Here is a 72,089-nt window from a genome sequence, read left to right on the forward strand (position 1 = left end):
ATTTCGGTTGAACGTGGGAGCCACTGGGCTCGCAGCCAAGCCTGGTTGCCTCCCAGCAGTTAACCCACCTAAGTACCACTCCCCTTAAACTCGGTTTGCAGAGCGAGCGCTCCACAAAACCAGTTTTTCTGATTGTGAGTAGCCCCCTGGAGGGGAGATGAAAAGCTGCCTCCAGGCTCTGGGGGTCTCTCCAGTATGCCCTGCGCACTCGCGCAGGGCATACTAGAGCTTCTGGGGGCAACGTGGTCCCCAAACTCCCCAGCCCCCACCGGCTCCATCACGGAGCCGGCAGTCGTGTGGGTGGCCAATCTGGCTGCCCAGGGGTCCTGCCCTGCTCATGTGCGGAGAAAACGGGCTTAGCCCGCTCTCCCCACTTCCCTTCCCAAACTGGGTCTCACTGATCGTGAGACCCAGCTCATTGGCTTCCTATGCTCCCTCCCTAATACATTTTCAGGTGACTAGCAGCTCATTCTTAAGGAAGTTTACTCAGAAGCAAATCATACTGGCTGACATCCTAAGGCAGTGCTCGTGCACATAAAGTGGGTATTCCAGTAGAGAGGTGATTTTACTCAAACTCCTTTTCCTTCTGAAGCTGACTGTGACTCCAAAAAATAGTTTCCTGATAGTTGTGCAGCCCTCTGGGACATCTATGTTGGGGTCACAGTTGGCTTCAGAGGAAAAGGGAGATCGACAGGTTTTTGCCCCTCTCCCAGAGCACTCGTGCAGCAACGCTGCACCAGAGCTTTCTTCGTCTGGATGTCAGCCACTGTGTTTAGTGGGCTTACTGCCAGAGAAGTATGGATAGGATTGCAGCCTTCATCTTACATTAGAAGGAATAGAGAATGATACTTACAATGACTGTTTTAATTGCTGCAAAGCTATTCCGAATTTCATTAAGGTTGATTGAAATCACACAAGGTCCAAACTGGAAAAGTTTGTTTCCAATTACTGGTGTCAAATACAAGGACCATGCCATGAAGAGGAGACAAAGAGACTGATTGAATGGAACTGTCATAGTGCTGAAGAGTGAAAGACCTCTGGAGGGATAAATATTTATTTATTTATTGTTAAATTTATATACCACCTTTCATTAAAACAATCCCAAGGCAGTTTACACAAAAATTAAAAACAAGACTGTGAAAAATGGCACAATTAAAATATTAAGTTAAAATATAAAACAAATCTGATTAAAAAGTTTTAAAATACAAGCATAAAAACTGTACAAAATACAAGAAGCAGCAGTAGAGACAATCATATAAAAACATGTTTAAAAGGTTTTAACATGCTTTCTAAAAACTGTGATAGGAGAAAAAATATTATCCGGTTAAGAAGGAAAATGCTTCTGAATTATCTTGCATCTGTGCCATAACTATTAAAAACATACAAGGAGTTAGGGGTGTGCACGGAACCATTCTGAATAGTTTGGTTTGAATTCAAACTGAATTCAAATCAAACCGCCGGTCCACAAACTGTTTAATTAGAACTGACCAACAATTCGGTTTGTGCCCTCGAACTGGCTCGAAGCAATTTGACCTGATTCTACCCAGTTTAGGATGCCTGTAAAGGGAGATCTGACAAGGATCCTCCAGGTCTGGCGGTAGCTTTTTGGTGGGGCAGGCCACAGTCAGCTCAACTAGGCCCCACTGGCACTGCCCCCATAAGTGTGGGGAAGCGGGGGCATGGTTCAGGCCTCTGTGCATGTGTGGAAGCCATTTGCATGACCTCCATGCATGTACAGAGGCCATTTGCATCACCACTCAAATTTGCATAGTGATGCAAATGGCCCCTGTGCATTCACAGAAGTCACACAAATGGTCTCGGTGCATGCACAGAGACCCAAACTTGCTGGCCCCCGCTGATTGGAGGAGTGTCAGCAAGGCCTGGAGAAGCCACTGCCAGTCTTCCACCACCAAGGAGCCACCATCGGGCCTAAGGTGACCTCCAGCCCACTCACTCCTGCCCATCCTTCTCAACCCTAGGATCTCCCTTTGCTTGTAATGGGGAATCCTTACCAGACCCCCCTTTACAAGCATCCCAAACCGGTCAAACTGGGCTGAACCAGTTCGATCTGAACGGGGCCCAATTTGGTTAGAACTTGGACTGGTCCACCTTTGGTGGGGGTGTGTGTGTCCAGTTCAAGCTCAAACTGGTTGAATTGGTTTTGCACACCCCTATAAGGAGTAGAGGTGTGCACAAAACCAGCTGGCCTAGTTTGGTTTGAGGCTGAACCGGCCTCAAACTCAAACAGGCCAGTTTGATCCAGCACTCCCTTGAAACCCACCCCCTGGTTTGGTTCAGGTTTGGGGGGTTCACGGACTACAAATGTGTGTGTGTGTGTGTGTGTGTGTGTATAATATTATATTAAATGTATGTATGTGTGTGTGTGTATATATATATATACACATACATATACATATGTGTGTAATATATATACCTTCTACTCCCCTTGGGGGAGTTCCTGGAGGCGGGGGGGGTGTCTGTGGAGGTTCCCCCCCGCTGGCCATCTAAATCACCCCCTCACCCCATTTCGGGGTGATTCAGGGGGCAGATTTGGACCCAAAACAAATCGGGAGTGATTCAATTTGGGTACAAATTGAATCAAAATCAAAAAAAATGATTTGTGCACATCCCTATTACCAAGTATGGAACACCAAGAATAGATCTAAGAAACTTGGACTGTACCACCTCCAGAGAATGAAAATTAGGATATATACCAATTTGGACACCATACAGTATTGAGATGTTATCTTACCCTGCAAAGTTTTCAGTGCTGCAGGTATATATTTACCTCCCCTGGAGAAATAGAACCTAGCCGTTGCACATCTATGTGGACCATGGGTAACATGAGCCACTTGAGTCTTCCAGGAGTCATTTGGTTGGACAACCACCCCGAGATATCTGTAAGTTTTAACCTGCTCTGTTTCTTGGTCATTAATGTGTTTGGAGTATTTCTTGGTAAACACCATGACCTTAGTTTTTTTTATAGTTAATCTTTCTAATCTTTCCTCCCAACAGTAGGCAGTGAATGACTTAAGGGCACAGGTGTATTTCAGAAAAAGATAATATTACCATGTTGTCTGCATAAAGAAGTGCAGGAATTGGACAAGAGGCCAAATTAGGAGGGTAAAAATTAGAATTTTGCAAGAATTTTGCACAGCCCTGTTTTACACCCCTCTGGACTGGAAATGGGACTGATAAGTGGCCCTGCTGATTGCACTTCACCCTCAAATAGTTGTTTTGATGAAGCATACCGATAAGAGTGAGCAATCTCTGATCAACAGAAGAAGTTTCCATTTACTCAAAGTCTTTCCCTGGAAATAGAATCAAAAGCCAATTTGAAATCAATGAATGCAGCAAAGAGAGTTCCACGAGGCCTAGGGCTGTACTTCTCTACTAAATGCTGTAAAAATAAACATTGATCTATCATGGATCAGCCAGTCCTGAAGCCTGCCTGTTCCTTTGCCAGAATGTTCTCATTGCCTAATGAGGACTAGAATTTCCAGCATAAATGTCTGGCATAAAGCTTCCCCACTACACAAACTAAACTAATCAGCCAATAATTTGCAGGCTCAGATAGCACTTCCTTTTTATAGTGCAGGACTATTATTGCCAGGTCCCAGTCATTGGGAATCTGCACAGCATGATCAATAGCGGTGAAAAGAGCTGCCAGAATTGGGGCCCACCAGTCAACATTATTTTGAATCATGTCAGCAGAGATGTAATCAGCCCCAGGGGCTTTTCCCTATCTAAGCTGTGTTATTAACTTTTTTATTTCAGAGGTGGTGATTGAGGGCCAAGGAGGCAGATCAGCTAGACTGGTATAATAGAAGTCATAGGCACTGAATCGGCTGCATAATGTGATGAAAAATATTATTCTCAGACATTTGCTGATACATAGCAAGTTATCTTAGTAGAGTCTCTAGGAAAACCACCAGCTATAATATGCCAAAACTTTGGGGCCAAAAGTTGAGAACCCCAGCATTATGCTCTGCTTTCTGTGGCTGGGCATTTCTGGCACAAAAGCTCAATTAGATGAACCCTTAATTTGATTCCACAAAGTGATTTTTGTGTGTTTTCCAGACATTTTCACAGTTTTCCAAAGTGAAGTATTTTACCACTAGTCATATCTTTATCTTCATCTCCTCTAGAACCTCCCTGTTAGTTTTTACAGCATGGTGTGCTGTGTGCTCCACAATATCACCTAAGTTAATGTATTTGCATGCAAATTTAGTATTACCCATTGCTGAGTAATGAGACTGAGCTGAAATACAATGAAATACAATATCTAAGAGATGAAAAGCATGGGTGAGCAGCTTCAAAACCAACAAAGACGCAACTGTTAAGTGTAAAGTGATGCATGCTGGGATAACTGAGGTTGGCAACACATAACATCGATGGGTTGTGAATTGACTTTCATTCAGGAAAACAAGTCACAAAATGTTCATATAGAAAGTTATCAACTCAGTAACCAAGCAGTGAGATAGTACATCACCAAACTCAATGTTAGAAATTATTAGGAAGGTTTGGACAATTAAAAAAGAAAATGTCATAACATCTTCATATTTATTTGTCAAGAACAAATACAATTCTAACATGTCTCAAGAGAGGGTATAGAAAAAGATCAGAATGTTGGACTATTTCCCTTTTTAACAATAAGATGTTTAAGCAGTTGGGACTTATTTGCTTGACAAAAAGACTGAGAAGAAAATAAGTTGCTTGCAGAACAGGGAAGCCAAGAAGCCATCCTGTAATTATTCAGTGAAATAAATAAACAGCAGATTTAACCCCAACATATCTACTTAGTGACCGAGCACACATTTGACCTAAAGAATACATGGCTACAGAGTCTGTGATTATCAATAGTATTAAAGGATTCTTTAAAAGGTTTGAATAATATATTTTATTTATTTATTTATTTATTTATTTATTTCCCAAAAAAGAATATTTATAAATCGCATAAATAGAATAAATCAAATACATAATAAATAATACATTGAATAAATAATAAATAATATATGGAAGACAGCTCTATTGGTACTTATGGATAGTATAATTCTACAGTATTCTGTGAAAACTTTGAATATTTGGGCATAAAGAGAACTGTTCATAATTTACATGCATGTTCAGATAACTAAGATTTTCATCTAACTGGAAACTGACATTTTTCATGAGCTTCTGGAGCAGAGAAATGGGAAGCTGAATATCCAAAATCTGATATAGCAGAGAGTTTCTATGGCTATTAATTATAAAATTAGAAAGAGAGAGAGCCATAGAGCTCATAGTGTTCATGATACATAGAACAATCATATTCATGTAATTACTTCCTATCATAATTTCAAAAAATTAGTCATTTCATTTTAGCTTTCAAAAACACTGTAAACTGTAACTACTACTTTATCTTTTAATGCAAAGATGGTGTACACCTGATGTCTTCCAAACAAGATCACCTAGATACAAATGCCTGTGTAACTGTATATTTAGTAAGCAATGATATGTGCAGGTAATTACAGAAAGGTATGCCATATACATAGATATACATCTCTAATAGTATCTTACCTTATGCTCTGATGTGTAGGCACTTGCCTCTTGATGTGCTGTTGAATCTGAAGACGTTTGATCATTTTATAATGATGAGAAGCGGAAATTAGGCTTTGAGGATTTCCCCCTCCATCCTTTTCTTTGTATTTTCTCAGTAATAGCTGGAAAAATCCAGTATTTTTCCAAGAAGGTTCCAAGTTTCCTCCCTGGTACCCCTCCCTGGTATGTCCATAGGGCTGAGAGAGACTCCTGCCTGTAACCTTAGTGAAGCTGCTACCAGTCTGTGTAGACTATAGTGAGCTAGATGGACCAATGGTCTGACTTGGTTTAAGGTAGCTTCCTATGTTTCTATGTTCCTGCATTTGGGAGCTGAAATTTGGAGTTCTTATAATGATTCCATCCATTAGTAAAGGTCCAATAACCCAGGCTCACCTGTCAGCTTGCAAATGTACATTGGCATTTCATTCCAAATATTGCATGTCTTAGTTCCAGGCAATTACTATAAATTTGCCCTTGTTGTTGCTGACTAATCAGGAGAGAGCACTTGGAGTCATGGTGGATAGCTTAATGATAAATTTGTCCTAGTGTGGCAAATTCTATGTTAGGGATAATTAAGAAAGGGATTAAAAAAACTAACTGTTAATATTATAATGTCTTTATACAAATGTTTGGTTCAGCCCCCAAGCTGGAATGCTATGTATAGTTGCCCGACACCCAAGAAGACACGAGACACAAGGTATTGGTATAAATCAGGACCACAATTTATTTAAAACTATAACAACAACTTAAAGAGCAGGGATTGGCTCCCATCCCTCTACAGTGCAGTGCTAAGGCATGCGCCACCAGGGCATGCCTACCCTATGGCATAGGGCGATACACCTTGGCTCCAGGCAACCCCAACTTCTCTAAATCCGGGGTTGCCTATCATAGCCAGCCTAGTGCCAGGCCCCTGAGCTGGCCTTGCCCCCCAGGTAGCCATTCAGCCATTCCATGGGGCTTAGCCTGTCAGAGTAGGTCGATCAAGGGCAGACATCCCTGAGTCGTGCAGTCTCTAGGGAGTTGCCCTTCCTGACCTGTAGCCAAACGCTTTACCTGAAGGTGCTCACCGGCCTGATAAACTCTTCCCAACCGCACTGCACCTGCCAATTGTGACCAATGAAAAACCTACTTAACTAACTACGGGTTAGTACAGTCCGAAGCAGGCGAAAAAAGACGCGCACTACCAGCCAATCAAGTGGGCGCCCAAAAAATTCCTGCTCGGCCCCAATAGGCGACCAGCCCAGCCCAGACTGTACCATGGGAAGGGAGGGTGGGTGCCTGCAGAGAGCGAACTGAGCTCTCTGAGACCCGAAGCAGGACGCGCGGCTAAGGCCCCGCCCCCTGCACGGGCCTTTCGGCCAATCAGGCCCGATCTTTGCCTCGTGCTTCCCAGAGGGGGCCAGGCAAATACGCTGCGCTGCTTATACAAGCGGCGGACAGCGGGATTCTCATCACTGCATCTCAAAAAGGATACTCGCCTGGTTCAGATGAACACTTTTCTCAACATGCAAGGAGGATGGCATCATGGTTGGAGTGTGCCTGCCTTAACATAAAAAGACAAGTCAATGTGATCTTGGCATATCCTTTAATTGCATGTGATGAGTATTCTTTCAAATTACCCCACTATATGTGCTACAAAACTCTGAACACATGATTAAAGGAAGTTTTAATGAACTCATGATTAAACACAAGATCACGCTGACACATCAGTTAGTGATGTTGGGGTGGGCGCATTTTGGAGAGGTGGGTGTTTGTTTGAACCAGGCCATTGTAGAGGTGGGGAAGGTAGAAGAGGGCAACCAAACGATCTGGAAAGTGGAGCATTGTCCTTATGAGGAAAAGGTTACAACATCTGTCACTTTCTAGTATAGAAAAAACCATGACAAAAGCAGGCACATGATAAAGGCTTAGAAAGTTATGTAAGGTATGGATAGGAAGAAATTTTTCTTCCTCACTCTCAACACTGGATCCAGGGGTCATTCAGTGAAAATGATTGGAAAGAGATCTAGGACAAACACAAGGTAACATTTCTTCACACTCTACGTAATTAATCTATGAAATTCACTGCCACAAGACGTGGTGATGGCCACTAGCGTAGACAGCAAAGAAGGGGATTAGACAAATCCATGGAGGACACACCTATCAATACCTACTAGTCTTGATGACTATATGCTACCTCTGGGTTCAGGGGAAATATTTATTTCCCCTGAACCACAGATTATGAGGCACTGAGGCAATGGGAATCAGGGGGGTTAGGTTGCTGGAGGCTGGAAAAATGACTAAAACCAGCTGAAAACGAAGAAAAGGCACCAGCAGAAAAGAAAAAGAAAAAGAAAAACCAGCAGAAAAGAAAAAGAAAAAGAAAAACCAGCAGAAAAGAAGAAAAGGCACCCTACCGTACTCTGTAGCTATCCAACAATGCCCCCCCACAAAGTCCCAAATCAACCATTTCCCCACCAAAAATTACATTAAATTTCCCCTTCAAAAAAATTAGCCACAAATTGAATCTTTTCCTCAAAACGGTGACCGGAAATGACATCGGAGGACATTTCCGGCCACCCCAAAACCCTTTCCCCCTGCTCAGGTGTAAAATGTCCAACCATGGATATGCGGAACTGTGGGTGTTGGGACCATGCATAGCGAGGTCCAATACTTCTAAGTAGGCATGCATAGAATGGATTGCACTATAAAACAAAAAACCTTAAACATTACAATACACAGATAGGCAGTGATTTACATCAAAATCAAGCTATCCTTTCAACTGCTCTATAAAGATACCCTGTTGACAAAAAACAAGGATTAATTATTGTGTGAATCTCTCCCAGGCAGCCTACTTTGCTTGACCTACCTTTCTCAGAGGCTGCATTCACATGTAATGCCAAACCAGAGTTGAATGGTGCACAGTTTGGAATCTGTATACGTCCGAATGAGTGTGGCTCTGCAGCAAAAGCAGCCCACAGTTTCCCTCGCCAAACTCCAATTTGAACCTTTGGTTTGTAGCATGTTTCACTGCTCCAAACTGAGGTTTGTTGGTGGCAGTGTTATGTCTGAACACAGACACTGCCAAAACCGCTGTTTTGTGCTGTTTCTGGAATCTAAACCATAGATCGAGTGGCCTAGACCCACCCAGGAATGCAGGTGCTTAGTGCCAACTGTGCCACCTCTCGGTGAAAGCACCATGCCCCCAGCATTCTCTTTCCACTTCAGCCTGGCAACAGTGAAGCTAAGCCCCAGCAATGGAAGTATTTAAAGAGATATGATAGTTTTGGCATTTGCCAGGTTTCCATCGCTTTCCCTGAGAACTGGGTGACCCCTACAAACACAGGAAAGAAATGAGATATGATGATACGATGACACGACGATACGACAAATATTTATATACTGCTTTTAAACAAAAGTTCCCTACACGGTTTACATAGATATAAATAAATACATAAAGTTGTTCCCTGCCCCCAAAGGGCTCACAATCTAAAAAGAAACATAAGATAGAGACCAGCAACAGCCACTAGAGGGATGCTGTGCTGGGCCAGTTGCTGTGACAGGGCCAGTTGCTCTCCTCCTGCTAAATAAAGAGAAACACCATTTTTAAAAGGTGCCTCTTTGCTCAGTTAGCTGGGGGAAAGATGGGGACAGTGACAACTGCGGAAGCATACCTGTGCAACATTTGATGCAGAGAGCCGTTTCAGCCAGACAAGCAGCCCTTTTTGCAGAAACTGTTGTGTGCTCAACACACAACTCCAGAGTACTGAAGCATTGTAGGAGAGACCATATTACTCCTGTATTGAAGGAGTTACACTGGCTGCAGGGGCGTAGCAAGGTTGGAGTGGGCCCAGAGACAAGATTTTAAAATGGGCCCCCCCCAAAAGTCCAGGGCCTCCGCACACCCCAGGCCCCCAAGGATTTAAGTCTGATATTCCAAAATAAGTATGCTGCCTGCAAATACATTTCACTGAATACACACACACACGTCACAATATATAGTGATATACATTGAGTACTATACATTTGTATTACTTTTAATGCCTAGAACACACTAGAAAGATGAATTATTAAAATGGGCCCCTCGCTGCAGATTAGCAAAGGAGACTTTCAACCATGCAGGGTGAACCTATGTTTGTTTTCTCAGAATTCTGAACAAATTCAGTCAAGTTTGATTGCAGGAGGTTTTTCACAGGAGGCTTTTAAAGCCCTTTAAGACACATCTCCTCTGGAATGGAGGTGCTGCATTCACATGTTGGCCAGATGTACCCTGAAGTCCCTGCAAGTTATTGGGGAGCAGTTCACACACAAGAAAAATAAAATAAAAGCACCACACATGCTTCACAGTTCTCACTCAGACCTTCTGGGTTGCAAAACAACTTGAACATAAGTGCATTTATAAATGAATGAATGAATAAATAAAATTAATAAAATACTGTTCCAGAAGTTTTTGCAATTTTCTGCCATGAAACAAGCCACTTATAGGACTTTTTAGATAGTTTTTTTTAAGTCAGCAAATTTTCCACGCTGTTTCAAAATAAATATTCAGAGACTTCTCGGTCCCTCCCCCCCCCCATATCCAAGCCCTATGGCAAGCAGATCCCTATATATGGGGGGGGGGCGGGAAAGGTAACCACAAAAAGGAGTTCACATTCTACCTGGCAAATGCTGGTCTGGGTTGAGCAGGGCAGCAAGGGGTCTTCTGCTGCAGAGAACACTCTGGCTGCCTCCTCCTTCCTGGCTGGCTTGGGCCCTACTCGAGTTCAGGCTTCACTGCGGCCTACACGAGGCCTCCGTGGAAGCCCCGCCCACCCGCCGATCAGCTGAGAGGCGGGAGAAAAGGAGCTCTTTGCAGCTTGCCTGCTGCTTCGATTGCGGCCAGCAGAACAAGCAGGAGAGACGGCGAAGAGGGCAAGTGGCTGAGAGACTATGGGGCTGGGCAGGGGGCAATGGGGAGTCACATGAGGTGCCCCTGGGGTGCCCCTCCAGGCAGTGGGGCCCCCAGACAACTGTCTCCCCTTGCCCTATCATTGTTACGCGCCTGACTGGCTGCCGATATGTTTCCAGGCAAAATACAAGGTGTTAGTTATAACCTATAAAACCCTTAACAGCTTGGGCCCTGGGTATTTAAGAGAACGTCTTCTTTGTTATGAATCCCACCGCCCATTGAGATCATCAGGAGATGTCTGTCTGCATTTGCCACCGGCTCGTCTGGTGGCTATTTAGGGACGGGCCTTCTCCGTTGCTGCCCTGAGGCTTTGGAATGCGCTCCCTGGTGAAATAAGAGCCTCCCCATCTCTGAAATTTTTTAAAAAGTCTTTAAAGACGCATCTGTTCACCCAGGCTTTTAACTGATACTGTTTTGATTGTTTTTAATGTTGTTTTTTTGCATTTTAAATTTTATTGGCTTTTACAATAGCTACATTCTAATTACATGCATTTATTTAATTAAGTAAATATTCATTTAATTAAGTAAATTAAGTTTTTAATGTTGTTTTAGAATATTGTTTTAATTGTTATGTTTTAAATTTCTTGTTTTTGTTTTTAACTATTGTTTTAATGCTGTTCCTATCTTGTTGTAAACCCCCCAGAGACGTAAGTTTTGGGCGGTATAAAATATGTAAAATATGTAAATAAATAAATAACTAAATAGATAGATAGATAGATAGTACCCCTCCAGGACACCCCCTTGTTAGGACTGCAGCACCCTGATTGAAAGATTGTAAGGGGGTGCCCCATCAAACATCAATGCCTCTCACCCCACAACCTTGGCGCCCGCCATGCGCCCTGCCAGCCTTTGGGGGCAAACATAGGAAAAGTGACACCTGGACCAAAGGTGTACAGCTGGCACAATGCCTATTTGTGGGGTCCCACACAGATGCAAGGTGGCAGGCACGGAATGCCAATGCACCCAGTGCTAAGACACTCGTCGCCGGCTGCTGGACAGCTGGTTTTTTGGTGTTAAAAACAGGGGGCATAGCTTGGCATTATTGTGCTCACCACCCCCCAAAATATCAAAAGTTGTTTTTACAGTCACACTAACTCCTGATGATTGTGAGAAAGCTGAATTGCTGTGGGCGCCTGGCGGAGGAGGGCCAATCACAATTTCTGATGCCAGCGCCCTACCTGTCTGTACATCTGGACCATTCCCAAGCCACTCCAGCCTCCTACGGTTTGCAGGAAGTTTGGATCCCATGCCACAGCACTCACAGGCCAGGACACCCCACCCCCACAAGAGGCATTCCTAGATTTGCAGGGTGGGCATTTACCCGCCACTCCCAAGACACCCTTAAGACCTCCCCCTGTGGATCCACAGGCCGGACCACCGGGAGGCAGCCCTGCTGGCATGGCTGGACAGCACACCAGCACACATGGGCACCAGCTGGCAGGCACCAGCTCCGCAACAGCAGGCACCACTGGGGGGTCAGAAACCAGGAGAAGGGCCCTCGGGGGCAAATCCCCCAAAGCCAATATGAAAAGCTAAAAAAAAGATGGTATTTTCTCACTGCACACCACCCCAAACCAGGATCCTGGTTGCAAAAGCGGTCCAGGTGTGTACACTGAAATGCACTGCCCCCATCCGCTCATCCCCTTGCAGAAAGAAAGGCACGGTATAAGGGGGGATCCACACGCACACTCATGTTTGGTCTGTGGCAACAGTGGGGAAATGAGGTCACTGTCGTGCAGAAGGCACTGCTGCTGTACAGCAGAGCAAAGGAGAGGGTGAGCAGCACACTGAACCACCATCCTTCTGCACCACATAGGCAAAATGATCTGTGCTCCTGCATTGTTGCATTCCACTTATCAGCTACTGCTGCACCCCACCCCCTTGCTTGGTTTAGGTTTACAACGCATGTGCTGGGAGCAGAATACACCCCCCTCAAGAGTTTGTCACCTCATGAAGCACCAAGCTGCCCACCCCCACACAAAGTTGTGTTTTCTGTGTACATTTCTCAGCTTTAAACCAGTTGGACAGCTGGATGCTGTCCTCTTCTAGGTTAACAAAAAGGCTGTTAGTTTGTTCCTGATTTTTTTAAAGCCACTTTAAATGCCTTGCTCAGTTCCTTTTTACAGCCCTCATAGCCACTGCCTACTTGTCGAAGCAAAAGACAATGTGGGTGCTCTGCATGCCAAAAGGGGCGATTGTGCAAATGCGGCAAGCAGCCCCACATACAGGGCAGCATGCTTCATAATTTATTGTTGTGTTTTGGGGTGCAAGCTTACACACACACAACTCTATAATGCAGAGTAAGGACAGGGTGGGCAAGTGTCCAATAAAATCTTGTCTTACAGCACACACACACACACACACCCCTGCTGCTTGAGTACCTCTCCCCTGGCGGAAAACCCACCAATACTAATCTGTGGGCCAGCAGGGCACCGGTCGTCCCCAGAGGCGTAACTAGGGAAAACGGCGCCCGGGGCAAACACTGAAATGGCGCCCCCCCGCCGCCGCTTCCAACATACTACATTATACTTAGGTTTTTCCTCACAAGCGCCCGCCGCCGCCAAGCCAGGCCACTGACTGGCCACCAGGCGCCAGCAAAGCAATGGGGGGGGGCGCAGGCAGCGCGGAAGGGACCGCTCGTGGGGAAGGGGGCACTGACACGCTCCCTTGACTGCTGCAGTGCTGCTGCACTGAGCAGGAAACATTTGTATTAACAAAAAATTTTAAATTTTTTTAAAAAAAATTGGTCATGGCGGTGCCCCCCACGTGACCAGAAAAGATGGCGCCCGGGGCACGTGCCCCCCCGCCCCCCTATAGTTACGCCTCTGGTCGTCCCCCTTTCTGCAGGAGTCATGGAGTTGGACCCCCACCCTTATGGCAAGCTTGCTTCCTGCCCTCAAGGGCATTGTGTTCTAAAGACCCCGTGCACCACCCCAGTGGCTTCCATAGCCAGCTGGCACCTAAAGATAAGGCCATGCTTGCTGGCCTACTCTGTGCAGGTGTGGAACTCCCAACTTCAGCTCACAACCGGGACATGGACAAATGGATGTCTCCAGTTTTTCATTGAGGGTGTAAGGGACACAATAGAGAAGGTAGAGAGGCCTGCTGCTGCTTCCTGTTCTGGTTGCCCAAGCTTCCCGGGCAAGGAAGTAATCAATGGGCAGGAAACTTGGACTGTGCAGGAGGGAGGGAGTGCATACATAGCCAGACATAGGCAGATTGCAGGTGTGCCTGAAGCTATGCGAGGTTGCTTGAAGAGGGCCAGGAATAGCCCACATCCACACTCCTCGTAACCATAAAGTGCAAGGTAGAGCAGCTGGCACACACCGCTAGCTACAATCGTGCCCCAGTCAAGGCACTCTGCTGAAAGGTCCCCTCCCTTGCAGGAACACCGCCCCTTGTTTCTGGCCACTGTATGAGGTCAGTGGGCAGGCACTTCTTGGATTGAGCCTTGCACAATTTAATTTCTCATGTGAGCATGTGCCATCACCCCACCTTCACTTCAGCAAGAGAGGGATAGTTTTGCAATGGTGGGCACAGCACCCAGCATTGCCGTCCACAGAGCTATAGAAATGGTCCTTAACACAATGGAGGAGGAAGCCAGTCATAGAACCCAGCAGTTGCCTGTTAGGAGTCAACAAGTTTCCTTGCAGTATCAAAGAGATTCAACGAACTGATCGCACACTCCAGGGCTGCTGTGTCAACTGTACAGAGAAATCCAGGGGCCCTCTCCTCACTTTTCTACGTTCTGCAAGAAGACTGGACATCAGAAAGGATGTGGGTGCTGCCAAGGTACAACAGCATCTGATCGTCAATGGAGGATGCAGATGAGTGAAATGATGAACATTTCTAGGCCAGCTTCAGGATGTCTGGAGGGATTTTCTCCCTAGTGAGATGGAGCCTGTGCTCCGCAAGCAGGATACAGTGACACACCACATAATGCCAGCATACAATCTGCTCACCATAACTATTGACAAGCTGGCCTCCAACTACCTGGTACTGAGCAACTTGTTTGCGGTTGGCACATCAACGGTCTCTGAGATGGTCCAGGAAGTGGTCAGCCAGCTGGTCGAACTGTTCCTTGGGGACATGATACACATGGACAATCTGCAGGAGGTGATGGTGGGGTTCCAGCAGAAGGTGTTCCCAGGCATCATTGAATGTATAGATGGATCACACATGGAGATTCCATCCCCCCGCAACACCAGGAGGAGTACTATGGGTGGAAGCACTACTACACCATGACACTTCAAGCTGTCGTAGACTCAGTGGGGTGGTTCATGGATGTCTACGCTGGGGTGTCAGGTAGAAGCCATGACACAGCAGTCTTCTGGACCTTTCCTATCACCTCAAAGCTGCATCCCAGTGCCTGGGTGAACTGGTGAAACTGGTGAAACTTCGCCCATAGAGGTAAAACTGGTGAGTGGCTCCAGCCTCCAGGAATGGCTGGTCTCCCAAAGGGGCCTTCAAGAGACACTTCAATTTCAGGCACAGCAGCATGAGAATTGTGGAGGAAAGGTGCTTGCCAGGCGTTGCCAGAGGCACACTTACCCTTGAACTTTGGGGCCGAAGCCCAGGGTCTCCACAGTCCCTGGGGCCCCCCAAATCCTCTTTAGTCTGTCCTGGGTGGTGTGGTTGCCCAGTGGTTGCTGATGGTTAGTTTGCAGTGGAAGGAGGGCCCTTCAAAGGCCTTTAAGTCCAGGCTCCAAAATTACCTAGGTGCACCTCTGGATGTTGCTTCTTCAGCAATGTGTATCCAGTCTATAACTTTACACTCATTGCAGGGAGAGAGCAGTATACCCCTCTCTTCCTGGCAGGTGGGAAGAAGGGGGCCCAAAGCCCCCTGCCTTTCCCTGGGGGATCAAAAAAGGACCCTCACCAGGGGGACACAGGGATCCTCCTTTCCGTAAAGCAGGAACCATCCTTTTGTGCAATGTTTGGCAACCATGCTCTGGAGACTGGCAAACAGGTTTTCCTCTTCTCCCCCAACCCCTGCCTGCATCCAGTAACATGCAGAGTGCTCTACAAAAATAAGCACCTGCCGTGACTGTGCCCCCCGCCCATATCCCTCCTCCAAGTGCAGGTGCCCCACTGCAGTCTTTCCTATCCAAGATTTAGCTACAGCATCAATGCATGGCTACTGATTTCTAGCAAGAACATTGCTGTAAGTAGTGAAGAAGGGGTTAAAATGTTTAACATGCCCCCTCAAGGATAGTGGCTAATGGCAGCTGCCTTGGCGACATGCTGGTGAACTGCTTGCAGTCTGGCCATGTAAGTGGTGTGTGGCTCACTGGGATGTGGCCTCGGTGGGTGAGCAAGAGGGAGGGGGTACCCTGCCCTGAACCGAGCGGTTGCCCAACCATGGTTGGGCATACATCTGCAATGTGATTCCAGGTTTCAATAACTAACTGTAGGTTCATCAAACTCTGGTTTCACGTTATGTGTGAATGCAGCCTAAATCTAGCAGTTGAACAAAACAGTGACTGCACGATTTGCTCCTTACCTCTGCTTCTACAAGGGAGAAGCTTCTGTTTTTTTTTGGGGGGGGGGTTAATGAAAGCTGGGGATCCAGCCAATCTAATGTGCTAGGCAATCTAATGTGCTGAGGAACATGCTTAAAATCCAGTAAGTACCCCAAAATCCAGGGGAAATGGCAACCTTACTGTCAGCTTTGTGGTGCTGCCAACCACAGCAGAGATGATCACTCTCTGCCACTCTACTTCATCCTTCTAAGGAGAGCCCAGGAAACCCACATGCATCTCCTATGTATGAACTCATTCATTCATCATTCTTGTATCCAGCATGTCATCCAGAGTTTCCCATATCAACAGAAGAGGGTGGGGAGATGGGAGAAAGCTCAGGTGAGCTCTGTTGAGTCCTCCTGAGCCCTACAATTGCACCTATGTTGTGCTCAAGGAATCCAGAAACTCTGGACATCTGAATGAAACCAGCAATGGATATTTTCATTTGTTTCATACTTGTATTTGTTTTGGAATGTTTTCTATAACTCAGATCTCAAACATAAATAAAAATATTTTTTTTTTTCTGGATTAGGTCTAATAATCTGTCATTTGGTTAAGGTAGTCTGCTTGCCATATCTTTTTTACAGCCATTAGGCAGCCAAGATGTGAGACAAAATTTATTTGGTTTTCTTTCAACACCTAGGCCCAGATATTTCTTTAAACACCGTCATCCAGCTCATTACTACTAAGCGATGCCCGGCACTTCTCCACTTCCCTGCTTTCCACTGAATAACAGCACCTCACAGCATTTAAGAGTCTCTCATGGCAGTGCAATACTTCTATTCTTATTTATCATCTGGGAAACCAAAGCACACCCTCCTACCCCACTCCCTGGTTGTGTGGACGACCAGGCTACCAGCAGCCATTTTTATCATAGAGGCCAGGAAAAGCTCCACCTTCAGGGATTTCTACAATGCACCACATGGCCAGCACAATGCATTGTGGGATTCCTGGAGGCCTGGCATCCTTCTGCTGGCCTCTCTATTGCTGCGCTACTCATGACAGCAGCAATCGGTTGGGAGCATAGTGCAGCAAGCGGGGCAGCAGTGATGGTCATGGGGGGAAAGGTAGGGCCTCCTCAGCCCCAGGAGAGACGTGCATGAGAATGACGTCAGAGACTGACAGCTCGTCTTTACATCTTTGTCTAAAAGCTGAGAAAGGAGACCAGATGTGCCTCCCAGAATAAGGAGTTCCAGAAGTTAGATCCAATAAGCCCTGTCATATATATGCACCATTTTAATCTCAGATGGTGATGGGATACAGTCAGGACTTTATTTTATAGTTTTGCAGTTTTAAGTTTTAGAGTTTTTATCTGTATTTTAAATTGTTTTAACTGTGTTAATATTTTAATTGTTGTGGTTTTTTTAGATTGTGAACTGCCCAGAGACTTATGTATGGGGCGGTGTAAAAAATGTGATAGATAGATAGATAGATAGATAGATAGATAGATAGATAGATAAATAAATAAAATAATTTACTTACTAGATGCATAGGCAATCTCATCCCAAAAGTTTAGAGTACAAAAAACATGTTACAAATATAAAATTCTTAGAAATATTATAACACTCATATTCTATTCCTGACCACCAAAACGAAAATGTTTATTCACATATTTGATGTATTTGTATACCACCTTTCAAGCCAAATATATTTATGTAATATATAAACCTCTAAGAGGCTTACATACACTTACAGAAAAAGCAAAACATAAAGTAACCTTTTACCTCTTCTACAAGACAGAGGGTCCAACTGAAGCCCCTCTGGCCTCACACTATGTAGCAAGCAGCTTATCATATGGAGCGCTACAGTGTGCATATTGTTCAGGATCACATGGGCACCCACAGGCTTCTTAAAGAGCTCTGGAAAATTATTACAGATACAGCTATAATAAATTATAAAGCTGCTATAGTGGCATAGTAGCTGAGACTCAACCACCAATCAGAGACACCCTTGTTCAAATACTACCTTTGCTGTGAACTCATTGGCACTGGCCTTAGGCCAACCACACTCTGACAACTTCAGCACTCCAACTGCAGTATGTGGATAATAATATTAAACTACTTTGCATGGTTGTTGTAAGAAACTAGATAGCATAGAAACTTTGATAACTTGAAAGTGCTATAATAAATTTGGCCTATATCCAAATAAGGAGATGCATACGGGATGCTTCCACCAATGCATTGGAGGAGAAGGTCAATTTTCAGCAATCCTCCTTTCCCTCAACAGCTACCTGTGCCTCCCAAATGTATCCCTAAGGGTTGCAGAATCATTAAGGACATGTTTTCAGGAGCCACAGAAGGCAGCAGAGGAGAGGGAGGGTTGCCAAACCCTTCCCTCTGCATGTGTGGAAGTGTTCCCTGTGCACAGCTCTTAGTGAAAATTTGTTTTTATTATTATACAGCCACAGATTGACAGCAAAGTTATTTTCAGCAAGGTAGGCAAAGTTATTTAGATCAAGGTGAACTCTGCTGGTAGAACACTGGATAATTTGCAGTGGATCCATAAGGGTTTCTTACTCCCAATAGTTTAACAATAAAAACAGAAAAAAGGGATTCCTCTAAATTAGACTGCTGAAATACCTGTGAGTGTCAGAGGTTTGTACTTGCATATGTAGGGAATCCACAGTATGGCTAATAGCTTACAGTAGGGACTTGGCTCCACCCCCTGAGTCACCATTTTGCATCTGTATCTGCCCTTCCCTCAAGCCACTATTTTGTATCTGGCTCCAACTGGTGGACCTTGGGACAAAACAACAACTGATGATGATGATGATGGAAGAGGAATGCTGCAAGTCCATCAAATAGCAGAGGAGGAGAAAAGAGGCCTTGAAGAATATATAAAGGACAGTGAAGGAGATGCACTTAAAATGGTCAATAATGAGAAACTATTTAACACCAATGAAATAAAGCAGGCCTACAAGAAAGAACAAGTCAAGAACCAAGCAGAAAAATGGGAAAATAAGCCACTGCATGCATGGTCAATACTTGCACAATATAAGTGGAAAATCAGACATCACCAAGACTTGGCAATTCCTTAAGAATGGCAACTTGAAGAAAGAAACAGAGGGTTTAATACTGGCTGCACAAGAACCAGTACTAAGAACAAATGCAATAAGAGCAAAAGTAGAAAAGTCAACAACAAACAGCAAGTGCCGCCTTTGTAAAGCAGATGAAATCGTGGACCACCTAATCAGCTGTTGTGAAAAGATCGCACAGACTGACTACAAACAAAGGCGTGACAAGGTAGCTGGGATGATACACTGGAACATCTGCAAAAAATACAAGCTACCTGTAGCCAAACATTGGTGGGACCATAAAATTGAAAAAGTTGAAGAAAATGAAGATGTAAAAATATTATGGGACTTCCGACTACAAACAGACAGACATCTGCCACACAATACACCAGCTGTAGTCGAGAAGAAAGAAAAACAAATTAAAATAATTGACATAGCAATACCAGGGGATAGCAGAATAGAAGAAAAAGAAATAGAAAAAAATCACAAAATACAAAGATCTACAAACTGAAATTGAAAGGCTGTGGCAGAAAAAGACCAAAATAATCCCAGTAGTAATTGGTGACCTAGGTGCAATTCCAAAACAACTTGAAGAGCGCCTCAACACCATAGGGGCCACAGAAATCACCATCAGCCAATTACAAAAAACAACTTTACTAGGAACAGCCTATATTCTGTGACGATATCTATAATAACAGCAACAACATTAATAATAAAATTCAGCCATCCCAGGTCCTTGGGAAGGACTCTATGTCTGGATAAAACAAACCAGTCAATAACACCTGTCTGACTGTGTAAATAAATTAATGATGATGATGATGATGATGATGATGATGATGATGATGATAGATCCTAGCAAACTGAAGTCTGCCACACCAGATTTAGGGTAATGGAGTGATATTCAGCCAAACTATTTTGGAATAAGGAACATCTATAATGTTCCATCCAAGGGGGTGGTGATGTTCTGGAAAAAGAAAGACTGGAAAAATGATAACCGAGAGGGCTCCTTCTGCAAAGGGGACGGAAGAGAGCGAGAATGAAGGCAATGACTGAGGCAGCATCTGCAGGGCAGAAAGAAAGAGATGCAACATTTATATATGTATTGTATTTATTTATCATATTTTTATACTGCCTGATATGTACATCTCTAGGCGGTGTAGAAAACATGCAGGGTTTTATGTTCCCACCGTAAATGCGGTGGCCAATGTGGTGGGGCAGAGAGAGAGAAGAGGCAGCAGAAGAGAGAGAGAGAGAGAGAGAGAGAGAGAGAGAGCACGTTCAGAGGCAAGAGGAGCAGGACAACTGGGGGGAAAGAGAATGAGAGAGAATGTGAGAGAGGTGGTGCCTACGCTGTGCCAGGTGGCCAAGCGTGACTATGAGCTGCTCCAGTGGCTCAGCCTGACCTTAGAGAGAGGAAAGAAAAAGTGGGATGGGAATATGTTAAGTTACATGTTGAAATATTTCTGCTGATGCATATTTGCATAAATATACCTGTTTTATATTCTTACATTCTTGTGAGTTCCGTTGCTGTTTGTGCCCTCAGGAACCCACATGTTAAACATAGTGTGTGCGTCACAGGGTATGTGTGTAAGGGGATGATGCTTAACTTGCAGCGGGGGCGGGGCTGCAAAGGCCTTTAGGTCCAGGCTCCAAAATTACCTAGGTGCACCTCTGGCAAGAGGAGCAGGAGGAGGGGAGTGAGAGAAAGAGAGAGCGTCTGTGCGAGGGCAGTGGCCATGGAGGCAGGACAGGAGTAAAAGAAAGGGAGAACCAGCATGTGGTGCAGGAGGGGAAGGAAGGGAGCAGTGGCTGAATGAAAAGATTAGAGGCAGCAGGAGGAGCGGGGAGAGGCAAGCCAGGGGCTACCACTGGAGTGGGGCTACCACTGGGGCCATTGGCCCACGGACTGTGCAACGAAGAACAGTGTCCTAGATCACCCTTTTCTTCTACATTTTAATATTATGCTTTTCTGGTACATAGGTTTGGGAAGGCAAGCCATGAACCAAGAGAACCACATTTGCAATGAGAGATGTCCAGAGAATGGGAAATTTGTCACTCAAAAGCAGCAAATGAATATCAAAGAGTCTTATGTGTTTGTTTCTTTGTGGGTTATTTCTCTATGTAAATCGCTTTGGACCTGCTCCCTTTCTTCAGCCAGCAACCGTAGTAGCTCCTTTCTCACTGCCTATGTGGGAATACCAACTGCTCCTGCTGGAGTGAGGTCCCTGGCTCCCCGCTCCCATCTGAGCCCATGTGGGTCTCATTAATCTCAACACCTACACAGTCACCCTGCGGCCCTGCGGCCCGAGCTGTGGGGTTTCCAGGAAAACATTGAATTGGGAAGCTTTCCGAGGACAAAAATTGCAGAGCATTTTCCCATGCAAATTTTCTGATCTGCACACATTTCTCAGAAAATGTTACTATGCAAATTTCCCTGGAGCTCTAAAATAAACAGGGATGTTATTTGATGTGTTATTTGATTTATATCTATATCTATATTTTTTAAAACCAACATATTCATTTCCCATGCTGTATCTCAAAGCTTTTCAAGTAGCCAAGTAGTTGAACTGAAATAATTGATCAGAAAAGACACTTAATGTGGTTTAAATAAATGTTAGGTTTCAAAATTCAAAGCTTTATTAAGCAGTTTTTTTTTAAAACCCTCCAGTTTAAGGCCAGAGTTAAGGCTATCTCTGGTTCTGACCCAAAGGAGGAAACAGAAAGCTGCCAGTTGTGCACTTTGCTGTTGCTGTTATAAGTGGGCCCAAGCTCAGTGACAGTGGCACTCCTGAGGGCCTGAGCGTGATGATGGTGATTTTCTTGCAGAAACAGGGTCTGCAGAATTCTGCATCTCCAGAATACAGCTCTACTTGGGTGGAATCTTGCCTTGGTATTCCATGGGGCTGTGAAGGGTGGGGGTGAGCAATGAGGTGATGTCTGGCACGGGATCAGGAGAGGAGCTGGTTGTGGACTCTTCCTCTGAGGATTCTCTGTCGTCCCAGCTGAGGGAGTCCCTGACAATGTGGAAAGAAATTTTTATTGGAACACTCAATAAATCAATACAATATATATGTACTCTCTCACACACTTTGTGGAGATGATAGCCTAAAAAACAGTGGATTACATGATGCACACAGCATTACATCTCCATAATGCTCTGTGTCGGGGCTGCTGCAGAGCCAGAAAGCAGTCCCAATGCTGTTAAGAATGGAAAGCTGTGCAAACATTCTCATAGGAACATAGGAAACTGCCATATACTGGGTCAGACCATTGGTCTATCTAGCTCAGTATTGTCTTCAAAGACGGGCAGCGGCTTCTCCAAGGTTGCAGGCAGGAATCTCTCTCAGCCCTATCTTGGAGAAGCCAGGAAGGGAACTTGAAACCTTCTGCTCTTCCCAGAGCGGCTTCATCCCCTGAGGGGAATATCTTGCAGTGCTCACACATCAAGTCTCCCATTCAGATGCAACCAGGGCAGACCCTGCTTAGCTATGGGGACAAGTCATGCTTGCTACCACAAGACCAGCTCTCCTCTCCTCATACTTGTTGCAAATGGGAAGAAGTACAGAAGGGGTGTGCCGCTAATGAGGCAAGGGAGACGAATGTCTCCTGGCCCACAACCTCTGAGGGCCCCCCCACAGGCCAGTCCTTGCCCTCTCAATTCTGCCATGCAGCATGCCTGCAAGAGAGAGCAAAGGCAGCTGCCTGCCAGCCAAATCTCTCCCTGATTCCCCGCCCATGCAGCGTGCTTGTGAGAGCGAGCTGCTGGGAGCTCAAGGTGATGGAAGGAGGGAGAGAAGCAAACCTCCCCTTGGTGAAGCTTCCTCCTCCCCAGCAGACTGAGGTAGCTGAGAATAATTGTTTGGATCGCTGCTGAACTCTGTCCTGCTGTTGGGGGAGGGGGGCGGTTCTATCTGCCTTCTATTGCCCAGACTGGACCTGGAAGTGGAAGAGGGTGGGAGACACTACGAAGAAGACAAGAAAAAAGTAATCCCCCACCCCATTTTTGTTTTTTGCAAATTGTGGAGCTTGGTGTTCAGTTTGCAGACTGTCTCTCTTCAAAGGGGAAAGGGGAAGAGTTTCATGTGTGGGGAGGGGGGGGCTTGGGGAATGGAGCACCCTCGTGGAGATCGGGTCTGTCTTGTGTATGTTTCATTTTTTGAACCAGTGTCTGCTCTCTGTGCTTGCAAAACTCCTGAGCTCTGCAAATGTCCTGAAAAAGCAAAAGCAGCAAGAGCAGGAGGGGAGCTGAGAGAGGCAGGGAAATGCCTTACTTCCAAACACTCCATTCAGCTATGACGAGGGAAAGAGTGCAAGTCAGGAGAGAGAGGCATGAGGGAGCAGCTGAGCAGCTCCTGCTTTTCTGAATGATGGGTCTCTTTCCCACCCAGCCCCCAAGTTGCATTAAAAAAACAACAAACAATTCCAAGGTCTCCCCCATCTTCCCTCCAAAAACCCCATTACCTTGGTTTTTTTACATCTTTATATTCTTGGAAATTCAGCTGTTTAAATATTGGATCCTTTAGAGACAGAGAGGGGAGTGGATAAAGAATTATGCAGGATGTGGGAATATGTTAAATTGTGGGTTGAAGTGCTTCTGCTAATGCATATTTGCATGAATATAATTGTTTTATATTATTACATTCTTGTGAGTTCCATTGCTGTTTGTGCCCTCCTGTTTGTGCCCATGTGTGCCATGTTTGGGGGGGTGGGTGGAAAGATGCTTGACTTCCCAGTCAGTGTACACAGGATTGCAGTTTTATTATAAAAGTATGTCAGAACAAAGTCTCTGGTGCTGTGATTGTGTTTTGAAATAAGTGTCAAGGCTTTCAAACTGAATCACTTTGTGACAACCCTAGATTGGAAAAACTCTGAAAGAACCACATCCAAGCACTGGTTTGCAGGATTGTTTGGATGTTTTAATTGTAAACTGAGCCATTTTGGAAGGGCAGTATAAAAATTGAATTAATAAATAATAAATAAAAATATTAACTTAATTTGCATTGCTCTTTAAGACATATTATTTTACCATGGAAAACCTCTATTGTGAAAAGACAATATACTGTACTTAAAACGCAGCATGTAATTTCTACAAGTTGCCTTTCCCATATTTTGCAAATTGTTTTGTTGAGTTTGAGAACAACTTCCCATCATTTGGTCCATATATCTTGGAGTGGATTCAGATGACAGTTTGGGTAGTCTGTTAATCTGCTGCACTATATTACATGTGTCCTTAATGTTCTTCTGCCGCAGACACGTGGGTCCGGAAGAAGGAGAGGAAGGCAGCAGGGGCCAATTTTAAAATATTGTCTCTGGGCCCACTCCAACCTTGGTATGCCCCTGAAGTGCAGTAATGCTGCTTGTGCAACCACCCATTCTTAACAGCACCGGGGTTGCCTTCCAACTCCAAAGCAGTTCCAGGGCAAAGCAATATGTAGACAAAATGCTGCATATCATGTAAGCCATGAATTACAACTTTGAAATGGCCACACTTGCCTAATATTGCATTGGCATCCATTCACTGCTACTAATGGATTTTATGGAACAATGAATTTTTAGAAATGGAAACATTTCAACAACAAAAATAAAGCGTGGGAAACTTTTTCAAAATTTCTATGGAAAATTTCCAACCCTCATCTCTGCCTATGGCTTATCTTTTTGTCTGCAGCGGATGGTCAGAGCCCTCAGACACCTTCCAGTGTGTCTCGGCCTGCAGCCGCATACAGCGCATACGTTGCATTGATTCCCTTATTGCTTCTTGTACAAAAACATGGTATGTTCATTCAACATGTCCACTTTGAGTAGTAATATTTGCTTACTTTATTTATGTATGTATTCCCAAAATGTAATGCTTCACTGATGAAGTCAGTGGTTTCTTATAGCAGTTTGCAAAATACTGTGAAGTACAAAAATTCACACAAAAGCAATGAACATATTAATATACACAGAGAGACAGATCAGTAAACAGATTAATGAAACCAACTTCAGCTCAACAGTCAAACGCTTTTTAAATCATTTAAACAAAAATATTAACAAATTTTAAAGGGTAAGATGGCATTGGCCCTTGGTGTTGCCAAAGAAGAACTCTAGTCTAGAAGCCTCTTATCACAGTTCGCATGGTCTGGGTACCCTAAGTAGAACTTCTTCAGGCAATTATTAGGGATGTGTGAACAGGTTCGACGTTCGAGAAGTTCGCCGTTGAACCTGTTTGGTTCGAAAGTTTGGGGTCAAACCAAACCATCCTCTGTTTGGTCCTACCCCTGTTCGGTCCGACGCCGGACCAAACACCCCCTGACTGTTCGGGGGTTCACGGATTTTTTTTTTTAAAGTACCAAAAAAATTTCTTTACCTTATCCCCTTCAGGGGGAATTCCTGGAGGTGGCAAGTGGGGGGGGGTCCACGGAGGTTCCCCCTCCCCCTGCCTGCTCTCTTTATGGCCCCTTCTGGCCAGTTTGGCCTGCTCCTCAGCCTTCTCCCCTCGGTGTGGTGGCCATTTTGGAGGCCACATGCCTGTGCAATTGGCCTCCAAAATGGCTACCGTGCCTAGGAGAGAAGGCAGAAGAGCCAGCCAAACCAGCCGGAGGTGGCTGGGGGAGGGGAAATCTCCGCGAACACCACCACCACCACCTCCAGGAACTCCCCCAAGAGGTATAAGGTTGAAAAAAAAGGTGATTTTTTAAAAAAAACGTTCAGGAACACACACACCCCGGACCAAACTGAGCTGGGGGGGGGTCGAGGGGGTGCCGGAACAAACTGTCTTGTCCAGACTCAAATCGAACCAGGCCAGCTGGTTCCATGGACATCCCTAACAATTATAAGGAATGGGCAGCAGGAGAGACAACATAAGGCAGGGGCGTATCTAGGGTAGGGCAGGCAGGGCACGTGCCCTGGGCACCACTTAAAGGGGGGCGCAAATTCTTTTTTTAAAAAAATATATTTTATTTTTATTGGTTTTTAACAATAATAACCGTAACATCCATAACAAACATAACAAAACATAATTGGACTTCCCGTGCACCTCTTTTCGTGAAATAACAACTATAAACTTTATCTTTTTATAATATTAATAAAAGACAACCAACCACAAATTTAAAACTTAAAGGACAAAGAAAAACATTAGTCTACCCAACCTGCATTTCAAACTTCAAAACCAGCTGTAAGATCCATATTAATGAAATAATTCTTTAAATACAACAAGAAATATTTCCACTTTGTCCATATTGTAAATTCTGCCATCTTCACACAACCCAAAGTCTCTATCAACCAATCTCCCTGAAGGCAGATCATTAGTCTTCCAATTCAATGCATATGTTACTCTAGCCGCCATACAAACATAGATTAAGTTATTATAGACATTTTCCTTTATGTTATTCCCAGAAAGGACTCCAGCCTTCCAGAAAACACCACTCCAAATATTTAGTTTAATTCATGATATAACATGTCCCAATAGACCCTAGCCTTACCATCAATCCACCACATAAGAAGGGGGCGCAAATTCTTAAAATTAATTTTTTTAAAAAAAATTGGCCACCAAAAACAAAATGGCCACTGCACATGCTCAAATGGTCTCTGTGAGGCCCTAGGCTATGCCAGGCCTCGCAGAGGCCATTTGAGCATGTATGGTGACCATTTTGTTTCCAGTGGCCATTAAAAAAACCACAATTATTTTTAAAAATGGCCACTGCACATGCTCAAATGGTCTCTGCGAGGCCCTAGAGGCCAGCAGTGGGAGGGGTAACCTTTGCAGACCCCCCCCCCCACAGCCTATAGGAAGCTTCCCGAAGGGGCTACAGGTAAAAAATAATAATTTGATATAATATGAGTCACTGTACACATATTCAGTTTGGCACTATGTACAGAGAATCAGGGCTTGTGAATACTGAACTGAAGCTTATGAGCTAGGATTGTATTCATTTGCTCTTACTTTGCTTCTTATGATAAGCGAGTTAAATGTGGTGTCTTAAAAATATGGTTATTAATGGTGAGTTTGTCTTTGAATCAGTGTGAAATCCTTAGTATTGAGGCCCACTGGGAGTTTCTTGCTCTCTTTCTCTCATTTTAACGGTCTTTCTGAAATACTAGAATATATTCCAAGCAGTGACACAGTTTACTCTGCATATCCTTTAATTATTTTCAGAGTATCTGGGAAAAGTCAGATTCTCCATTTATTTTTAAAATTTATGTAATAGTGATGCTAGTAGATGCATAGTAGAGAATTAGACAGGCACTTCTGTTTAATTTTCCAAGAACACCTCCACATAGTATTTGGGTATTTCATGAGCCCCAGCATACTGAAATTTGTAGTTTTCCAGCATTTTTTTGGTCTGGCTACGTCTACTGCTAAATAGTTTTTGAAATTTTAAAAGATTAATGAGCTTGACTTATATTTTTCAGCTGATATTATAGTAAAGTTATCTGAAAGATGGGTGTCAGATGTTTGGACAAGGGGTGTAATTTCAGTGCTTGCCCTAGGTGCTATTTTCCCTAGATACGCCTCTGGGGAGGAAGCAAATTAATAAAAGTTTGCATATTGCAGAAATTTTGTTGCCAGAATTAATGGGGCAGAAATAGGTCAACCCTAACAAGGAAGCTACATTTAATAGTGTGGGGTTTTCCTTTGGATAATTTCTTTTGGAATTCTCCAAAGGCCTTCAGCTATCTGAATATATATACAACACAGTTTTCCTTGACTTTCCAGCTGGTGCATGTTGAGGAAGAACAAAAAAGCTAGCAAGGTGTACAATAGATACAATGCCCAGATAATCTTTCCATGTGCTCCTGCCAAGAGAACATCTCTAGCAGTTCTGCAAGACAAGAAAAGAGGAGTAGAATGATCATCACCATTCTTATCTTTGTTGTCATCATCATAAGAGGAATTTCAAAGTTAGCATGAGAGTCCCTGTAGAAAGGCAGTTGTATAAACACAAGATTTATATAAGCAAAGGTATTGGACAGATTTTTTATTTTATTGGACAGATACTATGCAGTGTTCCATGGGCACTACTGCATCTTCTAAATGCAAGTTGCATTAGAGTTAGGGGTGTGCATGGAACCGGCTGGTCCAGTTCGGTTTGAGTCCAGACCGGACCTGAACAGTACTGGGTCAGTTCTGTCCGGCACCCCCTCGAACCCCCCCCCCCAGTTTGGTTCAGTCCAGGGGGGGGGGGTTTCGCAGACATTTTTTTTAAAAAAAATTACTTACCCCCTTCGGGGGAGTTGTTGGAGGTGGCAGGGGGGTCCACAGAGGTTCCCCCTCCCCTCGCCAGCCTCTCTTTATGCTGCCACTGGCCATTCGGCTGGCTCTTTGGCCCATCCGGGCCTTCCCCCTCCTGCACAATTAGCCTCTGCATGACCCAGGCCTCCAACAACTCCCCCAAAGGGGGTAAGTAAATTTTAATTTTTTGTTTTAAGAATGTTTGCGAAGCCCCCCAAAAGTCAGGGGGTGTTCGGTCCAGGGTCGGCTAGTTCGGTTCAACCCCAAACGGTTGAACCGAACAGGTTTGACGTCAAACATATTTGACGTCGAACCTGTTTGCACATCCCTAATCAGAGTACATTTTGCAGAAATGCTGAAATTGTACAGGTTGAGTATCCCTTATCCGGACATCCAGAATCCGGAACGCTCCAAAATCCAGACACCACGCCGTAACAAAAACAGAAAACAAAACACCTCAGCTCACTCGCTCGCAGATTCCCAATTTTGCTGCTTTTAAACATGCAGTCAAAACTTACTTATTTCAGAAGGCTGTTAGTGACAAGGGTTTTGTCTGTAATTCTCTCTAGTTGCAGCTCTGTTTTTATTGTGAAGCTTTTAAATGTTTTTTATGTTCTCGCTTTGGCGCTAGAGGGAAAAGGAAAAGCCCCCCTCCTCCACACCCTGCTCAGTTTGACGCCTGCTCTGTTGGCGTCTGTTTTGGCATTCTGGATCCCATACCCAAGATATCTCATTATGCAAATATTCCAAAATCTGGAAAAATCCAAAATCCGGAACACTTCTGGTCCCAGTCAGTCTGGATAATGGATACTCAACCAGTATAAGGAAAGTGTGTGAGTCCCTCATGTAATTCCAGCATTTGTGCAACTGTTATGAGGAGGAACTTCCCCCCACTTGTGGGACATTTAAGCGTGGTTATAAAACAGATAGTTTCCCAAGAAAGTCACAACCACCATGACTTCCCAAGGAAGTCACGAATAAAAAATGTTTCTTTATTGAATACAGCAGAGGTTCCTAAGCTGTGGTAATACTGATGCTGCTGAACTATTATTGTGTCAGGGGATGAAGCTCCCTGGGTATGATGGGAGCTAAGGGTGATGAGAGTTGTAGTTCAACAACAACTGGAGTACCGCAGATTGGGAACTCCAAGAATACAGAATCTTGACTTTAATGCTAGCAAGGGAGAATTCCCATGTGACACAGGTGCTGTAATGGAAGCGCACCTGGGTAGGAATGTGCACGGAATCAGTTTGGAGGTCCTTTATGGGCCTCCAAAACAGTTCAAAGAACCAGCGATTCCGCCCGTTCGACATCAGGGGGGTGTCTCGCTTTAAGAGCCGGGGAGGGTGTACTTATCCCTCCCACCGCTTTTCCCCCACCGGCATCCGTTTCCATAAAAGCTCATTGGAGAGGCAGTGTACCTCCCTGCCGACCCATTGCCCCCATTTTCAAGATATAACCAGAAGTCCTAGATGCACCTGTGTGTGCTGGCACAGGCAGATGCACATCACGTGTGCAGGTGCATCGGGGACCTCCGGTTATATCTGGAAACAGACGCAGGCGGGGGGAAGTGGCAGGAGGGCTAAGTGCACCTTCCCCTGCCCTTAAAGCGGCACCCCCGCTGCCTTCGAGCCTCCCCACCTTGGTTCTGTGCACATCCCTACACCTGGGCTTTACCTCTGCTTCTGGTTCTAAATGCTAGCTGGAAAGATATGAAGAAAGGAAGAGGTGGTGGGTGGTCTGCTTAGTAGAGAAAAACTGGAAGGAACCAGGGGAGAGGAACAGGGAAGGGGCAGGTTAGGAAACCAGCAAGGAAACTGAGGGCAGGACAGAAAGAATCCTGGGAGAACCCTGGGAATAAGAGGTCAGGAAGAAGTGATACCAGATCTGGTGATGGAGGGGGAATGGCCTGGAGACAGGAAAGAAGGAAACCCAAGAGAGTTTGGGGAGAGAGAGGAGATGAAGTCGATCCAAGGACCAGAAGCAGAGTGGAAGGGAATCCAAAGAAGTTCAGAGGAATGGAAGAGGAAGAAGCCAACAGGGAGAGAGAGAGAATAGATAGGGAGGAAAGGAGGCCAAGAGAGTTCTGGGAACAAAAGAGAGGTAGAAACCAGTCAAAAACGACTGGAGGCAGGGAGGAGAGGACCCTGAAAAAGTCCAGGGAAAGAGTAGAGAAAGATGACCACTGGTTCTAGCGTTATGTAAGAGGGAGAAGAATTTCTCTCTATCCACGTTCTCCACACCATGCATGATTTTATAGACCTCTCTATCATGTCTCCCCGCAGTCGTCTTTTTTCTAAACTAAACCATCTCAGGTGTTGTAGCCTTGCCTCATAAGAAAGGTGCTCTAGGCCCCTGATCATCTTGGTTGCCCTCTTCTGCACCTTTTCCAGTTCTACAATGTCCTTTTTTAGATGTGGTGACCAGAATTGTACACAGTACTCCAGGTGTGGCTGCACCATAGTTTGGTGTAGGATTATTATAATATTAGCCATTTTATTTTCAATCCCCTTCCTAATGATCCCTAGCATGGAATTAGACTTTTTCACAGCTGCTGCACATTGAGTCGACACTTTCAACGAGCTGTCCACCAGAACCCCAAGATCCCTCTCCTGGTTGGTCACCAACAGCTCAGATCCCATCAACGTATACTTGAAGCTGGGTTTTTTTGTCCCAATGTGCATCACTTTACACTTGCCAACATTGAACCATATTAGCCATTTTGTCGCCCACTCATGCAGTTTGGAGTAGGGGTGTGCAATTTGGATTTTCGGTGTCTCAATTTGGATCTGAATCGAAACACCCCCAATTTGTTTTTTGGGTCCGCATCTGACCCATCCAAATCACTCCAGATTCGATTCGATTAATTCAGATGAATTAATCAGAATCTGAATCAATTAGGATCAAGAAAATGGGTCCCAGGACCAAAAGAGTGGGGTGGGGTGGTAGTGCCTAATGAGTGGAGGCTACCACCCAAATCGCAGAGGGGTTGGGCAAAGGGCTGGTTTTTGGTGAATTGTTGAAGTTTACGTGTCTTTAAGGTTTTCCCCCACAAGGTATAATGGAGGTGTATCTCTTCACATCGAGCGGAAAGGGGTGGCCCAGTGTGGTGTGTGGTTGGTGGTAGTGCCCACGGGGGGCAAGGAAGCTACCAGAATTTTTTCAAAGGATTTGGGCAGAGGGCTGGTTTGTGGTGATTTGTTGAAGTTGATGCATCTTTAAGGTTTTTCCCCATAAGGTATAATGAAAGTTTCAGCAGCCCCATAACTGCACTTGGGGGGTGCTGGGGTGGCCCAGAGCGAGTGGTGGTATAGTGCACATAGGGTGCCAACCACCCCCATGGGTTTCTAACCCATGGGGTACAGAGTTCTGTTGTTTCTGATGTGTTCTGAGTGTAGATTCTTTGGTAGCAAATGAGATTTTCAATACAAACCATGAATCCACTCTCATATGGTGGGATGCATTGGTAAAATGCATCCAGAGTTTTCCAGAGTTTTAAATGATTAACTGTTTTAAACTGTTGCCCTGATTTTCAGGGCTTTTAGCTGTTTTATTGGTTTTACTGTGTTTTAATAGTTTGATTTTAATTGTTAATTTGTTTTAATTGTTTTTATCATGTTGTGAACCACCCTGAGCCATTTTGGAAGGGCGGTATATAAATCTAATAAATAAATAATAATAATAAATAAAAGGAGCAGAGGGCCACAGCCCTCGGTTTGGGAACCTATTAGTTGGCTATTTTATAGGGTTAAAAAGGCACTAAATCAGTGTCCCTCTGGTTTAGCAGAGGTTGATCTCTATCAGAGAATAACAGAACAATGGTTTTTGGGGAGAGCTAGACAGGATGATGGAGTTTTCTTCAGAGTAAAGGGTTTATTTGGAGTAATCTCCTTCTCTGTTTTTAGGAGGACCCTGAAGATGTACCTATTTCCCCAGGCTTTTAACTGAAACCAAATTTTAAATTTTAATGTGTTTTTATTTATTATGATTTTTTCTTTTTATGAATTGTAAATGTTTTATATTTTGTATTGTGTTTTAATTCTGTACACCACCTAGAGATTTCTATATGAGGTGGTATATAAATCCAATAGATAGATGGATGGATGGATAGATAGATAGATAGATAAGAGCTTTTGCTCTGCCCTTGAAAGGCTGTGCTTTATGTAAACCTAGATAGATAGACAGACAGACAGACAGATAGATAGATAGATAGATAGATAGATAGATAGATAGATAGATAGATAGATAGATAAGCAAGCAAGCACAAAACGTTCAATTTACAGTTCTTCTCAAGCTGTAAGATTAGAGAAAGGAGGAAGAAGCATTTCTGAAACCATGTGTATATGTTGATTAGGTGTATGTATGGAGCAACTGAAAGACAAGCATCTGATCTTCTAAGTATTCTGGGAGCACAAACACCTTAAATATATATGAGCCACAAACCAGTGGACTGCTCCGAGTGCTACGTTGATCCAGAAGTCCTGTAGGCTATATTAGGCAATGTTACACACCTTTTGGTTATGGTACAGACAAAAATCTTATTAAAGAACATTTTGTAACTAAAGTAATGCTGTGTACATCCTGGTTGGCATCCTCAGCTCTTGAGTCTGCAGTTTAGCGCAGATAAACACAGATGGAACAGAAGCTTCCTGTTTCTAGCTTATGATAAATGGAGTCTTCTGGCTAGGTAAACTCAAAAAGGAGTCCTGTGGCACCTTAAGGACTGGCAGACTTACTGTGGCTTGGGAAAGAGAACATCTCTCAAAACGAAGAGGCGAGGTGAGGCTGGTTAGGACCCAAGACAGGCACTTCTCTGTAGCCATATGCAGGTTGTGGAACTCCTCCCCCTGTGAGGCCCATCTGGTCCCCTTTATTACCTTGTTCAGAGGATAGTAACACTTCTCTAGCCCCATTCAGATGTTTTAAAACAGCACTGCTCATGGATACAGCACTGAAAGTGGGTTGAAAGTACCTCTCTTTTTGGTTTGTTTGTTTGTTTTTAATTGATTATCTGTTTGGTTTTTATGATATCATATCACTATTGTCTCGAACCTTTAAAAAGGCAGTGTACAATTTATTTTTTTTAGGAAAGAAGGAGATAGAGGAGCAGAGTAGAATAAAGACTGATTACATGTATTTGTTTCATTCATTCATTCATTCATTCATTTATTACACTTTTATTACACTTTTAAAACCTATACATTATTAAGAAGCTGAAAACGCCTGAGTAAAACAATGGGTTTTTAAATATTTATCAATATTTTTAAATATTTTTAAATATTTTAAAATATTAATCATGGGTAGCATCCTCAGTTGTCCTTAGTCTGAAACAGGAGTGCTTCCTCTGGAGTGAAGACTCTTGTTCCAGACAAAGGACAATTGAATACTACTCATAAATTTTAAAACGTAAATCCAGCCTTTGCTCTCCTTAATCGAGGTGTTCAAGGTATCTGCTCTAGACAAAAACTATAATAAAACAACGAATTAAAGGGGAAAAAAATTTTTTGTTTCCCCCCGCAAGAATACAAATGACCTCTGCAATAAATCAGTATTTTTAAAAGGGTATCCAGAAGTTTGGTTTAATCAGTGTGTACCTGTTCTGATTATCAGATCAAATGGCACACCATCTAAAATAAATCATGTATCTGGTGCCTGCAGAGTTTATGATGTTTGGGGCAGAGCTTATGATGTTTGGCCATGTCCAAAGACATCACTTGCCTCTCTCCCTTGCTCCCCCCACCCTCCCCCTACTTGCCAGCATGACTCCTGCTGCCTGCTGCTACTTGCCAGCCAGCTTGGGGACCATTCAGAACCTTGAAGGGCCCATTGCCCTCTCCAGAGACCTCCCTGCTTCCGAATGCTCCATGAGTCGGATGCGAATGGAGGGCTTGCATGAGCCCTGGGTCAGCATCACACACCTTCCATTACCTACTGGCTTGTGGCGGTGCTGGCTCAAGGGATTGTGCGCCCTTGGCCAATTTTACTGTGGTGCACACCCCCCCCCCCGTGCTATTTATTATACAGTATGGTTTTTCTTTTTAGTTAAAAACCATAAAAATGCCCCCTCTTAATTGGAAGTGCTTGGTTTTAAATGAATTCAGTCTCACTGAAATCAGTTATAGGGAATTAGACTGAACTCTATTCCATGAACTACTGGGTAGTAGATAAGTGTTGAGTTAGTGTTAAGCAAGGTGTTGATCTAAAAAATAATGATTTCTTTGTTACTGTAGTGACTACAGTTTTCAGGATTTATTCTGAATGAATGATATGGAAAAATAATGGGTTTACAATAACCTGCAATAATCTACAATCATTTAAAAGGAAAAATCTAATTTTAAACCAAAATTACATCCTGCTGGAAAGTACCATCCATACAAATTATTCACAGAATGCCCACTGCTCCTCCATTTCAAAGGAAGAAATTAATCAATCTGTTTATGGCATTACATTGTACTCCACTTGTATAATATCATCCAGTACATAACTGGATTGCTTTCAATGCATTTAGGCACACAACTCAAAGTTGGATGGTGGCCACTGAATATATGGTTATAGTTAAATAATCTATTATATATTATGAATAATTTGTGCAAAATAAATATATACTTCCTAATGACCTACATATCTGTGGTATATGTAGATATTACCTACATATCTACATATTTCTAATGACCAAACAATCTGAAATTAGCTGAGTGCACAACGTTTTATACTTTTACACCAGAATATACTGGGGCAAAGGTTTAAATATCATTTTGTTTGTATAATAAAGAATAAAACCTCAATATAACTATCAGATTCTGTTATTGTTTTCAAGAGATGTTTACCCGTTAATAACCTGATGAGTAACTCCAAAACCACAACATTCCTCAAAGAAGCAGCAGATCTTTCTCAGATTCACATTTACCATATATGGTCATTATTCAATAAAATAAATAACATTTGAAGTTGAATCCTACACATTTCAAACTGTTCTTTTTCTTCCCTTTTGCAAGCACCTCACCTACTAGTTGAATATATTGGACAAAAACCCAGATCTCATGTGCTCCTATCGTTAAACCTGACAATGAAACACTTTGAATAGCGTACAAGTGTATCACTTTGCTTCTGTCACAAAAGCAGGACTGCCATGAAGAAAAATGGGCATGATCCAGCCAGCAAAACTTGTACACTTTGTGCAGTGAAATTCTTTGTTTACCACTGTGGTTTGTTAGCAGACAAGAATATCAAACCACAGCTTGTTCCTGTTCCCCAAATTCAAACATAATGGAGAACTGTGATAAACTCAAATGTATGTTTGTTCCCAATAATCTAAACCAGATGATAGTTTGTACCAGGGCAGTGTGTGCATGAATTCACATTTGTAAAAATGATTAAAGACTATTTTGTGAGAGAGAGCTTTTCTGAAAGAAATGGATAGGATGCTGTACAATGATGCAGTTTATGATTTTCTACTGATTGATATAGCCTGGATCTTTAAGGTGGTTTATTCCATCTGATTTTTTAAAAATATGGTTTTGTTTTAGTTTTTATAATTTATGCTTGACTGGGACTGATCTTTCTAAACTGGCAATGTTTAAGTTTATTTTAAAGTTAAATAAGGTTGTACCACATTGCTGTTGTAGAGTAGTGGCTAAAGAAACTTAGCCAACTTATTATCAATTAATAAGTCCCTGAGTTGAACTCTTGCCTTGGCTAGGATGTTGACATTAGACAAGCCACTTTCAGGCTCAACATTTGAAATATGGAACATCGCCTACCTTACAGGGCTGTTAGAAGACTGTGACAAGAAAATGCAAAATGTTTTGCACAATCAAAAGAGGCAGTGTACTACAGTTACTTAAGAATAGTGCTTCCTTGAGTACCTTTGAGAGAGTGTATGACCAAGACCACCCAAGCCTTTCTTTTCCACTCTCCTTCCTTCCATTCAATGGGTTTAAACCCTTGTTTCATGTTAATTGCCCCACTCCCCAATCTTCCAACAGCCAACTCGCCGGGAAGCAGCTCCTTTTCCTCAGCAGTCTCTATATTGTGCGCCCTTTCAGCTCCGAATCCTGCTCAGCTACTATTTCAGTGATCCACTCCTGGACTCTCCCCTCATGTCTCCTTGGGCTTCCACCAGGCATCTTGAGCATCAGGCAGCTCTTCCCCAAGCCCTTCTCCCCTGCTTCTAATTGCCCTTCTTCAATACATCCCTTTTGCTGTACCGCTGAAAGTTTGCTGCTACTTAATAACACCACCAATGCCTGCTCCTTGCTTCAACCCACCCAAAAGCCAACACTTATTCGCCCCGTCTATGAGCTTGTTTCTGCAGCTGTAGAAGTATCTACCTCTCTGGGCCAATGGTTGGGTCAGTTCATCCTCGCCGGCCAGGAGGAAGAGGGACTTCCAGAATCCTCCTTCTCCTCCACTCCTTAATGCGCTGCCAGTGCCTGGCTGGCTCTGGCTAGCTCTGACACGATGCCGACATGTGCATGTATGATGTTGCACAATCACTCACACTGCTCAGGCACACTGCCTGCTATGGCTGGTTGGGGAAGAGAGTGCAACTTGGGCTGTTCCACCTCCCTCCTCCTCTCAGTCTCACCCCCTGCCTGGCCCCCGCCCAGACCCATTGAGTGGGGCTCACTACAGCCATGGAGGCAGCAGGCAGCCACGGGCTGGTGTGGCCCCTCTCGGCTCTCAGCCGCCGGCCAGCACCTGCACGTGGCAAGAGAACATTGGGCATGGATAGTAACATGGCAGTGCAGCACAGGCACCCCTAATCAACTGCGCCCCTGGCCACTCCCTTAAGCACATTTTAGTAACTCCCTTAAGCTGGCCCTGTCTTGTGGCTCACTCGGAAGCAGGGAGGCCTCATTCCTCTCAGGAGAGAGTAACAGGGGCTTATCTGACCGGCTCCTGAGCCAGTTGGCAAGCAGTAGCAAGTGGCAGTATGAGTGGCAGGAGTGGCGGCAGCAGGTGGCAGGAGCCACAGTGAGGCGCCATTGCTGATGGTGAGCAGGTGAGGCACATGCCTCCACCTTTGGTGTGATGAATGGGGAAACATAGTTTCCAATGTTGCTTCAGTTTCCTTGAATAATTTCTCTCTGGGCTGGTTCTGATATAAGCTCTTTTCCCCCTACCCAGAAAAATGCTTTGTAAATATGCCTGTGGAGGAATACATGTGAATAATGTTACATCACATCAAAATTTCCATGGATTTTGAAAACAAAACCATAAACAGGATACCAGATTTGTTTGTTTGTTTGCTTGTTTGTTTAAAATATTTATACCCTGCCCCTCCATTACACTATTGCTCGGGGCGGCTCACAAAAATAAAATAGATACAATGTAAAATAAAAGTAATAAAATTAACCAGATGAAGTAAACAAATTAAAAGTCAGGCTAAAACCACAATCAGAATTAAGTTTCAAATTAAAAGTTATTTTAAAAGCTAAAAATTGAGAATTATAAAAAACTAAAAACTGAAGAACCTACCAGATATACCCAAAGATGGAGCATTAAAAGCCTCTTTTAAAAGATGTGTTTTTAGTTGTGTATTTTTTTAAACACTGAGGGAGGAGGCATGGTGAAGCTCTTCACGGAGGGTGTTCCGAAGCCGAGGGGCCACAACTGAAAAGGCCCTGTCTCTATTCCCTGCCTACCAGATCTCTGTTAGTGATGGGGCCATGAGCAGGGCCTGAGATGATGACCAGAGGGCCCTGGCAGTTTCATAAGGGCGAATGTGATCCAACAGGTACCCCGGCTCCAAGCTGTTTAGAGCTTTAAACGTCAAGACCAGCACCTTGAATCTAGCCCGGAAGCAGACCAGATCAGCATGTTGATGGCACCACATCCCATACCCATGAATGACCTCTCTCAGATATTTCATGTAGATGTTAAACAGCATGGGAGACAGAATAGATCCCTGTGGCACCCCATAGGTCAAAGGCCAAGTGGTGGAGCAGGAATCCCCCAGCACCACCTTCTGAGTACGACCCTCCAGGTAGGAGTGGAGCCACCATATAACCGTGCCCCCAAGTCCTAACCTGGAGAGATGTCCCAGAATGGTACCATGGTCAAGGCTCACAGGAAACTCACCTCAGGTGTGAAACCAGAGATTGCCAAACCCACGATTAATTTTTCAAACCATGAATCGCATGACAGATGTTCATCCAACCGCAGCCTGGCAACCTCCATTTTCAGGGCAGGGGAGACCCTCCCTCTTCCTGCTCCGCTGAGTCCGCATCCCAGCAAGCTCCATAGAGCTCATGTCACCAGACTGTGGGCAAGGTGTCAGAACGTCTGCAGGGCATCAGCCATTGACCATGATTTTCAAGGGGGCGTGCTGAGAGCAATCGTGGCTTTTCGGAATGGACCACTCACCCTCATCAGGAAAAGGGCACTTAAATACCTTTAAGTTCCTTACAAACCCTTCATCTGACAGCAATTGTACCACCAGCCTTGTAAGAGCCCCTCAACAAAACAGTCTCTCACAAGCAAAATTTCTGGCAGCAAAGGATGCTGAGGGCCACTATTTTTCTGTTACTCCGGGAAGGGAACATGATTACTTCCTACGAGGGGATATGCACATGAGGGAGGGCAAAGGATCCTGGGGTCTGGCCCGCTGTGACCAAGAATGCTCTTGCAATGGCTCACCCCAGCAAAGCAGTTCATGGAGGCCAAACCACACTCCTGCCCCTATGTCAGCTTGCCACCCAGGGATTACCCCTTTCATGAGAGGCTCAAAAACCTTAGGCTCAAAAACCTTTGGTCTTCCATTAGAATGTGCACTCATGAGTTGGGCCATCCAAAAAAGGGGGGCCCACTTGTGTAATAGAACTTTTGTATAGCAACCCCCTCCTCTCCAGGGAAACCTTTGACGTGCCCAAAGGAGAATGTGTTCAATGTGATATGTTCAAATGGGTGGATGGGCTTGCAGAGCGCCAGGGCATGACAGAGAGAGTTGTTGCCGGGGTACCTGTCCCCATGGCTTGCTTGTGTGGAGCAACCAGGCTGGGCAGCATCCGCCATCCAGCCCGCATTCATGTCTCCATGGACTATACATTATCATAAGAGAGCAGTCCACGGGTGAAGGGCTAGCATCGCTGATTATTAGCAATTCAGCCTGATCCCCGTTTCCCCAGATAGTTCTTCTCATGAGTTTTGAAGGTGTGGCCTTCCACTCTCATGAGAGAGTGGTCCACTCAGGAGCAGCATCCATCATAATCACTCTTTTCACTGCAGGCAACATAGCCCCGGCTGCATGGCTCTTCTAATGAGCAAGCCTAGGGACCACACACCTTAACGTAAGGGGAAGCGGCTGGCTCCCCTCTCCCAACATCATTGTACAAAAAGTAGATCTGAGTCATTCAAGAATTCCTGGCTGGGGCTGCCATTTAATCCCAACCCTGGGCTGGAGAACGGGAAAATATCTGGACTAGTAAATCTTTATATTCAAACTCCACTCAAATTAAGGAAAACTGTATGAAAATAGTCTATAGATGGTATATGACTCCCGTGAGATTAGTGCATATTGCCAAAAGCACATCTGTTAAATGTTGGAACAATGATTGTAAGGAGAAGGGGACTTACAATCATCTATGGCGGACTTGTCCAAGAGTGAGATATTTCTGGAAATTGGTTTTTAGAGAGATGGCAACAATCACTGATGAACACATTTGGCCAGATCCCCTCTTGGCATTTTTAGGTATTTTTTCAGGAGAACTGGAGACACTAAAATCTAAAGATTTACTGTCCTTTATGTTGATGGCAGTGGGAGTGTCATCCCTAGAAGAATGCAGTAACAATCTCTGGTATATTGCAATGGCCGAAAAACTGACTTCTTCCTTAAGTATCTGAAAAGGTATAATTCCATCTCAATCTTTTATTATGATTTGGCAGGATCTATTATTCTTTTTGAAGTATAAAAATTATGGTAAGGAGGGGACAAATTTGGAAATACGTATTTGTTTAAGAATGACCTCAACATTGTAGAATGTTACATGTCTAATGTTTTGTAGTCCTCTGTTTGGGCTTATTTTTCTTCTTATTTTCTTTTTAATGGTAGTTTTTATAAATGTATTATAATGGTGATGGGTGATTTTAAATAAATAAAAAAACCCAACCCTGGGTATTGCCGCCCTGCCATATGTTACAGTCCCAGCAATCTAATGGGGTTGCCCTGTTTAGGTTGCCACCGTGACTGCATATGCTTTTGAACATTCATCTTTAACACTTCATTTCTGGAGAGCAAAGCACACAGTGCCCATCTTGCCATCCTGCCCCCTTTCTCTCTTGATTGCCAGGAGGGGGAACAAGGGACAGAGTGGACAGAGGAAATTCAGAAGTAATGCTACCGCCGCATGGGTCAGTGAAACTCACTACAAACCAAAGGTTCAAACTGGAGTTTGGCGAAGGAAACCACAGGTCGCTTTTGCTGCAAAATTGCGGTTTCACACATTCGGACATACACAGATTCCTTTCCAACCTCTGTCCCATCTGTCTACGGTTTCATATTACATGCCCTCAGTTTGTAGCAAGTTACACACAACAAACTGAGGATCTGGAGGCTGGGATATGTTGTCTGGTTTCAACAGATGGCCCAAACCAGAGTTAAGGGAGGAAATTCCTCCTGCTACTCAGAATCCACTGGCTGGCATGGCTTTCCTTCCAGGCTTGGAGGAAGCCTGTGCAGCCAGTTCCCGCCCCTTTGCAGTCTCCCAGACTGCAGATTTTAATGGTCCCGGAACGCACGGGAGGACTAAGAGGTAAACTCAGGTCCGTGGCACCCACAGTTACAGAAATGCATGAAGGTAGCCAATGAGAGAAAGAGAAGGAGGGAGGGAGAGAATTCAGGCAGTTTACATTACATCAGTCTTTGTGATTTGTGGTACCCAAAGCATGCTGCACATTTAGGTTCTGTTAGCAAGTAATGTTATTAAGCAAGTAATGTTATTAAGACTGGAAGAGTAATACTACCATTTTCATTTTGTGGCACTAGAGGGCAGCAAACTCTATTACTTATTTAGTGGGAAAGTCTGGACTCATAAGGACAATGGATTCAATGCAGGGTACAGCAAATTCCTACTTCATTGGTCTGGCTGCTTGCGGTCATGACAAGGTAACTAGAAATTCCTATATCTGGTCCTTGAATCATTTTAATTTATTTTTAATTTTTCTACAATCTATCTAATATTAGGAAGTCTGAGGTCTGTGTCTGGAGATAGAAAGCCCTTGTTTGGGACCATTCATAAATTAAGACCCGGTGTGCACATGCAACAAATTAAGGTGGCAAGAGGTAACAAAATGAGTTGCACCACTTAAAACCTGTTGGTAAGGGATCATTTTTTTAAAATGTTCCCTAGCAAAATGCTGACACAGCAGGAACTGGGATGCACTAGAATCTTTCTCCTTGATATGCTAGAGGGTTTGCTTGCGTTTCCTTCCAGGGAGATTTTCTTCCTTTCTTACGTCTCACACCTGCAGCTCACTTTCCCCCCTCATTCAGCTGTTTGTCCACACATGTACCTGTCGGACTGCATTCACATATACAAACCTGCCAGGGCCCTCCACTCAGTATTTCAGGTTCTGCTTATGGCCCCGCCACTAACAGAGATCCAGTTGGTGGGGACTACAGGGAGGGCCTTTGCAGTTGTGGCCCCTTGGCTTTGGAGCACCCTCCCTGAAGAGCTTCACCATGCTTCTTCCCTCAGTGTTTTTTTTTAAAAAAAACAATTGGAAACAAATCTTTTTAAAGAGGATTTTTAATGTTTCGTCTCTGTTTATAGCTCATAGGTTCTGTAGTTTTTATAACTCTCAGTTTTTAGCTTTTAAAATAACTTTTAATTTGAAACTTTTTAAAAAATAAATGGAATTTTAAATGTGGTTTTAGTTTGGTCTTATAAGTTGTTTAACTTAAATTTGGTTAACTTTATTAGTCTTATTTTACATTGTATCTTTTTATTAATGTCGTGAGCCACCTCGAACAGTAGTGTACTGGAGGGGTGGGATATAGATAGATAGATAGATAGATAGATAGATAGATAGATAATGAGGCGCTTCACATGATTGGAGTGAAGTGCTGGAGGGGGTTATGCGCATAGCCCGCTCTTCCTGCAGATGATTAAACAGCAGGCCTGGGTGGCCGGATCGGCCACCCACACGACTGCCGGCTCCGTCACGGAGCCAGTGGGGATTGGGGGCCACGTGGCCCCTGGAAGTTCCAGGATGCCCCGCATGTGCATGTGGGGCATCCTGGAGAGACCCCGAGCTTGGGAGGCTGTTTGCAGCCTTCCAGCGGGGGTCTCCGCATGTGCCGCCATGGTGCAGAGTCACACCATGGCAGCACACGATCAGAAAACCCAAGTTAGTAGAGCGCTCACTCCACTGCCATGGGCTAAGGGTGTTGGAAGTTAAAGGACTTTGTGCTGTCTCTTGTCTCAGACAGTGGAGGACAGACTAGTGAGTCAGAGGGCTAGAGGGTCAAGACATTGGTCATCCCTTCTCTACTGCTCTGACACTATCCCTTTGAAATGTAGATTGGTACTCTTAGGGATTAACTTCCTTCCTCTCTATCTTCCCTACCTGCCCTTCTACCTTGCAACATGGCAAGCCCCTCTCCCTGCACCATGTGTGCAGAGAAGATGCAGAATCCATCTGCATCCAGCTAGATAGATAGATTAGAGATCCTAACTCCTCACTTTCTTATCTAGAATGGAGTTCCTTAATAAATGCCTTATATATTGATTTGAAACTATGAATTGGCTCCAAGTTACTTTACTCTCAGCATACACGCATGCCTAACCAAATTCTGCTGTGTTGTGCCTCTGTGCACTCTGCTATAATGAAAAAGGGATTCTCTCACCACAGAGAATTTCCAACAAAGGGGAGGACTACTTTGGTGGGCTAGCCACCAGAGAATCACCAGGCTCGCCAGCGAGCCTGCTGGTTCTCACGGTGGGGGGAAATCGGGTTGGGCTTCTTTAGCCCGGTTTCCCCCCATCCTGAGAATAGCCTCAATGTATCAGAATGAGGTGTTTTAGTGCTGAGATGATAGAATGTATCATACCTCTCCAGACCGCAGGTGGGTAATCACATTGTTGAAAGCTCCCCTGTTAAAAATGCTTTGCAAATAGAAAACGACTACAGCAAGCAAAGAGCTGGGATAGAACCTTTATATTTGGTGTAACCTTTTTCTAGTATCAGAAAGTTTTTTTATTTAGGGAGAACATTCAAAAAATGTGACAACCACCTACAATCTGAAATGGTACAGCTCATTCCACCACCTCATCATTCTTCCACATCATTCGACTGCATTCTGCTTTGAAGCCCAATGCACTGGAATTCTCACAGTTCTTGTAACCACCTTTGTAACAATTGTGGTTTTGTTTTTTAATTAATTGAGCCTATTTGCCCTGCATAGCTAGCATGATTAAGTGGAGACAAACTGTGGAGAATTACACTGTGCTGGCACATGCTCAGATGTTATTTATGTAAGCCTTTTAGTCAGTTGCAGCCCACACAAGAAGAGCCCGTACAAGAAGAGGGTGGTGGTGAATGAGCTGTGGGTGTGGCTCACTCCCCCTCATCTCTCCCCAGCTTGGCTGCCGCATTCTTCCCTGCATCTCCTGCTGCTGTGTTAATCCCAGGCATGCAGGCTGCTCATTTGCCTGGGTGGGGGAACTGGGCAAAATGCCAACTTGTGCCTGGGGTTAACATGGTGGCAAGGGAGGCAAGGCAGAATGAGGCAGCCGGGGCAGGGAGAGAAGAGTGGGAAGGACCTGCATCAATACCCCTGCTAACTTGGCAAAGAGGCACCTTTTACCGTGGTGATTCTCTTTATTTAGCAGGGGGAGAGTAACTGGCCCTATCCACCCGCAGCACAGTACCTAAAACCAGTGACTGTTGCTAGTGTCTATCTTGTGTTTCTTTTTAGAATGTGAGCCCTTTGGGGACAGGGAGCCATCTTATTTGTTATTTCTCTTTATAAACCGCCCTAAGCCATTTTTGGAAGGGCGGTATAGAAATTGAATTATTATTATTATTATTATTATTATTATTATTATTATTATTAGCCACTCCTTTACCACCTTCCGCTTCTTTAGAAGTATGGGCAACTACTGCCTTTATTTATACAGTGGAATGGAAATGTCTTTCTGGATTGCTGGGCCTAAAATGCTTTAATATCTTTAAAATAAGCTGTCCCCTAACATGGGAAGAAAACACTCTAGTGATATAAAATTTTAAGACATTGTGCACTTATTCTCCCCAAATAAACCATTTTCCTGTGGGACAGGAAGCATATGTCTTCAAAATGTTACCAAACAGCATCTATATGTTGTTTAAAAAACAGCATTTAAAAAAAAAATTCAAAACACAACTGAATGCTGGGGGGTGGGGGGGAGTCCAGAATGCAGGAGAGATTTCAATCAAGTTTTCCTTTACAAACAATAACATTTGTTTTCAAATGCAAATAGGATAAGTTCACCCATCATAAAAATAGGACAATGTGGGACAAGTTGGGGGGAAGGAGGATTAACCGGATTTTAAATATGTAGCATGTTTACTGGAAGGTCCCTTTACCCTAAGTCCTGCAATCCCTCTTTTCTTACAGATTTTACAAAAGTGGGGAACAAGAAGAAAGGTAATCTGAAACATCATGGGGAAAATCGATCCATTCACATATCTCTTTCTCAAAAAGCATTTCCCAGCAGACAATAAATGTCCATATTCACCAGGTAATTACTTCTTTCTTACAATCTTATGGATTAGAATAAATAAAACAACAATGAAATAACATAATTGGCCAACATCCTACCAGCATATTACTGGCACTCCCACCATCTGGTGGCATAGAACTATTAGCCCCTGTGCTGTTGGGTACTTTCTCTGAACTGTGAGTGTTTTTGCACTAAGGCTCTTTCTGGAGCTTACCCATTCTCCAAACGTGAATAAGTCACTTTTGGAATATGGACAGTGAGTTCATACAGCAGAAACCCATCGCTGAGGGTCAACTGCTTTGGGGAGAGCACCCAACTGGGGCTAGTGCTGTGTGCTATTTATAACTGTTTTGCTTTTTTTAAAAAAATTCTTGTTTTATAACTGAGCTTGATAAAGAATATGATTTTTTATTTTTTTTAATGCAGCTGGATAGGCACTCTGTGTGCTATTTTTTAATTCTTGGTCTAACATTTAGAAAATTCCTGGACATGTTTTGTTCCATTTCCTTGGTACAGTTATGTTTTCACAAGCCCCAGCAATTGGTATAAGATTTGCAATCACTAAAATTGATGATCAGAGCAGTAAATCTATCCTTTGTTCATCCGGTTCTTGTGGTCGAAACAAAAAATATTTGTTTCTCAGCAAATTATGCAGCTATGACTCAAAACAAGCTGGAAGCTGATATAGATATACGTACGGTACGTACAGTGCAAGTCACGTTTTAACCACAACCACAGTGTTAAGTCATATAGAACTTTGCTGTGTGATCTCTTTTCAGGAGCTTTAAAGAGGTTTAATTAAGCACAGGGAAACTGGCACATTTGGAAGATGAAAACAATAGAGTAGTGAACCTAAACTGATTCATCTAGCCCAGATGGTGTGCTCTGGCTAGCACTAAGCTCTTCAGGGTCTCAGGTGGTAAGACATTCCCAGCCCTCTTAGCTAGAGATACAGAGTGTGGAACCTTCTTCATGCAAAGCATGTAGTCTACTACTGAGCTATGGCTCTACCCCAAGCACTTGGGAGTTACAGTATGACTATTGGAAATACAAGTCTGAGTTATGCAAGTGGCTTGAAAAAAGAGCCTTTTCATCTGGGGGATGCTCTGATCATGCTATTCGTTGGGGGGGGGGCTGAGGCTGCTTAGAGAAGCACTGCTTGTCTGGATACTTGCCACTCTACAATGCTCCACATAAATAAATAGATATAACAAAAATTCCATAAGCCTCTGGCATTCCAGAGGTGCGCCTAGGCAATTTTGGAGCCTGGACCTAAAGGCCTTTGGATGCTTGCCCCCCCCTGCCAAGTTAAGCATCATCCCTGTACACACACACACACACACACACACACACACACACTATTTTTAATGCATGGGTTTTTGCGGGCACAAACAGCAACTGAACTCACAAGAATGTAAGAATATAAAACAGGTATATTTATGTAAATATGCATTAACAGAAACATTTCAACACACAACTTAACATCCCATCCCACATATTTCTTTTTCCACTCCCTACTCTGGCTCTAAAGCACCCGGTGCAGGTCAGAATCTTCCTTGGCTACCCAGCACAGTGTGGTCTAGTGGCATGGCAACCACACCACCCAGGACAGACTAAAAAGGATTTGGGGGCCCCCAGGTGGTATGGAGGCCTGGACTTTGGCCTTGAAGTCCCAGGGTTAAGAGCACTTCTGCTTCCCTCACAAGGAAATAGAGCCTATTGGCTACCCATGGAAATATCTATCTCTCAGGGAAATGAGGATCTGTGCTTACAAAACAATACACAAAAGACTTACTTCTCCAGAAACCATCCATAAGCTGCCTCCTTCTTCTCCTTCTCCTTTTGGCCTTCTGCAGCCCAGGGTACAACTTGACAATGGGAACATTGTAAACCAGATCTAAAGATTAGACAAAATTGATGAAAGGTGGTCCAACTGAAGATGGCAGGAAGATTGCTGCTTGACTTTGGCAGTTCATTGATTGATTGACTGATTGATTGAGTGCTGTCAAGTCGGTGTTATCTCTTAGCAACCACATAGATAGATTCTCTCCAGGATGATCTGTCTTCAGCTTGGCCTTTAAGGTCTCTCAGTGATGCATTCATTGCTGTCGTAATCAAGTCCATTCACCTTGCTGCTGATCATCCTCTTCTTCTCTTTCCTTCAACTTTTCCCAGCATTATGGACTTCTCGAGGGAGCTGGGTTTTCGTATAATGTGTCTGAAGTATGATAGTTTGAGCCTGGTCATTTGTGCCTCAAGTGAAAATTCTGGATTGATTTGTTCTATGATCCATTTGTTTATTTTCCTGGCTGTCCATGGTATCCTCAAAAGTCTTCTCCAGCACCAAAGTTCAAAAGCGTCAATACCTTTTCTATCTCGCTTCTTCAAAGTCCAGCTTTCTCATCCATAGAGTGTCATAGGAAAAACCATTGTCCAGTTCATACCATATTCATAACTGAGAAGGCGGTGGCCTCCCAGCTCCAGACAGTCTTGGAGGAAACTGATTATCTAGATCCATTTCAAACTGGCTTCCAGGTGGGCTGTGGGATGGAGACTGCCTTGGATGGCCTGGTGGACAATCTCCAATTAGGAATTGACAGAGGGAGTGTGACTGTATTGTTCCTTTTAGACCTCTCAGCGGCTTTTGGCACCATCTATCCTAGTATCTTTCTGGACCATCTGTTAGGAGTGGGAGGAATTGCTTTGCAGTGGTTCCGCTCCTACCTCTCAGGCAGATTCCAGATTGTGTCAATTGGAGACTGTTCTTCAAAATGTGAACTTTTATAAGGTGTCCCCCAGGGCACCATACTGTCTCGAATGCTCTTTAACATCTATATGAAACCACTGGGAGAGATCATCAGGAGATTTGGTGCAGGGTGTTAGCAGTGTGCTGATGACACCCAAATCCTTTTCTCCATGACAACATCAACAGGAGAAGGCATAACCTCCCTAAATGCCTGCCTGGAGGCAGTGATGGGCTGAATGAGGGATAACAAATGGAGACTGAATCCAAATATGATGGAGATACTTATTGTATGGGGTCAGAATCCAGGAGAAAATTTTGATCTGACAGTTCTGGATGGTGTCAAACTTCCGCAGAAGGAACAGGTATACGGTCTGGAAGTGCTTATGGACCCAAACCTCTCCCTGATGTCTCAGGTTGAGACAGTGGCCAGAGGTGCTTACTATCAGCATTGGCTGATACGTCAGCTGATGAATTACCTCAGAACAGTGGTACATATGCTGGTAACCTCCAGACTTAACTACTGCAATGCACTCTATGTGGAGCTGCCTCTGTACGTTGTCTGGAAACTGCAGTTGGTACAGAATGCAGCAGCCAGGTTGGTCTCTGGAAGACCATATTACTCCTATATTAAAAGAGCTACAGTGGCTACCAATAGGTTTCTGGGCAAAATACACTGTGCTGGTTATAACCTATAAAGTCCTAAACATTTAAGAGAACATCATCTTTGGCATGGTCCCCATCACCCACTGAGATCATCTGGAGAGGTTCGTCTGTAGTTGGCACCATCTCATTTGATGCCTACACAGGGACAAGCCTTCTCTGTTGCTGCCCCAAGTCTCCGGAATGTGCTCCCTGCTTAAATATGAGCCTCCTCATCTCTGATAGCTTTAAACATGTCTTTAAAGACACATTTATTCATGCAAGCTTTTAACCTGACTTGTCATTTATAATTGTTTTAAAATTTTAATTTCCGTTTTAATTTGTTTGTGTTTTTTTGCTGTAAACCACCCAGAGATGTACGTTTGGGGTGGAATACAAATACAATCAATCAATCAATCAATCAATCAACATGACAAACTTTTTGGTGGCAAAATTTGTTTTGTATCACTTCAAGTCTTGGCAAGTGGGATCCAAGCTAGTCCTATCTTGCCTATAGTCTACTTTGTTTCTGGAAATCAAACATTCCTGGCAATCCCACCCATTATACAACAGCATCTCCTGTTATATAAGATAAAGTGTCAGGAAAAACAGTTAGCAAATGATATCCTATATTTGATAGTAAGATTCACTGCTTTTTCCTAGTTTGTCCTGTATGATGAATTTGAACAGAGGTCATATTCTCAATTCAAGTAGTGCAAGAAAGTACAGGAAGAAGGTATTTACAAATTATCTCAATTTCATGCTTAAATATAATGAGTGGACAGGGGACTGCATGGTTTATTAAACCTCTGCCAAAAGAGTTCAATGAACTTCTGCTAATGTAAAAAGTGTGGTGGAGAAACGTTTTTCTTCTTGTGAAATGTTCTAAAACCATCGAGACTGTTCTGGGAGTTTTCCATAGGCTGCAGTTCTTACTTATTTTGGGTGAATTTCAAAATTTTGCAATCGCTTTAATGAAACTTGCAAAAAAAATACTCACTTTTTGCAACATCCGATGAAAACTGTGAAGAGATAAGTAATTGAAAGTGGTTTGAAAAAGGAGTTTCTTTGACCATGTGCAAAAGTAAGAACTAAAAATAGAAACCCAGTCATTTGAAGCCATCCCCAGTGTCAGATACTGTCAAAGGTTAGCTACATTTCATAGAGTTGGATCTAAAAAAAAACAGCAGCATAAGGAAAATTGATGCTTGTGATGTTCTGCACATGCTTGTGCAGGTGGTAGTGGAAGATTTCATATAGTGCTATCATGGGTTTTGCAGCAGTCCTCATGCTTCGGTTTGCACTACTGGAAAAACATCTTGGGAATTAGTTTCTCTTTTCTCACACAACACTGTAGCATGAGGTACAATAGCAGAAAACACCTTTCACATACAGAAGGGCATGTATAGATGCAACACAAAACATTTCAGTTCTGCACAGTGCACCATTGCTGCAGAGATACTGGAGGCTCCCTGCACAGCCCTTCTTACGTCAACCGACCGTCGTATATCATGTCAGCCAACATCTTGATCAGGACCAACAAATTTTCACAAAGTAATCCCACAAAACTCTTCTTCAGGCAATACAAAAGGGACCAAAAGACATTTCTGCTAAAAGGCATGGTAGAAACCTAGGGCTTATTCAGACCTCATGTGGAACCATGGTTAAATCTTGGTTCCACACAACATCCTCAAAACTCAAGAGTGCATGCTTCTTCCTTATCTGCCTGCACAAGCATCAGAAGAATTTGACTTCTGACTAAGGTTAAAAACAAACCAAAATTGGTCATAATGTCCAAACCGACCAATCTAACAAACTTCCTTGGAATAAATTACAGTTTGAACCCAAAGTTTGAAGTGGATTTCAGATCTTGGTTTATTTAAAATAACCAATATAAGCTGGTTTAGATGGCAAAACTGGTCTTAGTTTATTTTTTTAGTCTCAGTTGGAGGTAGAATTCTTATGAGGCTTGCAGGAGATGGGGAAGTATGCACTCTGGAGGCTTGTGGACATTGAACAGAACCAAGATTTAACTGTTGTTTCACATGACAGAAGTGCCCCTAGTCTGCAGTTCATCATAAACTGAAAATGGAGAAAATTGTTTGCAGCTTAACTAGGTTATATTGTGCCTGGTGTAAAAGATCTCAGGTTGCACCAATGCATCCTGAGACAAGAAGCACATCTGTTCTTGGACATATCAAAGCCAGCAGTTATCCAAAAAAGTCTGGCATTAATTATGGATCCCTTGCAGAGAGCAGAGTTTTTTTTAAAAACATGTAAATATTTCTATTATCAAAGCTGAAGATTAATTTTAGATCATTAATATTAAGGGCATTATCAATAGAAAACAAATTGGGTTAGGTAGTGTTTGGAGGCCATATTACTGGAGATGGTGGAAGTTCTAGGTGATATATTCTTGATTAGCTACTAGGGATGCTCAGAACATTCTGAATGCGGAACATTCTGACTCGAAATAGGACATTTTGAGTGCTCCGAGCTCGAACACCCCTAAAATAGGGGGCCTGTTCTGAGCTTAGAATGGAACAGAAGTGTTGCATCAGAATGAACAGATCAACCTGTTGTGAGCCAAGCTGATTTGTAGACTAGGAGGCGGGTCTCATGATCCGTGATACCCGCTTTTTTTAAAACTGCGGGGAGAGCGGGCTAAGACTGCTTTCCCCACAGATGAGCGGGCAGGGAGCCCTGAGTGGCCAGATCGGCCGCCCACATGGTTGCCGGCCCCGTGACGGAGCCGGCGAGGGCTGGGGAGCTCAGGGGCCGCGTGGCCCCTGGAAGCCCCAGTATGCCCTGCGCGAGCCCTGCACGAGTGCGCAGGGCATACTGGAGAGACCCCCGAGCCAGGAGGCTGCTTTTAAGCCTCCTGGTCAGGGGTATACTCACGAGTAGCTGTGGCACGGAGCTGCGCTGCAGCTACTCACGAGCAGATAGCCCAGGTTTGCAGAGCGCTCGCTCCACAAACCCGGGCTAAGGGGCGGGCTACAGGAGCGGGTTAGCCGCTCCAGAACCACCAGGGTCGGCTGCGAGCCCGGTGGTTCTGACGATCCTCAAAAATTGGGCTAGGCTTTCCTAGCCCGATTTTTATGATCTTCAGAATAGCCCCTAGATGTGCTCTGGAGCTAGCATATGAAATTAGGCTTATTTCACCAGTTTCACAAAGTGACCAGTTCTTTATACAGTGACCATGTACAGTTTGGGCACAGAAGTAGAAAGAAGACCAAAACACTCCCAAATAATTCAATGGGCTTTATTATAGAAAGTTGCTCATCAGGATAAAATTCAAACAGATCATCCAAATTAAACACGTTTCTGAATCAAGGTGTAGTGCAATGTGCCCGGCTAACAACTCCTAATAAAACAGTTAGAGAGAAACAGAGAGAGAAGAAAGAAGGGAGGGTTTAGGAAATGGATGGCAGTGATTAGTAGGGAGGAGCAGGCTGTACTGTGTGTTGAATAGGCATCTCACCAGGTTCACGAAGCAGGCTTCAAAAGACTTGTTCATTGCTGGGGCTTGGAAGTGATGCAGGTTTCAAGCAGTCAGACAGGCAGGTGGTAGATGCTCAGAGCAAGGCAGAGAGAGAGAGTGAGAGCACCATGGCTAGGTAGTCTTGACTTCTCACTGTGCAGTAGAGGTCACAGTCGGTCCCTGTCCATGGGAAGAATTCCTGCTCTAGCCCCACAGTTTGAACAGCGAACTCTGGGAATGCTCTTGAGCAAAGATCTGCTGGTTGGGCAAAGCTTGCTGATTTGCCATGTCCAGAGACCCCTTTTTATAGCAGCTGGCTCCCATAGACCTGCACTAGGAATTATTTCAAGATAGCAGTCTCAGTCCTGGATCTCCAAAGTGTCAGTCGCTCTTATCATAAAACTTCCCTCTCATGACAAAACTGTTTCTTTGTTAGACCAGTTCAGAGCAGCATCCTCTACATACTGTCTTTTTGTTGTCAGGAAGCCATTTGCTCCTTTTGCTCCTCCAAACATCTGCATTTCTTAAGTTGTCGGTCTGTCTTTGCCTAAGAGGCAGGCTCCCGGCGCCTCTTGCTTCAAAGAGTGTTAAAAGGTAAAAAGAGGTTCTTTAAGAAGGGAGAAGCTAAGCTTTATGTGTGAGACAGCAATTAAATTACTTCTTGTGTACATCTACTTAGTGTATAATTCTAAAAACAGCCAGAGGGTAGAGACAATGCTTCTAGTTCTACACTGCAAGTATCTCCTCAGAGAAAGACAGGATTATTCCATCTTTTCAAGTCAATTTACCAGATAGCAAAGCTATGACCAATGACTATCATAAACTTTCTGTAAGAGGAAATGTGAGCTCAGCTCCTCACTTCCCCCAGAGACATTACCCGAGAGCAAGTTAAATCTTCCTAACATGCATCCTTAAAGGCATTCCACAGTGATAGCATTTAGATACGTATGAGAAGGAAACCAATCCTGGCCATTGTGGCTCTTGATCCTTTTCACAAACATTGAGAAACAATGCTGGATTGCCTCTACTTTCACAAAGCAATTACCATCTGTCCCAGAGGCAAGTCATGAGACCTGGGTGTCATGTACTGCTCAGTTCATCTGAGTTCAGGCATTAATTGCTTTCTTAATAAAGTGGAATCAGACACAGGCCTGGATTTCACATAATTTTGAACTGGTAAATCTGGGTCTAATATGGTAGTCAGGTTGGCCACAACAAGCCTTGGGTAGTGGCAAAAGCTGCACTTCAGGGCATGACTGGGAGCCTTTTGCCAAGTCAGGTGGGATGTGCTGCAATTCTAGGAAGAGCTAGATTTTGAAAGGGACTGCTGCAGTGATTGCATGGGCATTCTTCACACAGTAGGTTTCACTGCAGGTTTCCTGCGAGGCTTTACTGTGAACTTGAAGTTGTCCAAAAAAGCTGATGCAAAAGTGGATTGTTTTTAACCCCGAATATAAATTGGCCTACACTGTAATGCACAGTGAAAAACCCAAATTGTGTATGAAGTGCTCCTCGATAGCTTGCAGGGGACTTTGAGGTCAATCTTCCTGATTTATCCCATTCCAGAGGAGATGCGAGCTAAAGGGCTTTAAAAACCCTGTGTGAAAAACGCCCTGGAGGAGGAGGAGGAGGAGGAGGAGGAGGAGGAGGAGGAGGAGGAGAAGAAGAAGAAGAAGAAGAAGAAGAAGAAGAAGAAGAAGAAGAAGAAGAAGAAGAAGAAGAAGATTTACCCTAGCAACTGTGTATGTGCATCTCTCTAGAGACCCACCTCATACTTCAGATAAGTGGTTCTGTGGGTGGGGGGGAGGTTATTTCAGAAGCAATGAAAGCCCAGACTATACAATCTTACTTGCAAATAGTATTAGATTTGAAATATGGATCTTACTCACTAAATGTTTTCAAATAATGACTGAGTTCTTATGAATTTACAATCATGAGCACTAGATTCTAAGGTTGGTAGTAGAAATTCACAGCAGATGTTTGGTGCCATAATGTGTCATTGTCCTCAAATGATGACTTACAGATGGCGTAGCTGCTAAATTGGAGAACAGGAGGCGGCATACATTTCTTTCTCATTTCTTGTCCTTTTATGCTCCAAAGCACAACACAATGAAAGAGAACTGGCTGAAGAAATATAACAGGTGCTCCAAAAGTCCCTTTATCATTCTGAAGTCTGGGTCTTGAAATTCCTGTCAAGTGTGTGCGAAACCAGAAATGTTTCTTGCCCGAAACTTCCAAACATCACATCACAACTCAACTGCTGTGGCTTTCTGACATCAAAACCCACCAGATCTTAATTTTGATTGGTTGAGATAGTGTTGTAAAATGTGAACACAGTGGCTCAAATGATGTGCAGTGTTATGTCTCCTAAATGTTGCAGTCTGGGGCTGCTTGCGGCTAGTTACAACCACTAGTTCAGAGCAGCATGGGCATAACTATCATTAGACAAGGGGAGACAGTTGTCTAGGGGCCCCACTGCCTGGAGGGTCCCCCAGAGACATGTCACATGACTCCCCATTGCCAACCCCCCCAGCCCCAAGGCTCCTCACTCAGCCAGTCCCCCTTGCTCTGTTCGCCCTCTCTCCTGCTTGCCCTCCTGGCTGGCAATCTAAGCAGCAGGGGCGTAGCAAGGTTGGAGTGGGCCCAGAGATGAGATTTTAAAATGGGCCCCCCCACATTCAAAGTCCAGGGCCTCCGCACACCCCAGGCCCCTAAGGATTTAAGTCTGATATTTCAAAATAAGTATGCTGCCTGGAAATACATTTCACTGAATACACACACGCACACTTCACAATATATAGTGATATACATTGAGTACTATACATTTGTTTTACTTTTAATGCCTAGAACACACTAGAAAGATGAATTATTAAAATGGGCCCCTCGCTGCAGATTAGCAAAGGAGACTTTCAGCCATGCAGGGTGAGCCCATGTTTGTTTTCTCAGAATTCTGAACAAATTCAGTCAAGTTCGATTCCAGGAGATTTTTCACAGGAGGCTTTTAAAGCCCTTTAACACACATCTCCTCTGGAATGGAGGTGCTGCATTCACATGTTGGCCAGATTTACTGAAGTCCCTGCGAGTTATTGGGGAGCAGTTCACACACAAGAAAAATAAAATAAAATAAAAGCACAACACATGCTTCACAGTTCTCACTTAGACCTTCTGGGTTGCAAAACAACTTGAACATAAGTGCATTTATAAATGAATGAATGAATGAATGAATGAATGAAATATAATACTGTTTGTTCCAGAAGTTTTTGTAATTTTCTGCCATGAAACAAGCCACTTATAGGACTTTTCCAGCAAATTTTCCAAGCTGTTCTAAAATAAATATTCAGAGACTTCTCAGTCCCTCCCCCTCTATATCAAAGCCCTATGGCAAGCCGATCCCTATATATCCGGGGGCGGGCGGGGAAGGTAACCACAAAAAGGAGTTTATATTCTACCTGGCAAATGCTGGGCTGGGTTGGGCAGGGCAGCAAGGGGTCTGCTGCAGAGAACAGTGGTGGCCACTCTGGCTGCCTCCTCCTTCCTGGATTATTTGGGCCCTACTCGAGTTCAGGCTTCACAGAGGCCTACACGGAGGCCTACCTGGAAGCCCCGCCCACCCGCTGCTCAGCTGAGAGGCGGGGGAAAAGGAGCTCTTTGCAGCTTGTCTGCTGCTTCCATTTCGGGACAGGAGAACAAGCAGGAGAGAAGCCGAACAGGGCAAGTGGCTGAGGGGCCTTGGGGCTGGGCAGGGGGCAATGGGGAGTCATGTGAGGTGCCTCTGGGGGGCTCCTCCAGGCAGTGGGGCCCCCAGACAACTGTCTCCTCTTGCCCGATCGTTGTTACACACGTGCTAAGCAGACTGCAAGCTGCTGGAGCTCCTTCTCTCTCCACCTCTCAGTTGATCGGCGAGTTCAGTGGGGCTTCCAGAGAGGCCTCCATGCAGGCCTCCCTGAAGCCTGAACTCGAGTGCTCACTGCTGGCAGGCAGCAAGGAAGAGAAGGAAGGAGGAGGCAGGAAGAGTGACCAGCGCTGGTTGCTCTTACCCACCACAGGTCTCTGAAGATCCTCTGCCCAGCTCAGCCTTTGCCAGTAATGGAGGTAAAATGGGAATTCCTTTTTGTGGTTAACCCCCACCCCCCATATAGGGATCTGCTTGCTTGTAGGGTGGGGGGAGACTGAGAAGTCTCTGAATATTTAATTTGAAACAGATTGGAAAATTTGCTGGCTTTTAAAGTCCTATAAGTGGCTTGTTTCATGGCAGAAAATTACAAAAACTTCTGCAACAAACAATATTTTATTCATTCATTCATTCATTCATAAATGCACTTATGTTCAAGTTGTTTTGCAACCCAGAAGGTCTGAGTGAGAACTGTGAAGCATGTGTTGTGCTTTTATTTTACTTTATTCTTCTTTAAAAATGCCAAGTTGGTTGGACATGTCCAAAAACCTCACTCACACTATTTACACTGTATGCCATCAGTCAGTATGACTCTGTAATGATATGAAATGTTAAGGAGGCCCTGCACATGCTGATTTCCCTCCCCCCCCCGCCCCGCACCCCACTAGGGATGACCCTGCTTCTGAGCACCTGCAGAGAGTGGTTTTTATCTCAGTAGAGTGAGAGACCACAACCAGCCCTACTTCCACTTTGGGGAGCAGGGAGAATGACTTTTAGGACAGTGGGTATAACTTCAGGAGCTCCTTGAACCCTGGCATGTCTTATCTATCTTAAGATTTTACCAAGAAGAGGCAGATTCCTCATTCTCCCCCCACCTTTTTCTCCTGAGGAATGGTGCTAATTCTTGCTCTTTTCTCTATTTCTCCCCACCTATCTTCCTTGCTTTGGGTGGACTTACTGGTCTCCTATAGGGAGCAAAATATGCAGGGAGCACAAATTTGGTTTGCTTTACATCCCTGAGCATGTGCAATCCTATAAGCACTTACCAGGGAAGGATCTCAGACTATTGAATGCAATTGAGGTGTGTTTTTTAAGTAGACATGCTTTCCTTGCTAGTAAGTCCTTTAGGTTTCAATGAAATGTACTTGCAGCTAAATGTGGTTAGATTTACTGCCTGAGGCTGCAATTCTCCACACACTTACCTGCGACTTTTATACACAGCAGGCTTTACTGCAAGTTTACTGGGAGGCTTTACTGCTAAACTGAAATTGTCCCAAAGAACCAGCGCAAAATAGTGTGGGGTTTTTTACTCTGGATATAAGTCAGGCTACACTCTAACGAGCAGTGAAAAACCTGAATTGCATGTTAACTGCTCCCCAATAACTTGCAGGGACTTCAGGGTAAATCTGGCCAACATGTGAATGCGGCACCTCCATTCCAGAGGAGATGTGTGTTAAAGGGCTTTAAAAATCCCGTGTGAAAAACCTCCTGGAATCAAACTTTACTGAATTTATTCAGAATTCTGAGAAAACATACATAGGCTCACACTGCATGCTTGAAAGTCTCCTTTGCTAATCTGCAGCGAGGGGCCCATTTTAATAATTAGTGTTTCTAGTGTGTTCTAGGCATTAAAAGTAGCACAAATATATAGTATTCAATGTATATCACTATATATTGTGTGCATGTGTGTATTCAGTGAAATGTATTTCCAGGCAGCATACTTATTTTGAAATAAGCCTGGGGTGTGTGGAGGCCCTGGATTTTGATTGGGGGGGGCATTTTAAAATCTCATCTCTGGGCCCAATCCAACCTTGTTATGCCTCTGCAGAGCAGCACCAGGGTAGCTTAGGAATCCACAGGAGCCCTGGGGCACAGCGTTATGGAGACATAATGTTGCACATCATGTAAGCCAGTACCAATAGACAACTGGAGTAGAAGAAGCAAAGCTAGCAAACTGAGGACATTGCTAAAAAGTGGGTAGCTCTAAGTGTCCTGCCTGTTGATCCTCACAACATGCCTTATATGTCCAGGGTGGTATCTTGGGATACCTGCTAGAGGAGAGCAACCAATAACCAAAAAATAGTTTGGCTTAGAGTAATGATGACAATCTGTTGTGAATATAGGCATTCTGGTGTATACACAGAGTTCCTCTAGCCACAAGAGCTTCACCATTAATTTCAACAGAAGGACAGTTCCACACCAGCAAAGCAACAGAAGTGCAAAGTGGTCCTTTTCATTGACTGAAACTCCTGCTCACATAGATGCTTTGTGTGACATCTGGATGCTCTGGATCCATTTCTCCACTAATATTTTGGTGGCATTATTAATTTGTTATTGTTATTGTTATTGTTTGGACACTTGCATCGGTTGTATCTGATGACATAGGCTCTAGTCCAGGAAAGTTTATGACACAATAGTGTTAATAATCTGTTGCTGTTTTTGTTTAGAATTGGTATCACTGCCTCAAATCCATTGGTACCACTTCTGCTATGTTGTTGCTGTTGTTGCTGTTATTAAAAATATTTGTATACTGCTTTTCAAGAAAAAGTTCTCAAAGCAATGTTCATAACAAAGAAAATAGAAGATGGTTCCCTGTCCCAAAAGATCAAAAAACAAAACAACACAGAAGACACCAGAAACAACCACTGGAGATATGCTATGCTGTGATGAATAGGGACAGTTGCTCTCCCACAGATAAATATAAGAGAACCTCCAGTTGAAAAGTGGTTCCTTGCTCTTCGTCCTTACCCAGTTAGCAGGGGACCAGAGTTCTGGTATAATAATAAGTTGATGGCATTGATCCATGAGATCAAATAATCCAATAAAGATTGGTTTTAAAAGATGTTTCTGATTGCTGTTAAAATCATGTTTCTATTTTCTGTGAACTTGCATACATTGCTTTTCCAGGCAGTAGAGTTTTAGTAAATTAAGGACCCTGATAATATTGAATCCACCTGCAGAAAGCAGTTATTGAAATGAGTAGGCTTGGGTTAACCATTGAGACTCCTAGGACCTCATTACTCATCTTTGTGAATCCTCAAAATTTGTTCCTTCCTACCAGTAAAGATCAAGGCCAAAAACTGCAGCATCTGTACCAAAATGTAAACCTTAGGGTCCCTTAATGGTTTAAAAGATGCTGAAGAGGCAGACCCCACATCATACTAAGCATACAGAAACTGCCTGGTCATAGTTCTGTCCGTGTTCAAGAGCTAATGAATCAGGTCTCCACCGAAACTGAAACCTAACATTTCAGTAAATGTCCTGTAGTTTAAAAAGTAATTCAGCTTTCAAATATGAGTATCAGTTCCTTCAGAATGCTTTTCTCTGAAATAGACCAAAAGTAATTGATTGGGTATGATCCCAGTTTCAAAATTGAAAGAGATTCCAGGCAAATCTGGTTTTCTTATGATTTATTTCTGCGTCCAGTTCAAGGTGCTGATTTTGACCTTTAATTCCCTTGTTTGGGCCCTGGATACCTGTGGGGACCACCTACACCCAAGAGTTTCTGCCTGCTTGATGAGGTCATCAGAGGGGCTCTGCTCCATGTGCCAACAATGAGGGCGTCTTGGCTGTCATGCATTTGAACTGGCCTTCTCAGTTATTGCCCCCAGACTTTGGCATGCTCTCCTGGTGGGCATCCACTCCTCAGTCTCCATCACAGTTTTAAGAAAGCTTTTTACCCAGGCTTTTATATATGAGTTCTGTTTTTGTTGCTGCTGCTTTGTATTTTATGGTCCTATTATGTATGTTTTTTAAATATTTTTAATTAGGTTTGTATTTTTATATTCCAATTTAATATTTATATTGTGTAACTGTTTTATAGTCTTATATTGTTTTAAATGTTTTGTAAACTACCTTGAGATTGTTTTTAATGAAAGGTGATATAAAAAATTAACGATAAATAAAATACTCATGCCTCAGAATTAAAACTATAAAATAGTTTCAAAAATTGATTCCTTGCTCTGTTTCTTTTCAGAATCCAGGAAAGGTGGTGCAAACAACAGACAACAGAGACCACTAACCAACACAGAGTTCATCCTTTTGAGAAGGGTCACAGCTCAGTAGTAGAGCACATATTTTGTATATAGAAAATCTTATGCTCAACACCCAGCTGGGGAAAAATTGTACCTGACATTTCAGAGGACCATTGCCAGCAACCGTTCTGAATGACATCGACCAGTTGTCTGACTTAGCATAATGTAGCTATATATATTCATATCCACTTTATCGTACATAATTTAAAGTGGCTAACACCATAAGGCAAGATCATTATTTTAAAAATAAAATAAATAAATAAACATAATTCAGGGGGAAAATAGCAATTAAAAGCAGCAGGAAAGGTTAAACAGAAATCACTAGGCAACATGACCCAAATCCTGGATTAAAATGCTCGGGCAAATAAACTTGTTTTGTCCTGGCAGCTAAAATGCATATGAGGCAGTGCCAGAACTAACATTGGCATTCCATGATCGGGATGTCACTATGAAGAAGGTCCATTACTCAGTCATCAGCTATCTAATTGCAATAGGTGAGGGTACCTGAGGAAAGGCCTCCTTAGATGCAAATATCGGACTGCTCTGCTGGATTGCATCTGAACTCATGAAACAAGAACTGCAATTTTGGGCCACTCTTTAGTTCTGGTGGCTGACATGATGCACAGCATTACGGATCAATCACACTGCACCCTGAGGATGTTGTGAACTCAGGAGGCAGCCCTGATGCTGTTAAGGTGGTTGTGCAAGCTGCAATATCACCGTTTTCCCTATCTGCGGTAATGGGGGAAACTGTGGTAGCACTGCTTGCACAATCACCATTCTTATAGTGTCAGGCCATGCAGAAGCCAATTGCGCAGGTGCGGCGGCCTCCAAAATGGCTGCTGCACCAAAGGGGGAAGGCCCAAACGGGCCGAAGAGCCGGCCAGCCAGTGTGGGCATGAAGGGAGGCCGGTGGGGGAGGGGGAACCTCCGCAGACACCCCCACCGCCACCTCCAACAACTCCCCCGAAGGGGGTAAGTAAAAAATAATAATAATATATAATTTTTTAAAAAATGTTCGTGAACCCCGCAAAGAGTCAGAGGGTGTTCGGTCCAGGGTCGGACCCAATAGGAGATGGTTTGGTTCAACCTTGAACGGTCAAACCAAACCGCTTTGACATCGAACATGTTTGACACTGAACCTGTTTGCACATCCCTAATGGGGGCTGTAGTCAGGGAAACATTTTGGATAGAGTCCCTCCCCACTTCCTACACTTGCTCCCAATGAAGAGGGCAGATTCTACAGTGGGGTTATTGACTCAATTATGTTCAAGACAAATAGTTAACAGAAATTCACCTGCCACCACAGCAGATTACATCTTTGAACCATTAGGAGAACAGAGGGGGTTGATGCGTGCACTTCCAGGGCCACCCTTAAGATCCACTTGTATCCCTTTCTAATAACCAACCATCCACCCTTAGCAGGATCCCTCCAACGCATGCTGTGTTGCTTGCAAACCACTTTTTAAAAAATGATAGCTTGTGTAGCTAGCAACAATTTTCTACTCATTTGTTGCTATCTCCCCTACAAGCTCCCAGGTCATGAACACCCCGATGAGCTATTGCCTGTGGAGGAGGAGCCCACTTATCCTGCACCATGGGAAAAAGAGCACAGGCAGTAAGCACAGCTTTCACAAGATACGCCGGGGGGCATCTTCCACTGCACCAACGGCAAGGCAGACAGATGTGTAGTGAGGGAGGAGCACATCGCTTTTAAAGAGCAAAATGTTTGGATGCCACTGCCATACACAGCTGTGGTTCCATTGGGGCTCCATCAAGAAAACTCCTGGAATACCCCCACCTATGGCAACCCTTCAACTGTTAAAAATATTTAAGTGAAAACATTTTACCCCAACAATGTGTTGTGTGTCTCTGTATATGTTACCTGCCCTTTAACAGGATGGCATGTGCACTGGCAGTTGTGGGCGGGGGGCGCAGGGAGCCAGGTGTTAATTGTTGCTACTCCTCTGCTGGCATCCCAATGCAAAGTTATCCAAAGGAGGATAACAAAGGAGTGCCCAGGGAAAGTGGTCAGCTGGTTTGTACAGCACTTTGGGAAAGAAGGTATGGAGACTTGGAAGGGGTGGCTTTTAATCCCCATGATGAATGCCCCATTATTAGTGACCATGGGCACCCAATGTCCTAGTACTGATGCACAGAGCAAAACTCATCAGGAACACGCCTGGCATTGCCCTTGTGGGGGTCTTTGTTTAATCTCCCTGGGGAAATACAAACTGTCTTCCCCAGTTTAAGAGGAAGGGACTTGGGGCCCCCTCCCCTCCCTCCCCCCCTCTCCCCCAGGAAGAGGATTGGGCCCCTCTCTTCTCGCTTTAACTATGCAATATTGGACTGCAAAAGCTATTCCCCAACACCATATGGCATCAGTTAACATGGGGCACCTGGCATGCCCATGAACAGCCGACCCCTCACCCCAAATTTGTAGGTGCCATGGGGCATCCCTCCCCCAAGCCTCCAGAAGTACTCAAAAATGCACATCACTATCCCGGAATTGTCCAGTATGTGTTTGTATGTGACCATGCAGTTTGATAGTTCCCATAAGGGCAGTGCTGAAAGTGGTGCAAGGAGAGGGTTAAAATTTATTCATGCTACCAAAGGTGGGGGAGCTATTCCGGAAAGGCATGGTCGTGCTAGGCATGCCCCCCTCTAACATCGTGTCCAATAGTTGCAGCTTCACTAACATGCTGACACCTTGGACACAATGTGGTGACATGAGCAGAATGGAGCTTGCTGGGATGCAGCCTGGGCAGCCTAGGAAGAGGGAGGGGTTCCTCTACCCAGAATCCATGGGCTGCAAAATGATTGTCTGTGGGTGATTCACAGCTTCACAGATTAACCACAGGTTCGTCTACCCGAAGTTTCACACTACGTCCAAACAGGCCCAGTGGGAATTACTTTCAAGTCAGCATGCATAAGAACATAACATAAGAATATAAGAAAAGCCCTGCTGGATTAGGCCCATCTAGTCCAGCATCCTGCTTCATACCAGATGCCGGTGACACACCAGATGCCTATGGGAAGCCCACAGACAAGAGCTGAAGACATGCCCTCTCTCCAAATGTTACTCCCCTGCAACTAGTATTTAGAGCAGGCCTGCTCAACTTTGGCCCTTCTGCAGATGTTGGTCTACAACTCCCATAATCCCTGGCTATTGGCCACTGTGGCTGGGGATTATGGGAGCTGTATTCCAAAAACAACTGGGGGGCCTAAGTTGAACAGGCCTGATTTAGAGGCATCTTTCCTCTGAGGCTGGAGGTGGCCTCTAGCCCTCAGGCTAGTAGCCATTGATAGACCTGTCCTCCATGAATTTATCTAAACCCCTCTTAAAGCTATCCAGGCTGGTGCCTGTCACCACATCATGTTGCAGAGGATTCCATAGGTTGATTATACATTGTGTGAAAAAGTACTTCCTTTTGTCAGTCCTAAATTTCTTGGCAATCAGTTTCATGGGATGACCTGATTCTAGTGTTATGCAAGAAGGAGAAAAATTTCTCTCTATCAACTTCTCCACACCATGCATAATTTTATAGACCTCTGTCGTATCTCCCCTCAGTCATCTTTTTTCTAAACTACAAAGCCCCAGGTGTTGTAGCCTTGCCTCATAAGGAAGGTGCTCCAGGTCCCTGATCATCTTAGTTGCCCACTTCTGCAACTTAGTTTCCAATTCTACAATGTCCTTCTTAAGATATGGTGACCAGAACTGCATACACTGTGCTGCACAAGTTCTTCACTGGGGCTGCATTGTGCTCACAGATATGAAATAATCTGAAGAAACATGATTATAATATAACGCAACCCTACACTGGAGACAGCTACTTTGCTTTGGCAAGCTCTTCAAATGCACCATATTCAATGACTGTGCTTATTTCACAGCTCTGACAACAAATAAGAGGAATTTCATTAGGCAACTGCAGTGAGGATCATTAATCATAACCTCTCATGTATTCCATCTGGAACTCCTTGTACATAGATTTGAGGTGGCACAAAACAAACACTTCTGGCTGGCTGGCTTCATGCTAAGGCAAATAAAATACCTGTCCTTATATAAACTGAGTATAGAGTACGGTACGGAAGTGCCCTTTGGACAAAAAAGCCCCTAATTTCATCAAGAGGGAGAGCCCTTCTGAATAATCTTTGATGCTAAATGGGTATATAAAACAATGGGAAGGTCCCACATGTTGGCACCAGCACATTCAGAATCAAAATGGCTAACAACCTGACTGAAGCAATGTGAAGAAATGAGGCACAAACCTCTTCATTGTTGCAAATATAAAATGCTTGCAAAGTCCCTGTGTTAGAAAAAACTGGCAGGGTCAAAGGTTCATGGTTAAGGAAGATGCAGTGTAGTGGGTTGATTTTGGAGGGAAAGGAAGGTTTGGTTCTTTTGATTATATTTTAAACAAGTTGTTCAAGTAAGACCTAATCAGCCTACTTTCCTTTCACTGTCTCTACAACTGGACTAAATTTGGTTCAAACTGAGGTCCACAAGTTAGATCTCCTACACTTCAAATGCTCATGCATCCGCCATCTTGAATTGGTGTGGATGACATCATCACAAACTATGCCATTTAGGTGTCCCTGGTCTCTACAACTGTAGCAAATTTGGTTCAAATTGGTTAGGCGGTTCACAAGTCAGCCCACTTGTGCCTCCAAAGTTTACGTGTCCGCCATCTTGGATCAGGGTGGAAGACATCATTACAAACTACACTGTTGAGGTGTCCCTATGTGTCCCTACAACTGATTTGTACCTGATTTGGTTCATATTGGTCCTGGCATATTGGTTCATATTGGTCCTGGCATGGCAAAGTTGATGCGGGGATTGGTGGGGACTCACGGACACAGACACACAGACACACACACATGTTGGGTGATCTCATAAGCCTACTGGAAAGTAGGCTAAAAATAGAGGTAATTTGAGTTACCCTGACTGGGTTGTTTAAAAACTTGTTGAATAAATTTATCTATAGAAGGATAAATTTTGTTGCTTTTAGCATAGTTTCGTTCAGTTTTTGGAAGACAACAGAAAGTCTGCAGTTACAAGTTGCAGTGTGCAGAAGTGAAGGGAGGAGGAGGAGGAGGAGGAAGAAGGAGAAGAAGAAGAAGAAGAAGAAGAAGAAGAAGAAGAAGAAGAAGAAGAAGAAGAAGAAGAAGAAGAAGAAGATTTAAAGCAGGATTCTGTGTTATAGGCCAGTTTATATTAGGTTAGTGAATGTGTTTTCCCCAATCCTTTTATTTCTTCTTTTAAGCTCTTATGGTAACTGTTTTGTTTTGTAAGAAACTTAAACTAATGTTTTAAAACTGCCCAATTTTTCCCAAAGTAAACCTTTTTGTTGCATTTAAAAATTTGAAGCTTTTGTTTCATTGTCTATACCCCATGCCTAAAGCCTTTCCACCCTATTGAGTTTTTGTTTTGTTTTTGTTTTTTTGCAAAGGTGTGGGACTGTTTGCAAAGGTGTATGACAAAAGAAAAGTCTATTTGGTGGCAGACATATTACGGGGGTGGTGGGATCTGTGGTTCCTCCACACATGGTACCACAGAGGTGGGACTAGTAAGAGTTCCTCCACAGGAAGCATGGACACAGCAGGAAGATGCATCTGTGCTGTGAAGAGATTTCCCATTGTGGGAATTTGCACAGTGGGGATTCAGCAATCTTCTCAGTCTCCAGAAGCGCTTGTGCCTTCCAAAAATATGTGTCTAATGGTTGTGTAGCCCTTAGGGACATATTTTCAAAAGGCACAAAGCAGTTCCAGAGGCAAAGAAGATCACCAAAAATTGTCCCCACCTCCACTGTGGCGGTGGGGAAGCTTTCAGGCTGAATTAAGAACAGTCTCCTGCTCAGAGGACACAGCTCCCATTGCGTTCTCTCTGTGTTAGCCAGGATGTCAGCCAGGAGTGGCCAGTTGCGGGCACCACCGGTGGAGAGACACCTTTAAGCACAAATTAATAGGTGCTTACCTCCGCTCCAGCTGCAGCTGCAAACTACCAGCAGCAGTGCACTGCCCGGCACTCCCTGTGGCAGTAGATCAGCTCTGCCACTCACCTGGCTTCCGTGGAGCCTATCCCCCACCAGTGGCCAGGTGAGTGATGGAGCCAATCTGCCACCGCAGGGAGTGCCGGGCAGCATGCTACTGGGGATGGGGCCAGAGCATCTTCTTTGCATGCAAAAGGTAACTGTTCACAGCCAAGTCACTAGCTCAGCTTCTCTATGGTGCTCAGTTGGGCCTCTTCCCCATCATTGCGGCTCTGGAACTTGCACAATCTAAATTCCTGCGGGCAGCGCTCCAAGTACCGAGATGTGTCTCCAGTGCCACTCTGCGCCTGGAGACAGGCTTGATCAAGTTGGAGGCTAGGGCGTGGGTGGCCATCCTCTGTTATTGGCTCAGGCTATCCTTCTGCCCAACTGGCCTTGCCCCCCTAACCCTACACGATGATTACCAATCTAGCTGGATTTAGGCAATTGAGACCAAAATAGCTACACTGGGCCTTTCCCCATGACCTTGCTCAGTATGGACTATGATCAGGCAAAAGCAACCATCAAGCAGCACATTACAGACATTGAGTGCCAAACTGATCTCAGCAGTGCCCTCTCATGACTTTTAACTCATGCATTTTTTTTAATTACTCTTACTACCTTTTAGGCGCTTAGGCCCTCATGTTACAGTATTTACTATTTTTAGTATTTTTAGTCCTTTTAGTATAGGTAATCATTTTTAATCTAATTTCACTTTTAACATGGAATCACCCTTATACTTTAACATTGGCTTAGTATTTTTAGTATTCTTAGTCCTTTTAGCAACAATATGTACTATTTTATATGCATTTATCTTTTAGCTAATCTCACTTTTATGATGGCTGGGACCATAATAAAGATTGATTGAGATTGCGTGCAGAAGGTCTCAGAGTCAGTCTCTGGCATCTCCAGGTAGGGCTAGGAAAGACTCCTGCCTGAAACTCCACTGCCAGTCAATGTAGATATTGAGCTAGATGGACCAATGGTCTGACTCTGTGTAAGGCAGAGTCCTATGTTCCACTCCTGTGTCATTTTATTTAAAAATTAAGAGGAGTCCTGCTGGGTCAGCCCCAATGTTAACCTAGTCTACCGTTTTGTTCCCAGCTCTGACCAGACAGATGCTTCTGGACATCTGCTCAGCAGGCCATATATGCTACATTCTTCTCTCCTGCTATTTGACCCAAGTATGACATCTGCATGCTGCTTCTAGACATGAAAGTTCCATGGCTAGTAACCATTGGTAGACTTATTTTCCATGAATTTGTTCCATCCTTTTTTGAAGCCATGCAAGCAAATAATGATCACCTCATATTTTGGCAATGAATTCTGTGTGAGTTATGCAATGAATGAAAAAAATAGCTTTTATTGTCTGTTCTGAGTGAAGTTAATTGTGTTGTAAAATGTTGGGATTTTTCAATAGACATTGGCTGCATTCCGCTCCACCCCACCCCCACTCTCCTGTCCACATTTTGATGAAATGGAGAGCGTTCTCTTTGCAGTCAGTGAGACTGCAGAGAGAAGGGGGAACTGGCTGTGTCGGCTTCCTTCGTGCTTCAAGGGCAGTCTGCACAGCCAATTATTAAGGGAGAGAGGCAGAAACTTCCTCCTTCAGCACCAGTCCAACAAAATAGTGCTGCATTCAGATGTACTGGAGGCTCCATGGAAACCCAGTTTTGAGCAGCGGAACTCATTACAAACCAAGGATTCAAATTGGAGTCTCTGGAGCGAAACCATGGGCCATGGAAGGGATGGGACTGGAGTTGCATGTGTTCAGACATAACAGTAAGGAAACCTCAGGCCCCTGCAACTCTGGTTCCGCATTATGTGCGAATGTGGCCATAATTTCAGTTCTTTATATGGGGCATGCTTATCTATATTTGAATGCAGCTATGTACTGGCTTGTGGGTGTAGTCACAGTTTGTCTGCTCTTACTTGCTGTCCTGAATTCAAACTGAGAGGTTCTCTCTCTCTCTCTCTCTCTCTCTCTCTCTCTCTCTCTCTCTCTCTCTTCACACTGCAAAAGAGACTATTAGTTTATTGTTTTCTTAGCCTATGTATAATTAGTAGTAAATATAAAACTCTTATTTCTCAGTTAAAGTAAGCTTCCTGTGTAATTGCTTATACGAGATAAGTAATTACTCTGCAACATAAATGAGATGTGGAGAAACCATCTGAAAAATGGTTTCATATATGAAAAATATATGAAATATCTCCCTGGAAGGATTCCTGAAATACTGCTCAGACTTCTTTGAAGAGAAATTCCAGTTCCAGCCCTGGTTGTTTCCTCCAGAGCCTGTTGGGGTGGGGTGAGGGGTGGGTCTGATTCAACATGTTTTGAAAGCAATGTGTTCAGGTAAAGAATTCAACAAATCAGTCATTGTGAAGCAACCTGTTATGCAGCTTTCACTAACCCAACCTAAAGAAACGTAGAAATGAACCATTGTTTTTAATGTTTGTGGAAAGTGTGGTTTTATAGTTATGTCTCTTAAATTCTATTAATAAGGTACCCTGGAGGAAGGAAAACAATGTGCTTGCTTTTTAATTTATGCAAAGAGCAGGATAAGCAGGACTGTATGGATATATGTATGCATGTATGTATAGGCTAGAGCTCAGACCTATTTTCAGTTTCTCATGCCAGCACTAAATCTTGCAATATGTGAAGTAATAATACAGTTATCCCTCACCAACTGCATTCTGGCAAAACCCCACAGCTGGCAAAATCGTGGCTGGTGAGCAATAGAAATCAATGGCAATGAGGGGATTGGCAGAACCATGGTCATGAAGCACCTCAAAACTGAGGGGGAGTGGTTAAAAATCACTAAAAGTCAACTCAAACACAAGGAAAAGCAAGTTGAAAAACAAGTTTATTTTATTTATTTATCTAACATATTTCTATACCACCCAAAACATGCATCTCTGGGCAGTTTACAATTAAAATCATTTCAACATTAAAATCATTTAAAACCCCAAATTAAAAGTATTTAAAACTATAAATATAATCAAAAGCCTGGGTGAACAAATAAATTGAAAAACAAGTTGGAAAGCACTAACTTTCCAGTGACTTCTGCCTATCTTTCTCTCTTCCGTCTCTCTCTCTCTCTCCTCTACTTCTTTCCTTCCCTTTCCTCCACTTCTTTCCACTGAACAGGGCACAGAGCCTGAAGAGAATCACTGCTCCCTGCAGGCAACATGCATCCTCCAGGCTCCTGATCACCCAAACTAGAGGCGAGGTGAGATCCTCCTCAGCTCCCGACTGGCTCTGCAAGTGACTCTTTTCTCCCACCTGTGGCCAGGACTTGCACAAATGCTTCCATGGCAAAGTCTCCTTGGCTGGTGCAGAGGCCCTCGCAGTCACTAACAATTCCTTAGGCACCTTCTGCCTCCTCCCACCTCATGCAGGGGCTGCTTCATCCCCCGGTTCCCTCTCCTGGCTATTAATTCAAAATTAAGGATGCCTGCAAAGTCACCACCAGGCCCCACCTCAGGGGGAAAACGCACCACCAGCTCCCGCTTTACTTGCCACCTATGCCCCAACTCCATCATCTCTCCCACAGGTGGGCGCAGAGAGCCCCCGTGGGCTCAGTCCCCCTCAGCAGTCCCATTGTGTGTGGCGGGGGGGAACACAGCCGCTCTCTCCACACAAAGCCCCAGGCATTCAGAACAAAGGAAATGTCTGAGATGCAGCACAGTGTAAATATAACTCATGTTTATTTAAGAAATAAAGAAATGCCTCCTGTGTTCGGGATGTGCTAACCTGTCCATCATGAAGCAGGCCGGTTCAAACGCTTTGATCACAAACCACTATGAACCAGCTCATGCCAGTTTATCAACCCAACCGGCCCAGCCGATAGGTTCAACCAAAACAGTTCAGGGACCCACAGTTTGGTCCAAACTGTGCCAAGTCTTTCTCCATTTGAGTCACCTACCTTGCCTCTACAGCTCCTGCAGTTCTTCCAAATACCACGGGGCTGATTTTGAAGCTGGTTGGAGAGGACTCTTCGAAGTGATTGTGTCTACTGCCCTAGTGAGTTTGTTATTCCATGTTTGCACCAGTGCATTGACAGAATCATTGGCAGAGCCAACTCGAAAGCCTTCCAAGCTGTCTTGGAATCCCATTGCATCCAATAACCTTCTCGGGTGGACCAACCTAATGTGTCCTTCACCCCTAAAGAGGTGGGTTGTGGCTGCAAGTCCTACCTTAACCAGATGGTGGTCTGTCCATGACTATGGAGAAATAACAGAAGTCCCCATCCACGGAATACCACCCTGTTCAGAGTAAAAGACCAAATTGAGCATGTGAGCTGCAACACGTGTCAATCCAGACACCACCTGAGATAGGCCCCTAGTTGTCAAGGTCGCTATGAACTCCTGACAACCAAGTCCCGTAGTGAACATTAAAGTTCCCCACCACCAACAAACTGGATGACTCCAATGCCAATCCTGCAACAGGTCCATCAGCTCGGTTAGGGACTCCGCTGGATAACAGGATGACCTGTACACCACCAACATGTATGCCAACAGTAGTCACAATCTATCCTTGGTCCCTAGGCTTAGGTACAGACACTCGATATGGGCCAGTTCCCTGAATTTAAAAATGTCTTTTAAATTGTTTTGTATTGTATTTTGTATTTCCCTCCCACCCCCGCTGGTCTGTTATGATGTAATGTGTTATGTGTTTTTATCCCATGTTTTATTGTAGTGTTGGAAGCCACTCGGAGAACAATTTGTTATGGGGCAGCTCACAAATAAAGTTTATTATTATTAATTATTATCATTATCATCTTCAATTGAAGAGATCAAAGCTGTAAGCCTAAGTGATGGTGGGTGCTTCTGTGATCAGGACATTCTGACTTATGTCCAGAGGCGTAACTAGGGAAAACGGTGCCTGGGGCAAGCACTGAAATGGCGCCCCCCCACCGCGCCCCCCCTTAGGTTTTTCCTCACAAGCGCCCGCCACCGCCACCAAGCCAGGCCACTGACTGGCCGCCAGGCGCCAGCAAAGCAATGGGGGGGCGCAGGCGGCGCAGAAGAGACCGCTCGTGGGGAAGGGGGCACCGACATGCTCCCTTGACTGCTGCAGCACTGCTGCACTGAGCAGGAAACATTTGTATTAACAAAAAAAATTTTAAGAAATTAAAAATTTGGTCATGGCAGCGCCCCCCATGTGACCAGAAAAGATGGCGCCCGGGGCACGTGCCCCCCCTGCCCCCCCTATAGTTATGCCTCTGCTTATGTCTCTCCACTGTCCAGTGATCAGTTTAGTTACAGGTATGTTGAGAAGGTGATGCAGATACAAAAATCTAGACCTGTGGAGAGGATATAGGATATTTTTTCTATGAGAAAATACACATTAAGTGTCTTGGGCATTTGTTTAGTACAGAAATTTTTTTTAAGCAGCATTGAGCAGAACAATGAAGTGTTTAGCAATGCAGCACAACAGATCTTTGAGTAAAAGTGCTGGGATTAAAATCTGACAAGAATCATACAAACAATTTTAAAAGATGGGATTAAATCCGGAGGAATTTCAATGAGCTGTACCAGTTTATCCAGGAAGCTTAAAAGTTATCCAAGATATTGTTGGGGAAAGTCTTTGCCTTTTCAACAGACTACACATCTGAAATTGATTTGCCTACTACTGGTAATTTAGGAACTAAACTCCAACTGCCAGAAGCCCTGCAGAGGGAGAGACCACCTGCTTCCCAGATAGCCCCCAGTGTGAGAGGCTGGTGTTGGCTGTCTATATGCTGCTGTTGAGTGCCTGCCTGCAGGAGAGGGTGAGACCATCAGCCAACCCCTTGTTTGACCTGTGGGATTGCGGCCTCTGGCTGTGGCTGCTCTGCGAGGGGGTTCTGTTCAGGATCAGGGCCTGATTCAGTGATTCAGCAGTCCCTGCCTTACCATCTGACCAGAGTGGCTATCTCTGGCCCTATAAAGGGACGCTGCTTGTGGTGGTGGGCCCATCACCAGCAGGGTCGCCCCTTTGGGGGAGCCACTTCAGGGGGACAGCGAGGGTGAGGGCCATGTTTTTGACCCAAGAAATCACATGTGGGTGGGTATTTAATAGTGTGAGTTCTGTTTTAATTAGTCCTGGGTGATTTTGTTTCAACTAGACCTGTTTATAATGTATCTGGGCTTATCTGGAGATGGGGAGAAAGGGGGTGTATCCACTGATTGTGCGGCGGCAATTCCAGTGGTGGTGAGGGAACAGAAGAAGTAATGTTGACAGTTCAGCGGGTCATTACAGGGGAAGGAAAATTGGAAATATTATAGCTATTTCCCCTTCCGGCTGTCATGCCAGCTCTTTGACCTTGG

The 72,089-nt window shown here is 44.1% G+C and overlaps 1 long non-coding RNA gene across 1 annotated transcript; it reads left to right on the forward strand.

The window, feature by feature from the left end:
- Positions 1–44,863: 44,863 nt before the first annotated feature.
- On the forward strand, positions 44,864–53,435 carry LOC128322519 (uncharacterized). The gene is made up of 3 exons (XR_008305749.1): positions 44,864–44,971; positions 49,002–49,074; positions 53,389–53,435. It is a non-coding gene; the product is annotated as an uncharacterized LOC128322519 (long non-coding RNA).
- Positions 53,436–72,089: the final 18,654 nt, after the last annotated feature.

This window comes from Hemicordylus capensis, chromosome 4 (assembly GCF_027244095.1).
Source record: "Hemicordylus capensis ecotype Gifberg chromosome 4, rHemCap1.1.pri, whole genome shotgun sequence".
Classification (NCBI taxonomy): domain Eukaryota; kingdom Metazoa; phylum Chordata; class Lepidosauria; order Squamata; family Cordylidae; genus Hemicordylus; species Hemicordylus capensis.